Source organism: Caretta caretta, chromosome 11 (assembly GCF_965140235.1).
Source record: "Caretta caretta isolate rCarCar2 chromosome 11, rCarCar1.hap1, whole genome shotgun sequence".
Lineage (NCBI taxonomy): Eukaryota > Metazoa > Chordata > Testudines > Cheloniidae > Caretta > Caretta caretta.
In genome coordinates, this window is record NC_134216.1 from 3,756,870 (window position 1) to 3,828,958 (window position 72,089).

Here is a 72,089-nt window from a genome sequence, read left to right on the forward strand (position 1 = left end):
ACCCATCCTAGTTATTGCCGATGGTCCTATTAATAATAGGCTAATATACTATAAAAGGCTGCTGCTTCCCCTATGGAAGTCTGCGGCAAAATTCTCAATGACTCTGATGGGAGAAGGTTTGTGCCTTCAGTGTCTGGTATTATTTTTTTCTTAATATTTGTTCCTTCTATTTTACTTGGGCTCCTATAGAGGTTTTCTGGGATTGTGATGGCCATTATAACACTTCCAGTTTGGCAGGTGATAGATATAATCTCTTGAGGGACCTGTGGTCTTCCCCAATATTGCAGACACAAGAGGGCTGTTCCAGCATAGGAAGTCTTCTCTACTTACATTTTAAGTTCCCTGGCAATGCTGGGTTTAGGCATAGTTACCTGATTAGCTGATTATTCCCAGTTGCTAGGTAAAGTCCTTTAAGGTCTATATTTTTCCTTTACAAATTCTTTCTTTGTGACTCACGATTTGCTTTGCATGTAACCGCTTCCATTGAAGAGCTGGTTGTCTCCTCAAAAGCAAACACCTTCCTGACAGCTGGTTTGAATCATCTTCCTTTTCTTCTCTCCTAATCAAAAGCAGCGCTCCATCTTCTGCAAAATGTGCCTCTCCCCATCCACCACCACTCCAACCACCAATCCAACCTCTTCCCCCTCCAGACACACATTTGCTTTTATTACCAGACAGGCCCACAAAGGGGGACAGCAATTTACTCTCCTGGTCCCCATCTGAAATGTATTCCCAAGATGAAGGATGGCTCTTCCAGTTAAAAGTTCTTGTAAGGATGATGCTTTCCAGTCCTCCAACACATTTTAGTGTTTCCTTAGAACAGCTACATCTTTCAGTGAACAATGGACAGGTTTGGTTTCCATCATTTTTTGTTTGCAAGCCACATTACTAACATGGCGTGAGAAAGATGCTGCTTTTTGACTTTTCAACTGCTGAAGAAGAGCCAGATTTTCTAGGAGTACTAGACTTCCTGTGATGTTTCAGGCCTGGGATGGTGGAAATTTCATGAAAAAAATACATCTTGAGGTAGACATTGTGGCGTAGACAACTAGCTACGCTGGGTACATCCAAGAAATGGTCTTACTCTTTATATTAAAGTAGGATTGTGCACATACTTTAGTGTTTGAGTTTTTCACTGGCTTCTTCAGCACTTTGGGAAACCATCTCTGGGGAAGGTAGATTATAGGAGAATCATAGACTTTAAGGTCAGAAGGAACATTATGATCGTCTAGTCTGACCTCCTGCACAACGCAGGCCACAGAATCTCACCCACCCACTCCTGTAACCAACCCCTAACCTATGTCTGAGCTATTGAAGTCCTCAAATCGTGGTTTAAAGACGTCAAGGTGCAGAGAATCCACCAGCAAGTGACCAGTGCCCCATGCTGAAGAGGAAGGCGAAAAAACCCCAGGGCCTCTGCCAATCTGCCCTGGAGGAAAATTCCTTCCTGACTCCAAATATGGTAATCAGCTAAACTCTGAGCATGTGGGTAAGACTCGCCAGCCAGACACCCAGGAAAGAATTCTCTGTAGTAACTCAGATCCCACCCCATCTAACATCCCATCACAGGCCATTGGGCATATTTACCGCTAATAGTCAAAGATCAATTAATTGCCAAAATTAGGCTATCCCATCATACCATCCCTTCCATAAACATATCAAGTTTAGTCTTGAAGCCAGATATGTCTTTTGCCCCCATTGATCCCCTTGGAAGGCTGTTCCAGAACTTCACTCCTCTGATGGTTAGAAACCTTCATCTAATTTCAAGTCTAAACTTCCTGATGGCCAGCTTATATCCATTTGTTCTTTTGTCCACATTGGTACTGAGCTGAAATAATTCCTCTCCCTCCCTCGTATTTACCCCTCTGATATATTTATAGAGAGCAATCCTATCTCCCCTCAGCCTTCCATAAAATTCAGGCCCTGAATTGTGGAAATACCATGAGAAAACAACATCTTGAATATTTTGTTCCTATTAATGGCTCCCCCCTGAGGCAGTAAAAGCCCACAGAAAACATAACCAGAAATGCAGACTTGTGTCTAGATGCTATGAAGATAGGCTTATTGAAAGTAGGCAGGCAGGCTGGCATGCATTTAATTTAAATCAGGTTCCTGTGGAAGAAGTATGCACAGGTCTAATTTAATGTGTGGGTATAGTCAGGAAAGTAACTATTCTAAAATATCACCTTCTTCCTCACCATGTCTGCTTTTTTGTGTTTTGACATCAGATCTGCTGACTTTACCGACAGGTTTCAGAGTAGCAGCCGTGTTAGTCTGTATTCCTAAAAAGAAAAGGAAGACTTGTGGCACCTTAGAGACTAACCAATTTATTTGAGCATAAGCTTTCGTGAGCTAGAGCTCACTTCATTGGATGCGACTTTACTGATTGATCCTTATGTGGGTGAGAAATTATCTTCTAAAACCTGTGCCACTCTACAATATGCAATCTGTAGGTAATGGAGAAAAGGCATGGAGATTCTTCTCAGGTCAGAAGTTCAGATGCTTCTCCCAGTCAGATCCTAAACCTCTTCCAAAATCAAACTGTAAATCTCACAAGGACGGCCTCCCGTATGGTATTTTGGTGCTTAACACTTCGGGTCCTAGCGACAACCAGGAAATGCATTCACATATAAAGAAGAAGTTGTGCCAGGTGATCTGTGCTGGGCAAAGCAGGTTTCTTTCTGGGTGTTACATGGGGAGGAAGATTCTGTAGCCTGGCATTCACCCAGAGGTGAGGTTGTTAGCCTGACAGAGGGCAGTGGAATGGTCAGGAGTGAGGAAGAGCTGTTGTATGGGGCTGAGGCAAGGAGGGCTGTTCTTCATCATGGCCCTGGCACATTCAGGATGAGGCCTTGTCGAGGGCATCAAGTGGTGGAGGGAGTGAGGTCAGAAGCGGAGACAGAGATTTGGAAGCCACCATGATGGAGCTGATAAGCCAAAACAGTAGCGGTCAGCCATTTACAAGGTCCAAAGAGAAAAGCAGGCAGATGAATTCTAGTCAAACCTGCGTCTAACCACAGCTCCTGTTGTGGGATTGGAGGCTAACTCCAGAATTCATCCCACAGAGCTGTGGAGCTCATGCCCAGCTTGCCAAAGGGGTCTCTAGTCCTTTCCAGAGAGCAGGTATGAATGGTTACATGCATATGCACACACACGCACTCAGTGGCCCTGGCCTGTGATCCTAATGGGCTTGTTGCCACACGCTTTTAGAAGCTGCCTTCAATTATCTGACTGGGTTTTGGAGCAGTCCCCTGATGGCGGGACTCAGATTCCTGTTATTTATAGCTCCTGTTCCACCCCTCCTGGAAGGTTCCATTTCATTATGGGCTTCTGGGATTCAGAGTTCCTTTTTAAAATAAATTCCTTCCCCTTCCCCCTCCCCCCCAGCTCCCACCTCAATTCAGCAAATTACAGAGCCATAAATCATCCCCAAGGTGCTGCTTTCTTCTGCCATCTCTGCCTTGTGACAGCCTTGGGCTGGAAACATTGCTCCGTGATTTCTGTCCTTCATTTCTTCATCCAGTACAACTTTGTTTTTTCCTCTCTTTCATTTTATTTCTCTTTCGAAAATGGCCCTTTGGGGGGAAAGCGGCGTTGTTGGTGTTGCTTTAGAAAGGGAGGGAGCGTGTTTAGCTTTACCCACAGTAGCTAGAGCATAGGACGTTATTTCTATAAATGGGACATGATGGGGTTTTGTTATGAAACGCCTTTTGATATAGGATGGCCACAGTCCTATGGCTTCCAAATATATTTCAGCCCTCTATAAAAATGACAGATCTCTCGGTAACCCACAGGGGATATACATACGTTTCCAAGAACTCGGTTGTACCAACCGTAACCTAGACTGAGAAATGTTGATTTTATACAGAGTCACAGGCATTGGCTGCATGTCCCCCCACCTCCTGTCCCTGATCATTATGGATGGACAGACCAATTCTGGAAAAAAACAAGAGGCACGACATGGGGATTGAGCTGCATAATTCAGATACAGATTTCCAAGTCCTCCAAAGTTAATGGTATTTGGATTATAGCCCGTAACGTAGAAAGGGGCTGATATTTGTATTCTGTATCCCTTCCAAAGATTGGATGTGGGTTATTGGTGCAGAATTCTTCCGAAACTTGAACTGAATTTATTTTGAGGTTCCAAAATGTTCAAAGACTGATCCTTAACTGGTATAAATCAGTGTATTGATCATTAGGGGCTTTACATTTATGTTGTCTTTTCCATTTTCATCATATAATAATAACAAAATGCTCTGGGCACAGATGACTACTGGAGATTAACGATTGGCTGAGATCACTTCAGGTCATCAGCTCTCTCAGCTGGTCCATTAAACTGCCAGAAGTGTCCTGCTCCTCAAACATTATTGCTTATTCATTAAACACCAGCACCCTTTGTATAAATATTTGTCTTTCTGGTACTGGCACCTTGCAGGAGTTCAGGTCAGGACACCGTCTGCATATTGTACTGCATTACAATATGCAAGTAGTTTAGTAACAGATCAACTGTGGAAGGCAGCCAGAGGTTTTAGGGCTGGATGTACAGTTAATGGCTCACACTCAGAGCACCTACCATGTATGGTTGCTTTTTAAAATAATAATAATAAAAAGTTATAAAGGAAATCACAGTTCATGGTCTCATGGACATTTCTGGCCTTTAAAACTATGAATCTATGTTTGTTCACAAGCAGTTAAAGGGATCTGATCAGGTGAATTTAGGTCAGATAATGTCTGTTTTACAAAACCTATAATCAATAGAAATCTCTCGATCTATCTTTTAATTCCAGTGAATGATTGGGGGTTCTTTTGTCTCATTTGGATTTAAGTATGCCCCTGCAATATTTGCAATCCAAACATTGCGGTATCAATGATCATCATGCCGGACAACCAGAAAGTGAAACTGTCTAGAACCAAAAAGTGAAAACAACTAGTCTGGTTTCCTTGTCTGAGCGAAGAGACAAGCCCAAATGAACAGTGTTCAGTGTAAAGGCAAATGACAGTTTAGAAATTTGTCTAGTATTAATGAACTCAGGAATTACCACAGCTAAGGAAATTTGTTTTAAATATTATTATTTGAAAAGTGATATTTAACCTAATGGTATATCTTTAAACCCTCAGGAGTGAAAAAACATTATCTTAAGTGAAGAATTTATGGCCTAATTTCCAGAGGTGCTAAATACCCACACTTCCTGCTGCAGTCAAGTGGAGCTTCAGGTATGGAAAGCATGCCTTAACAATGAGATGCTACAGGACCTTAATCTATTTTATGGAAGAGAACATTAAAAGATGATTGGACCACAGTCTATAATCACTTGCAGAGAGAGCAGATATCTGCTGTTGGAGGGCTCATGGATCTGACAGGTGAAGGTGTTACAAACTCTAGTGCCAGGAAGTTGAAGTCAACAAAATTCAAATGTTATATACCGTGCACATTTTTGACAGTGAGGTTAATCAACCACTGGAAAAGATTCCCAAGGGACATGTTGGATTCTCCATCATTTGGAGACGGTACATCAAGACTGGTTGTCTTTCTGAAATATATGCTGTAGCTCAGTTACAAATTGTTGGGCTCAATGCATGAATCTTTGGGTGACATTCTACAGGCTATGCGATGCAGAGGGCCAGACTAGATGATCAAATGCTTTCTTGCAGCCTTAAAATCTATTAATTTATGCAGGTGTCAGCACCTCTGAAAATCAGGCCACTTTCTTACTGGTGCTGAGTCATGTTAATCTATTGAGATGGCCACATCCAGATACACCAATTCAGAAAATATGAGTCATGTCTCAACCAGAGGCTGGGGTAGACTTAACAGACGCAAGGAGTAAATTTCACCTGCTAACTGTGTGTGCAGAAAACATCACTCCTGAACTCAGGTGTCAGTTCTGTTCACTTGGGGCGTAGGACCTATGAAATCCTTGAGTTTTATGATGTTGTGGAGGGTTTTTGCTTTTCCAGGGAACTGCAATAGTTAGCAGGGCCATGTGGTATGGATTATTGGGCGTGTCCAGGAGAATGTGCTCTCAATAATCAGCTAGTAGTTAACTAAATAAACAAGGGCTGTTTTATTTATTCTAACAGGATTAGGCAAACACTTGAAGTGAGAATCCCAACCCACAAGAACAATCCTCCTTCCAGTTGTCTTGCCAGACCCAATAGGGATGAGTTTGCTGAGACTAAGGTGAAGGTTTCACATTTCGTGACACCAGCGGAGAAGAGTCTGTGTTCCAGGAGCATAGACCAGGGGTGCAGGTGGCAGGAGGGGCCCAAGAAGAGCTCTGTGCTCCAAGACAGCTCCATGAACTTCTCCCATGGGCCTCCTCTACTATTGTTGCACTGGAGTATAGCCTCTGCAAGGTTGGTATCCTCCATGGCATGTGACAGTTTCAATTTGCTGTACAAATGTTCTCCTATGAAATCCACTCTCTCTGAGCTCTGTGCTGGGACTCAGCACTTGTGATTCCTTCAAGTTCTAAGCCATGGCTTCCTCTCCTTCTCATTACTATGGCAGAACCTGGCTTTCGTGAGCTCCCTCTGTGCATGTCAGAGCTCAAATCCTGTCCTCCTAGGCCTGTTCTATAGCACGGCCAATGCCATGTTTCTAGCCAGCAATCTGAGGACCACCAAAGATCCACAAACCACAGCCCGAGAGTCTCTATTAGCTATCTATTAGAGCTGGTTAAAATATGTATTTTTCTGCCAAAAAATTACAAACACAAAGTCCATTTTGGGGCACAATTATTCATTGTTGTTTTTTTGTTTTGCCAAAAAATATGAAAATGAAAACATTTTTCAGCCTTTCCATTTTTTTGTGACACTCAAAAAATTTCAATGAAAACAAAAATGTTCAGAAAAAATTTCCAGATTGTTGAAAAAACATTTTCCCATCAAAACCTGGAGTTTTGACCAATAAAATCTCACCAGCTCTATCTATCTATCTATCTATCTATCTATCTATCTATCTATCTATCTATCATCTTGGAATCTAATCATGGATTCTTACACATCAATTTTCCATGAGACCACTTTGGGGGATCATTTTGGTGTTTTCCTTCCAATAATAAGTAATAACAATAATAACTGGTGGCCTATAGGACTTTAATTGAGAACAGCACCTTCCATTCTCTTATTTATTTCTTCTGTCCCAGATGTGGGATGGAAACCTCTGATCCAAGTGACAGATTAAATTAGTCTGATCCATCGAATAATAAAATAAAAGAATCAAGTATAATTGGAAATATCTGTTCTAATCAAGATCTTGGAGAACAAATTAGTCTTCTTTTGGTGCTTCTCAAGCTATGGGCTCAGCATTGAGGTGCAGTGGCTGAGAAAAGTGTAAGGAAAAAAAAAACAATTAATGTGGACTCCAAAGCTACATCTGCAAACATGTAAGATCTCTTGTACTGTTTGCAAAGGTAGCCCTGGTAATGGATGAAATCTCCTGGGCTGGATAATAATGTCTCTGAACTCAATCCTTTTTTGTAATTTACAGAATCATAGAAATCAGGGCTGCAAGGTGTCTCACAGGTCAAGCCCATCACCCTGGCAGCTGCTGCACAAATACAAAATGGGAGATAACTGGCTGGGCAGCAGCACTGCCGAGAAGGATTTGGGAGTTGTGTTAGATCACAACCTCAACATGAATCAGCAATGTGATACTGTTCCAAAAAAAGGCAAATGCAATTTTAGGTTGCATTAACAGATGCCGAGCATGCAAGTCACAGTAGGTGATAAAACTGCTCTACTCGGGGCTGGTTAGGCCTCAGCTGGAGTACTGTGTCCAGCTTTGGTCACCAACGTATAGAAAGGATGTAGAGAAACTGGAAAGGATCCAGCGGCGAGCGATAAAGATGATCAAAAGGAAGAAATGCACGCCATAGGAGCAAAAGCTGAAGGACCTGGGTATGTTTAGTTTGGAAAAGAGGAGATTAACGGGGGACATGACAGCGATCTTCAAATACTTGAAAGGGTGCCACAAAAGAGATGCAGAAAAGTTGTTGTTTCTTGACACAGAAGGCAGGACAAGAGGCAGTGGGTTCAAACACCAGCATAGCAGATTTAGATTAAATCTCAGGGAAAACTCCCTCACTGTAAGACCAGTAGGACAATGGAACAGATGCCTCAGGATGTAGTGGAAACTCCTTCACTGGAGGTTTTCAAAAGGAGGCTGGATCATCGCCATCTATCTGGGATGGTTTAGACACACTAACCTCTGCCAAGACGCAGGATTTAGACTAGATGGCCCTTGTGGTCCCTTCTAACACTACGGTTCTATGATTCTCCTCTGCTGCTCCGATGGGAACATCTCATCTTTTGAAGATTTCCATGGGTGCCTCTCACTGATGGTAATTGGAGTTAGTTGGGGCATTTAGTGGCTCCTGTATTGTCTTAATTGCCTAATCATCACCCATAATCAGCATTGTCATCATCCCTGTTGTTCTGTAGGACTCACTGAGATGTGCGGACAAGAGAGACTCAGTCTAGCTTGATAAATGGTGCGTTAGTGGATTCTAGTTACCTAAAGGAACAGGTGCTGTAATATTTCTTTGGTCACATGATTATTCCCCTGGCCACTTCTCCGCATCTGCAACATCCCCTTGTCATTTTTATTTATTGCCAGTGGTTGATTTGAATGCCTCACTTGTCATGGGGACAGAAGGGCAATGCATTGAGGCACGCTGTAAATGATGGTGAAAACATGGTTTACCCATTAGTGTCAGGAGCAACCCAAGAAGGAAAATTCCTGCTAGCTTAGGATGGGTTTACAAATGACTGTGTTAAAATGACAGGATGGCGGCAGGCTCCACGTTCATTCTTTACTCATGATGCCAGTGGAAATTTGCTCCATTTACAAGTCAGAAGATGATTTTTCTAACTGCTGCTGTTGTTTTTGCAGACTCTGCCTACGATGTGAATATTAAGCTAAGTTAAAGATGGGCCCAGCCCCAAAACCTGCATCCAAACACACCCCGAACTTTGGAGAAGGCTGGATCTGAATTTTGCACTTGTTACTGATCTCTGAGCCATGCCAGTGAAGAGGAGCTTTCCCAACTGCTCTAAAACAAACCCTGCATCCTATAGTCAAAACCTCCCCTTCTGCCTGGGTTGGGGTTTCTTAACAAAGACATTCAAAATAACAAAGTTCAGCTCAAAACCTCTTCCTCGGGCTTGGTTGCTCTTGAGGTTCCTTCCAAAGAACTGTTGAACCCACATGCTAGATCATCTCTCACACACACATGCTCACCACTCCCACCTCCTGTACATTCGGAAGAGGTAACAAATTAATTATCTCATTGGGTCACCAGGGTTCATTTAACCCCTTTCCAGCAGAATCAGCACCTGCTTACAAAGTGTTTCAGGCAACTAGTTACAACACTGCACTAGAAGCCAGCATCCAAACACCCCTAAACTTTAACGTTGGCTCTGAATTCCTCCACATGGTTGGGAAATTCTGCTCCTGGATGTGACTCTAGCCCAGGCCTAGTGATGAAGACTCTGCAACTGGAATTTAGCCGACGGCTTTGTGGATGGTACTGCTTGCTGGATTATAATCCAGTTCTCTCCCAGCTCCCTGGGTGCTGCTAGGCCAGCATGGGTGCAGCGTTGTGTCTAATATATGTAACCGTATGGACCTATTACAGACAACCTTGTCTTCCCACTCTCTGACTCCCTCTCCTCTGTGTTCTGCACCCAGCTGTCATGTCTTGTCCCTATATTGACTGTAAACTCTGAGGAAAGGATGGTGTTTTATGTTTGTACAGTGCCCAGAAAAACAGGGCCCCAATTTTGACTGAGGGGTGTGCTACTGTAAAGTGTGAGTGTCCCAGTTACTGATTTATGTGCACCTCTGACCCCTCCTGGTCTCTCTGAGTGCAGCTTCCTTTCAGCCCTCAGGCCGCTATCTCTCTCAGAGGGCAGTCACGTGATTTTCCCCATTCTCAGACCAGGCTTTGAGCTGCGGTCCTCAAGTATTAACCATGAGTGCCTCAGAAGGCCTGTGTTATGTTCAGGACTCCTCCTTGGGAGAGGTGACTGGTGGTATCCACTGACCAGACAGCCTTCTTATAGCAAAGCATTGTTTTATTGAGAACCAAAGTGTTCCAGAAAAAAAGACCTTAAAACAGTCAACAGCCTGTGTCCATGTCTACCTTCCCTAAGGCTTACCATCCCCTGGGAGCTTGGGAAAGTGTCAAGCTTCTTCAATCAGTAGGACCTGTCTCTCGGAACTTCTACACTGCAGCTGGGAGCATGCTTCCCTGTGTGTGTAGACAGACACGAGCTAGCTTGGCTCCAGCTAACGTGCCAAAAAAAGCATTGTTGCCAAGGTAGCCACTCAAGTACGTACCCAGGTGGGTTTATACTCAGGTGGCTAGCCTGATGCCCATGCTAGCCCAGCTGCATGGCTATTTTTAGTGTGTTAGCTTGAACAGAGCTAGCGCTTGTCTGTTTACCCCTGCCGGGAAGCACGGTCCCTGCTGCAGTGTAGCCGTCCCCTCTGAGTCTGGGGTGGGGCGTACTCCCCTTTTAAGGGACAGTCTGGAGCTTTCCGCCAACACAGCCTAGGTGCAGGGGTGCTGGAACAATTTGTATAGTGGGGGTGCTGAGAGCTATTGGATCAAACTGTAAACCCTGGATATGATGCAGCACCCCTAGTTCCAGCACCTATGCCGAGGTGCAATCAAGGAGCACCCTGCCCCACTCTGGGTCTGGATTAGATAAACAGGATAAGGAAGCTGAGCAAGGGAAGCCATGCTGGCTGCTGCAGGGGGCTGGCCCCTCAGGTTACATCTACATTGAAGAAAAACAAGCAAACCAACCAACCCGTTCAACTGACTCAGGCTTGCAGGACTTGTGCTGCAGGGCTGAAAGTAGCCATGCAGATGTTCCAGCTCGGGCTGGAGCCCAGATTCTGAAACCGGCAAGAGGAGAGGGTATCGGATCCCAGGCTCCAGCCCAGGGCAGAACTGCTACACTGATGTTGTTAGCCTCTCAGCACAAGACCAAGTCAGTTGACCTGGGCTCTGAGTCTCACTGCCCCGGGTCTTAGTTTGCAGTGTAGACACAGTCTCAGTCTCCAGGTCAGTCGTCTGGCCTTGGCCTAAGACACTTAGTTTGTCTGACTATAAGGCCTCCTTTACAGATACAAATTAGATTAACCTAACTATGTTGCTCAGGGGCTGGTGAAAAATTTCATACTCTGAGTGTGAGGTTGACATTAACCCCCACGGTAGACACAGCTAGGTCAACAGAAGAATTATTCTGTCAGCCAAGCTGCCGCCTCCCCAAGAGGTGGGTTAATAACATCAATGAAAACCCTTCTAGCAACGTGAGAAGTGTCTATGCTACACTGCTACAGTAGCATGGCTCCAGCACCATAGCTGTGCCGCTGTAGTGTAGACATACCCTGCGGCTGGTTGCTCTGACTCAAGGCTCTGAGGCAGGGGATTTATGAACCAGATTAAGTGACTCCTCCTCTAATCTGATGCCTAAGGCAAAGAGAGAGAACCCGTCTGTCTGCTAGAAACATAAGAGAATTTGGTACTTGGCTGGTCAGGGTTGGCTTGGAGGAATTCTTAAAGGAGACTTTATTTTTTTGTTAGTCTGATTTTGGCCTTCCCCTTCTTCAGAAGTGGTTGGTGCAAATATTTTTGGGAGGGACTGAGCCTGCCCCACACTTACCCCACAATGTCTGCTGCAGTCCCAAAGTAAAGCACATTTGAAAACATAATCCCAACTATACATATAAAATGATGGGGTCTAAATTAGCTGTTTCCACTCAAGAGAGAGATCTTGGGGACACTGTGGATAGTTCTCTGAAAACATCCACTCAATGTGCAGCGGCAGTCAAAAAAGCGAACAGAATGCTGGGAATCATTAGGAAAGGGACAGATAATAAGAAAGAAAATATCATCTTGCCTCTACATAAATCCATGGTACACCCGCATCTTGAACAGTGTGTGTAAATGTGGTCCCCCCATCTCAAAATATATATATATTGGAATTGGAAAAGGTTCAGAAAAGGGCAACAAAAATGATTAGGGGTATGGAACAGCTTCCGTATGAGGCACCTTTACCTCACTGACCAGGTCATATTCACCTCACTGACCGTATTCATAAAACCATTCCAGATCAGTATTCTTAGGTTGTGACACAGTAGCTGTGTGTTCTCCGCGTACAGTGTTTGGTTAGTCAAGTCAGCAGATGTGAGTTGCAATCACATGGGGAGCAGCACATGGCTTGGGTGAAAGATGCCATCTCACTTTTTTACAGAGTATTTTTTCTTTATTATATCCATCCCTGAGCCCCATGGGTACTGAATGCTTTCCTGACCACAGGCGTCCTTTGGAGGGAAAGATCAAGTGGAAAAAGGTGAAATGAGGGCTTGTCTACACTACTGCTTAATTCAATGTAACTTACTTCACTCAGGGATGTGAAAAAGCCACCCCCCTAAGCAACGTAAGTTACATCGACTTAACGCGCTGTCTCCACCACAGTATGTCAACAGGGGATGCTCTCCCGCTGATGTAGCTTCCTCCTCTCGTTCAGGTGCAGTAATTATGTCAATGGGATAGCACTCTCCCATCAACACAGCGCGTCTTCACCGGAAACAACTCTTCACCAGACGCACTACATCAGCGCAGGTGGATTGGTGTAGCGCAGTAGTGAAGACAAGCCCTGAGATTTAATGGCCGCATGCTGAAGTGAGATAGATTCATACTAGAAATAAGTTGCAGATTTTTCAGTATGGGTAATTAGCCACAAATTAGAATAAATTAGAACTAGGGGTGCGGTGGATTCTCCATCACGTGAAGTCTTTACATCAAGACTGGATGTTTTTTCTAAAAGACCCACCGTAGATCAAACAGAAGTTATGGTCTTGATGCTGAAAAATCTGGGTGAGGTTCTCTGGCCTATGCTACGCAGGAGCTCAGACTAGAATGTCAGAATGGTCCCTTCTGAGCATAAAATCGAGGACTCATCATCCATCATCCATCATAAATCAGTGCTGCTGCCATGGCTTCAGTTTACACTAACTGTGGCTTTGTCCTCTGTACCACGATTCCTATGCTGAATATGTGACTCACAGTTATCATTTAGTTATGAACTCCCTATTACCTTCTGGCCTTAATGCTTGTGGTTGAGTGTAATTCTAAAGCTGTCACCATTGCTGTCCTTTCCATAGTCTGCTTGTTATCTTTGAATGTTTTCTCAAGGTGATGCAATGTAAACACAGCAAGTTACAGCAAGCATCTAGTGCTTACCCATGTCTCCCGGTCAGGCTTCTCTGGTCAGTTGGCTAGTCATTGAGGCTCCACAGACCAGAATATGATGTCAGCATCAGGAGGGAAGGGTGAGATCCCTTCCGTGTATGTGGTTCAGGGAAAGGTCATGCAGGGATAGCCTCACTCTGTGATGGCTTTTGTGGACCTGACTTGCTCCAAATCTTCTGTTCTCCAGTGGGGATCTCCAGTGTCTTCCTCATGTCATGTTCTTGGACAGATTATTTCTATGCTGCTGAGTGAAGACACTAGACTGTCCAGAACGGAAACGACCTAGGGAAGATTTTACATTAAATCAAATGCATGATGGGATGGGGGTATTTTGAGAATGCTTAGTTGGCACTGTGTAAATCTAGGTGGAGGTGTTCAACAAAACTGCTGGTTCTTTATTTTTCAGAGCCGAGTCCTGGGGCCCAATTCTCCTTGCAGTTACAATTAGTTTACAGGTTCAGGGATGCTTGTCCTAATTTAGGGACTGCTCTAAAGACAATGGAAGCCTTTTTATTGACTTCAAAGGGCCTCAGTTCAAACCTTTATAGTGGTGTGGGAGGGTAATCAGGCCCTCGGCATATCAGTGAACAATTCCAAATGCTGTAGACCACACTATGGCTTTGGCCACAGACCTTCAGTGGAACCCTGCAGGGACCTCCTCTCAGGTTATATGAGGATATGATACTACCATGGCTCTCATTCCCGCTTGAATCATAGTCACCACTTACCCACATGTAGCATAATGAAGGTGCAAGCCACATCCCTGTTGCTGTATGTGAAAGGTGGGCAGTGGCAAGAGCCACTTAGGAAGCACACTGCTGTGAGAAAGGGCTCATCATCTGGGATCACCTTGCCATTAGTCACCCTGAAAGTCTCACACACTACAGTCCTGTATGAAAAGGTTGTCGTGGCCTCTAACTGTGAACACAAGTACAGCCGGGACATGGGCCGAGAACCTCCTGGATGCGTGTCTGGAAAGGCCACTGAACCAGCTGCTTTCCTTGATCTCTCACAGTCTTCTCCGGAAACACTCACATTCTTTTTTCCACTCACCACGTTCAGACAGAGGCTTGGCTTACCACAGAGAGCACTGCCAGGATTGCTACATCACAGGTCTCCGCATGTGTGCGCCTGCCTCTGGAGGCCGAACACCACCGAAGATATTCTGAGGCAGAGCCTGGAGCATCATAGCTGGGAGGGCATGTCCAATGGTTTCTTCTGCTTTGTCACGCTTGGGCACAAAGATATAGCCACCACACAGCTCCAAACAGCAGAGCAGGTGACCTCAGTGGGACAAAGATGGCAATTTCCTGCAATGTCTTATTGTACTAAGTTTATGTGTCATTGTGGGACAGGGATTACATGTAATTCCATGGGGGAGGGTGACTCCAGCCCTCCAGGAATTAAGACCAGTAGGGGGTTGTGATCAGTTCGGTCACAGAGACCCCCTTGGGACTGTCACCTGATGTGCTGAAATTACCTCTGAGCCCATTTTCTGTGCCAGCTTGGGACTCAGAACCCTGTCTTGTTGAGCCAGACATGCAAACCTGCCAGAACACAGACCCAGGGTCTGAACCATGTCCCCAAAGCTGCAGATTTAACTGAAAACAACCCCACAAGTACTCCTGTCTCCAGCACCCAGACACCCATCTCCCAATGGGATCCAAACCCCAAATAAATCAGTTTTAATCTGTATAAAGCTTATACAGTGTAAATTCATAAATTGTCCACCCTTTATAACACTGATAGAGAGATATGCACAGCTGTTTGCTCCCCCAGGTATTAATCACTTACTCTGGGTTAATTAATAACCAAAAGTGATTTTATTAAGTATAAAAAGTAGGATTTAAGTGGTTCCAAGTAATAACAGACAGAGCAAAGTAAGTTACCAAGCAAAATAAAACAAAGTTACCAAGTAAGTTACCAAGCAAATAAAACATGCAAGTCCAAAGCCTAATACATTAAGAACCTGTTTACAAGTAAAATCTCACCCTCAGAGATGTTCCAATAAGCTTCTTTCACAGACTAGACTCCTTCCTCGTCTGGGCCCAATTCTTTCCCCTGGTACAGCCCTTGTTAGTTCCAGCTCAGATGGCAACTTGGGGATTTCTCATGCTTGGCAGCCCCCTTTGTTCTGTTCCACCCCCTTTTATAGCTTTGGCACAAGGCAGGAATACCTTGTCTCTCTCTGGGTTCCCACCCCTCCTTCTAAATGGAAAAGCACCAGGTTAAAGATGGATTTCAGGTTCCTGTGACATGTTCACATGTCCTGTGAGCCCCGTCCATTCTTCCAGGACTGGCCCACATGTATGCAATGGAGGCTTGCAGGTAAAAGGAGCCATCTACAGTCAATTGTCCTAGTTAATGAGAGCCATCAAGTTTTTAAACCACCATTAATGCTCCACACTTTGCATAATTACAATAGGACCTCAGAGTTATGATACATATTCCTAGTTTCAGATACAAAAATGATACATTCATACAAATAGGATGAACACACTCAGATTATAAACTTTGCAATTATACCTTACAAGAGACCTTTTGCATAAAGCATATTCCAGTTACATCGTATTTATACCCATAAACATATTTCCATAAAACATTATGGAGTGCAACGTCACAGGGGTGATTAGGCAAATTTACTCAGGTTGTAACACCTCCAGAGCGGTTTCACCCTGAGGCTTCACAGACTGGATCAAACTAGATTCTCCAGAGACCAATAGACAAAGAAAGGACTTTTGGATAAACAGTCTGTGTTTAAACTGACGTGTGGCCTTCTTTCTGATCCAGGAAATGACCAGGATCTTCTGTCCAAGGTGGGGGAGGGCAACCTTGGGAAGGGTTGGCAGGTCTTGGCCTACAGAGGCCCCATAAGATGGATGGGAGTCCTCTGGTAAGCTTTTAGCATGCATATAGGAACCTCTATTGTTTTAATATGTTTGTTCTGTAATGTTTTCATCTTAAGAATAAATGGGCTTGCTTAGAAAAAGAAGTCTGGTAACTTGTAACTGCTGGCAATTACACTGTTCATATCTTCTGAAGAGGAAGCACAGCGCACACACTGGCCAGTTTAGGCAATCTGGCTTGCTAGGAATAACACAAAGTAGGCAGGTAACTGGTTAGCCTGGAAAACCCCTTCCTCCTCCGCTCCCCTCCTCTCACAGTCACATTCACCCATTCATCTGCCCCTCCCCCTTGTCTGTCCCACACCCTCACATCCCCCTTCCCCTCACCATATCTGCATACATGCTAATGTGCATTGTTAGCATTTCTCTTTTGAATGTCATACCTCTTTCCTTACACTCTTCTCTTCGTCCTTTATTTCCCCATTCTGTTGCTCTGAGCATACCTAGTTTCACAGCAGACTTTAAGTTCTCTCTCCTCTTTTCAGTGCAAAGCATTCCCCTTACTGGTAAGGCATGTTGTGATCCTTCACACACTGGACCAGTACATCCAAATAAAAAGCCCTGTATCTTCTGCTGGTGCAGGAATCAGTCTTCAGTTGTGTTTCCACTGGAGGATTATTTAAATTAATTAAGAATCCATCTATGTCTTTAAAGCCAAGACCGTGACTAGCTGTTAACACAGTGCAAGGATTTAAGGCCTTAAATGTCTCTCTGTAAGCGCTTTGCAGTTCTTCATTTCTTACCCCAGGGAATAACTTTTCAGTACCAAGTCTGAACAGTGCTACTCCTTGGAACAGCACTCGAGCGCATCGTTCCCATTTTAATAAAGTTTGGGTTCAGGGAGGAATGTGAGATGCTTCTTAAACAACGCATGAGCAGGCAAAATTCACCACTCGGGCCTTCAGGCTGATGTCACCTCATGGATACAGCTCCCCGTTCTCCAGGCAGGAGGGACTAGCCTGGGCCCTTTGGAGAGGAGAGTTTTGCAACAGATTAATTATCTGCTCAGACAAAGTCCACTTTGAAAACTTTTAAAGGGACTCATTTCCCCCAGTGACAACTCAGGTCTAGCTGGTTTTAAGATCTAAAGGAGGAGGATTTAGTGTTCTAGTCCTTTATTTTATGGATGTCTTTGCAAAGGAGGCTCCTTTACAGAGTGTAGTATACATTTTTTAATGGATTTGCTTTATTTTCCAATGGAAAAATCCCCAGAAAATCTGTTTTCTCCCGAAAGTTTTGTTGTTCAAGTCTCCTGCATGGCATTTAGTCAGTTCAGCAGCTGGAAAGCACCCATGTTTAGACAGCATCTGTGGGATAATGAGTTGGTGTGTGAGCCTCTGAGAGCCTAGGTTCGAATCCTGGATTAGGTTACCAGTGTCCAATGCTGGGTGCCAGGCTTTAGGAAAGAGATGGACAAACTGGAGACAGTCCAGACGAGAGCAACAAAAATGATAAAAAGTTTAGAAAACCTGACCTATGAGGAAAGGTTAAAAAAAACCTGGCATGAGAAAAGAAGAAGGGGTGGGGGGAGATCTCGTAACAGTTTTCAAATATGCTAAGGGCTGGGTCTGTGTTCACTGAGGGTAGGACAAGGAGTAATGGGCTTAATTTGCAGCAAGGGAGATTTAGGTTAGGTGTTAGGAAAAGCGTCCTAATTATAAGGTTAGTTAAGATCTGGAATAGGCTTCCCAGGGAGGTTGTGGAAACCCATCATTGGAGGTTTTTAAGAACAGGTTGGACACACACCTGTCAGGGATGGTCTAGGTTTACTTGGTCCTGCCTCAGTGCAGGGAATTGGACTTGATGGCCTCTCAAGGTCCCTTCCAGCCCTACAGTCCTATGATTCTCTGAAGCTGATTTGGGTGGGAACTTTGATCAGGACTGGAATAAAAGGAGACGATGAAGGTGTCAGTGAGATTCTGGATGGGAATAGCTGGGGGCTCTGGTGCTATGGGTCAGGACTGAGGTGCCTCTGGAGACTTGGTAAAAGCCTAAGACTGGATGAGTAGAGGCTAGTGCAGACTATGATTGAAAGGCCCTGGGACTTGAACTAGAAGAGGAGGTGGTGCGGTGGGCCAGGGCTGGGGAGGGGCAGCTGTGGAAGAGCAGGGACTGGTTGTAGGTCCACAGTAAAGTACACAATGCAGATGTTGGGGCGAGATTATACAGTACCTGTCAGCACCATATTTGGCTTCAGCCAGTGTGATCAGACCTTCAATTTCACAAGGAACAAATTCACATAAACACATTACAAATACAGTAACCAGGAACTGAGTATAAAACTAGACATGCAGGGTCTCTAAATCCATTCCTAGCCTGTTTCTTTCTTTATTATTCCTGGGTGATTAGAATGGCACAGAAGTTCTAATAATGCAATGGGTAATATTTTGCTCCTATAAATGTTGATAAAGTTATTTCATACAGGAGCAATTTGATCTGCCCTGGCCATTATCGCTGGGTTGTTGTTGTTTTTTCCAAACTGCACTTTTGCAGGATTATTTTGTTGACCTCACAAGATGCGGAGGTGCTTTATGGGAAGGCTTTTATTGATGTTTGCTTTGGCAAGGCCATTGTATAGTGTGTTGTCAGCTCCAATAATGTTAACGTTTAATACAGGAGATTTTTTTTCTCTGTATTGTAGTCTTAATAAAGTTATGGCAGGAGTCACTAGATGGCACTGTTACACACGTCCTTTTCCTTAGGGTGAGAGCAGTGCATAACAAATGCTGTGTTGTTAGTTTTGTGATGCAGTTTATATTTGGGGGAGCTGATGCAAACAGCAGAACAGTTTGCTCTCTGCCCAAATCTTTCTAACTTGATGTTTTCAAATGAAGACTGCCTGTCTTTCTGGAAGAAATGCTTTAGTCAAACATAAGTTATTGGGCTCAATACAGGGGTAACCAGGTGAAATGTAATGGCCTGTGTTATAGAGGAAGTCAGACTAAATTATCTGATGGCTCCTTCTGGACTTAAGATGAATGAATCTATGAAATTCTTTGTGCAATGTTCCCGAGGAACCTCTGTTTTTTCCTGTGAGAGGAGTTTGCGTGCATGCCATTTGTGACCACCTCTGTTCTAGTACTGATGATATGCGTAGTATAAATAAACAAGTTACATTTAGAAATATCCCGACTCCACATCACTGATTTTCTTCTCAAGCAGGAAACCGACCTGCAAGACCCCAGCATCTGTTACCATTCATACCACTTGATAAGTTGAAAATTGGACAGGGTTCAGAAAAGAGCCATGAGAATGATTAAAGGATTAGAAAACATGCCTTATAGTGATAAACACAAGAATTTGGGTCTTCCCTAGGTTCGGGTCCTAGATTTTCACTGGCAGGGAAGAGGAAATATAATATAGTATAACAAAGGGAAGGTTAAGGGGTGATTTGATTACAGTCTACAGTCTAAGTACCTACAAGGGGAACAAATATTTAATAATGGGGCTCTTCAGTCTAGCAGAGAAAGATCTAACACAATCCAATGACTGGAAATTGAAGATAGACAAATCCAGACTGGAAATAAGGTGTACGTTTGGAACAGTGAGAGTAATTAACGACTGGAACAATTTACCAAGAGTTGTGGTGAATTCTCCATCACTGACAGTCTTTAAATAAAGGTTGATTGTTTTTCTAAAGGATCTGCTCTAGGAATTATTTTGGAGGCCTGTGTTGTAGAGGAGATCAGACTAGATGATCACAATGGCCTTAGAATCTGTGAATGACAAGGGCGGTAACAATAATAATCTCCATTGATAATTCTAGTATCTTAAAGCATATTATGACCATTGCACTAGATTGGCTCTGTCCTCCAATTCACTGGCCAGCACCCCTGATCTAGTACAAGAGGGTGAGTGGTAGGTAAATTACTAACTTATTACCACCTGGGGAGGTGAGAGAGGGAAGTGTGGCTTTACACTGCCCATTACAACGGACTGTGTCCTGCTGACAAAATCTAGTCCAGAGAACAATACATTCTTAATATCTAATTAATGTAAGAATAATTAGTAGTAGGACTGCTATGTTAGAAAGGAGCTCTGAGTATGTCACTTGTCATGTGGGATGAATGCCAAGATAGAGATCAAGGATCTGAGCAGAATGATGAAATGTGGGCTTAAAGAGAGTACGAAACTAGAGGTGACAAGACAAGGGAGTCAGAGGCAGAAGCAGGAACTGCGACCTGAACAGAGCAGTCCACGGGAACACATTTCCTCTTTAGTTAAAGCCAACACACAGGATGCTTGGACCTGCTGTGATGCCCATCTCTAATGGTTACATGGGAAGTTATGTTGAGCTTCCAGCTAGATGGGAATGATACAAGCAAAAAGCTTTTCATTAGGGCACGGGAAATCAAAATGGACTTTCTCTCCCTTCAGTACTGTGGAAATTTGTCTTGAAAGCAAATTTTAAAAAAGCAATGAGATCCATCATGAAGAGAGCAGTGAGGAGATCAGAACTCCACAGAATTACCACAATGGCTGCTTAAAAATGTCTTGTTAGAACCCTATTGGTTATGCAGGCTCCGTAACTAACAATGGAGAAACGGGAGAAAGGAAATGTTAGGACAGGAAAATAGCATGGTGCCTTGGGAGAGTTTCTTCAAGCAAAAGCAAGTGTCCTCTGAAACAGGGAAATCAGACCCAGGGATGCTAATAGGTGGGAATATAAATGCTGGCAAAACCAAGACAAAATTTCTCTCCATTTCCATCATGATAGTTCCTTCCCATTCTCATCTGTGTTTTTTCTAGAGCAGCTAAGGTGCAATGAAGAAACAAATAGCCAGAGGTATCGGGATAAATCATGACAAATGATAACCACAAAGGTAGGAGCTCCCTTGGCAGAAACTCTGGGGACGTTTAGCTCACCACGTTGTAGATGGGGCAGATAAGGAGATGAGGGAGAAGTTAGAGAGTCCCGTTGCTGTGGCGATCAGCATCAAAGACAGGAAAATCATTGCCTCAGAGTTGTGGAGATGAGACACTCTCAGGCAGACAAAGAAAAGGGAAAAAAAGATTATGGAGCAACTCAAGAAATCGCATGGAAAGAAACTGCTTGACTGAGGGGCAGAATCATAGAATCATAGAATATCAGGGTTGGAAGGGACCCCAGAAGGTCATCTAGTCCAACCCCCTGCTCGAAGCAGGACCAATTCCCAGTTAAATCATCCCAGCCAGGGCTTTGTCAAGCCTGACCTTAAAAACCTCTAAGGAAGGAGATTCTACCACCTCCCTAGGTAATGCATTCCAGTGTTTCACCACCCTCTTAGTGCAAAAGTTTTTCCTAAGATCCAATCTAAACCTCCCCCACTGCAACTTGAGACCATTACTCCTCGTTCTGTCATCTGCTACCATTGAGAACAGTCTAGAGCCATCCTCTTTGGAACCCCCTTTCAGGTAGTTGAAAGTAGCTATCAAATCCCCCCTCATTCTTCTCTTCTGCAGGCTAAACAATCCCAGCTCCCTCAGCCTCTCCTCATAACTCATGTGTTCCAGACCCCTAATCATTTTTGTTGCCCTTCGCTGGACTCTCTCCAATTTATCCACATCCTTCTTGAAGTGTGGGGCCCAAAACTGGACACAGTACTCCAGATGAGGCCTCACCAATGTCGAATAGAGGGGAACGATCACGTCCCTCGATCTGCTCGCTATGCCCCTACTTATACATCCCAAAATGCCATTGGCCTTCTTGGCAACAAGGGCACACTGCTGGCTCATATCCAGCTTCTCGTCCACTGTCACCCCTAGGTCCTTTTCCGCAGAACTGCTGCCTAGCCATTCGGTCCCTAGTCTGTAGCTGTGCATTGGGTTCTTCCGTCCTAAGTGCAGGACCCTGCACTTATCCTTATTGAACCTCATCAGATTTCTTTTGGCCCAATCCTCCAATTTGTCTAGGTCCTTCTGTATCCTATCCCTCCCCTCCAGCATATCTACCACTCCTCCCAGTTTAGTATCATCCGCAAATTTGCTGAGAGTGCAATCCACACCATCCTCTAGATCATTTATGAAGATATTGAACAAAACCGGCCCCAGGACCGACCCTTGGGGCACTCCACTTGATACCGGCTGCCAACTAGACATGGAGCCATTGATCACTACCCGTTGAGCCCGACAATCTAGCCAGCTTTCTACCCACCTTATAGTGCATTCATCCAGCCCATACTTCCTTAACTTGCTGACAAGAATACTGTGGGAGACCGTGTCAAAAGCTTTGCTAAAGTCAAGAAACAATACATCCACTGCTTTCCCTTCATCCACAGAACCAGTAATCTCATCATAAAAGGCGATTAGATTAGCCAGGCATGACCTTCCCTTGGTGAATCCATGCTGGCTGTTCCTGATCACTTTCCTCTCATGCAAGTGCTTCAGGATTGATTCTTTGAGGACCTGCTCCATGATTTTTCCAGGGACTGAGGTGAGGCTGACTGGCCTGTAGTTCCCAGGATCCTCCTTCTTCCCTTTTTTAAAGATTGGCACTACATTAGCCTTTTTCCAGTCATCCGGGACTTCCCCCGTTCGCCATGAGTTTTCAAAGATAATGGCCAATGGCTCTGCAATCACAGCCGCCAATTCCTTCAGCACTCTCGGATGCAACTCGTCCAGCCCCATGGACTTGTGCACGTCCAGCTTTTCTAAATAGTCCCTAACCACCTCTATCTCCACAGAGGGCTGGCCATCTCTTCCCCATTTTGCGATGCCCAGCGCAGCAGTCTGGGAGCTGACCTTGTTAGTGAAAACAGAGGCAAAAAAAGCGTTGAGCACATTAGCTTTTTCCACATCCTCTGTCACTAGGTTGCCTCCCTCATTCAGTAAGGGGCCCACACTTTCCTTGGCTTTCTTCTTGTTGCCAACATACCTGAAGAAACCCTTCTTGTTACTCTTGACATCTCTGGCTAGCTGCAGCTCCAGGTGCGATTTGGCCCTCCTGATATCATTCCTACATGCCCGAGCAACATTTTTATACTCTTCCCTGGTCATATGTCCAACCTTCCACTTCTTGTAAGCTTCTTTTTTATGTTTAAGATCCGCTAGGATTTCACCATTAAGCCAAGCTGGTCGCCTGCCATATTTACTATTCTTTCGACTCATTGGGATGGTTTGTCCCTGTAACCTCAACAGGGATTCCTCTGAAATACAGAAGTGGGCTCTGGGTGTGGATGGTCTGAGGAACCTCAAGTACCATGAAGCCACATGAGAGAATTGGCTCTGCCACTTTGCCCTGAGCCCCCGCTGCACCAGATTTGTGAACAGAAGATTTCAGTCTCCTGCGTCAGCACCTTTCAACACCACTTGTGGGGCTGTCAGCGGGGAAAGTTGCCATTGCTGGGGGACCGTGTGATAGTGGGTGGGACTTGGCATCAAGAGATCTGGATTCTGTTCCTGGCTTGGCCATGGACTCAGTGTCAGACTTGAGACAAATCAGTTCAGCTCTCTGTGTCTCCCTCTGTCTATAAAGAGAGGATCATCATAATGGTGCTTCCTCACCTTGGTAAAGTGCTTTGAGAACTAGATAAATTCATGGAGGTTAAGTCCACTAATGGCTATTAGCAAGGATGGGTAAGAAATGGTGTCCCTAGCCTCTGTTTGTCAAAAGGTGGAGGTGGATGGCAGGAGAGAGATCACTTGATCATTACCTGTTAGGTTCACTCCCTCTGGGGCACCTGGCATTGGCCGCTGTCGGCAGACAGGATACTGGGCTGGATGGATCTTTGGTCTGACCCAGTCTGGCCGTTCTTATGAGATCCATGGGAGAGAAGCACTAGACGGTACTTGCGAAGTAGGAGCATTACTTATTATTTTGTGGTTTGTACAGTGCTGAGCGTATTAGTGTTAAAAATATATTATTCCTTACTGAGATTATGGTCGTGCTCATAAACCTTGGCCATGGACCGGGACTATATTGTGCCAAGCGCTGGTCAAACACCAAACAACACAACAGCCCCTGCTCAAAGATGTGGCACTAATTCACTCTACATTCACGTGAGTTATAAACAAAATGAGTTATTATTTCTTTCAGTTCCTACAAAGGGTACAGAGAGCCTCTGCTAGGTGATTTGATGGATAGTTAGTGTGCAGTCCTCAGTTAGTGTAAACTGGCCTAGCTACACTGATTTCAGTGTAGGAAATGAACATACCTACAGTTCATTTAATAGATTGCATAGAGTTTAAGGCCAGAAGGGACCATTAGACCATCTAGTCTGACCTCCTGTACATCACAGCCACTACAGGTATGTCTACACAGCAACTAGACACCCATGCTTGGCCTGTGCCAGCTGACTCTGGTCACGGGGTTCGGGCTGCGGGGCTGTTTCACTGCTATGTAGACATCTGAGCTCAGGCAGGAATCTGGGCTCTAGGACCCTGCAAAGTGGGAGGATCCCACAGCTCAGGCTCCAATCCAAGCCTGGAAGTCTAAACAGCAAGGTAACAGCCCATGAGCCCGAGTCAGCTGGCACGGGCCAGCCACAGGGGCTTCTTTGCTGTGTAGGCATACCCCAAATTTCCCCCAGTTACCCCTGCATTGAGCCCAATCACTTGGGTTAGTCTCCTGAGGACTTTAGGCGAACATTTGTTGTGCAACATGGGCCGAGACCCCCCTGCCATGGCAGGGAATTGATTAGGTGGGATATTCTAGGTGCAGGGTCAGCTTAATCTATTGGGAGAGGAATTTCAGTGTCCCCGAGTATTCTGTGAGTTTGCTGTCACTGAATAGGAAATGATCTCAAAGAGATCTAGATGGATCTACACCAACAGAGGCTCTGGTCCCTTAATGATAATCCCAGCATATTGAACCCAGGATTAAAGGCACAGAAGTGGGTTCAAGTCCTAGATTTTCATCAGCAGGGAGGAGGAAATATAAAGGGTCAAACAAAGTCTTACTATGCGTGGGGCCGTGTCCATTTGGCCCAATGTTCAGCTAATGTAAAGAGAAAGAAAAGAGAGGAATGGGCCCCGGACAGAGTAAGGTTCAGCAGAAAGCTGCTTGACTCCTAAAGCATGAGCCATCTGTGTAGCTTGTGACAGGGAGACGCTAATCCTGGTCCAGAGGAAATGTCTGGCATTGCCCATGTCCCTCCTCCAGCATAATCAGTCTGACTCCAGCAACAGCGTCACTGACGTCACCTCAGAACCTCTGCAGGCTCCTGGAGATGTCCGGGAATTCTGCTGCTGTTCCGGAGGTGATGCTGACTGGCCAGCCGATGAATCAGCTCTGCATGTTCTGATCCCCACGAGGAACAGGTCGTTCCCTGATAAAGAGGGGCATGGCTGAGCTGTATCTGCCAACGTCACGCTGAGGTGCTCTGTGTTCTGGGGGAGGGTGGACAGAACCCATGCAAAGAGAAGGCTGCTAAACGGTTGGAAGGATGGCAGATGGGGGGGCCTGGTTCCCTCTTCTGCCCAGAGCAGATTAACCCCTTCGTGATCTCGCTGCAGCAACCCACAGCTGTTGCCAGTTGAGCAACCAAACACAATGGAGGGGGGACGATTAGGAGTTACAAGTGGTATCCCAATCCTGAAGCCCCCATGCTTGACTTTGGTGGATGCTCTGCAGCACCTGATTATGGAGCGCCATGCGATATATTGTATTATTGTATAGCACCCCCAATTCCCAGTGTCAAAAATCCTTCACTGAGAGCATCAGAGAGGAGAGAAGAGAAAATGCCAAGGGAAAAAAGATCATTTAAGCTGGGTTTTAATGGTAGTTTATAGCTTATATTATCCCCAAAGCGATGGGACCAAACCCCGCAGAATAGACAGCAATCGCTTCCACACTGACTGCAAATCCAGGCCAAAACATAGGGTGTGTGGTGACACTGGGCAGCACCTCCTGGGAGCTGGAGAGCCAGAGAGAACAGCCAGGTCTGCCTGTGTCCAGCAGCTGTGATTAAAAGATCCCTCTTTGTAGTCACACAGCCGAGTCATAGAATCATAGAAGATTAGGGTTGGAAGAGACCTCAGGAGGTCATCTAGTCCAACCCCCTGCTCAAAGCAGGACCAACACCCACTAAATCATCCCAGCCAGGGCTTTGTCAAGCAAGGCCGTAAAAACCTCTAAGGATGGAGATCCCACCACCTCCCTAGGGAACCCATTCCAGTGCTTCACCACCCTCCTAGTGAAATAGTGTTTCCTAATATCCAACCTAGACCTCCCCCACTGCAACCTGAGACCATTACTCCTTGTTCTGTCACCTGCCACCACTGAGAACAACCAAGCGCCATCCTCCTTGGAACCCCCCTTCAGGTAGTTGAAGGCTGCTATCAAATTCCCCCTCACTCTTTTCTTCTGCAGACTAAACAAGCCCAGTTCCCTCAGCCTCTCCTTGTAAGTCATGTGCCCCAGCCCCCTGATCATTTTCATTGCCTTCCGCTGGACTCTCTCCAATTTGTCCGCATCCTTTCTGTAGTGGGGGACCCCAAAACTGGGCTCAATACTCCAGATATGGCCTCACCTGTGCCAAATAGAGGGGAATAATCACTTCCCTCTATCTGCTGGCAGTGCTCCTACTAATGCAGCCCAATATGCCGTTAGCCTTCTTGGCAACAAGGACACACTGCTGACTCATATCCAGATTCTCATCCATCATGTTTCTTCTCTCCCATGAGGGACATTGCAAATCCCCAGATCTCAGTGCCCACAGGGGTGTGGTGGTGGGGCCCAGCTCTGTGATCTACACCCGTTAATTATTGAAGCTACCTCAACGATACGTAAATACATTCCGCACCCCATTGACCTACAGCCACTTTGGGGTTAATAGCACAGTTTGTACAACACAGCAATAATGCAGGGAAAAGTCTCCAAGAGGATCTCGGCATGTATATTACACCTTCTCCTTCCCGATACACCTCTACCCCAGGGCGTCGCCATGGAAGGCAGTGATCCTGGCCCTTGGAAAGATGCTCCCATTGATGTCTCTGTTAGGAACAACCACACTCCTAAAGGTTTGTTGTTTGGAGAATCAACCCCAAATTCAGACACTTTTCCAGAGTTCACATACATTTTTCAACCCACTTGTGCCTGGTTTTCTCCTGAGATGGCCAGTATTTCCGGCTTTGGGCTGCGTTCTGAGTCCTGCCAGAGCAGATAGTCCAAATATTTTGGTCCTGGTTTAGAGGAAGATGTGGCTCTTCTCTTTTCCAATCTGGTTTGCCCATTCCACTCATTTGCACTAGGGCGGTGGGGTAACCTAGTGGACAGACTGGGATTCAGACTGGCTTCCATTCATTGGCTTGTTAGGTGACCTTGCGCAAGTCACTTCCCGACCCATGCCTCGGTTTCCCCACCTATAGAATGAGGATAATGATACTGACCTCATTCATCAAGTGCTTTGAGATCTCCTGTGAAAGAGCACTCTATGAGAGGTAGGTATTATTAATCCTAGCCTTACAGTGGTGCAAATCTGTTGGTTTGAGTGGAGCTATCTGTGATTTACCCCGGCACAAGAGGAGAATCCCAGTGCCTTGCTCTTCCGTCTTAGAGATCATTGTTAATGCTGGCTGTAAATCACAAGGGTTCAGCGGCATGTCAGAGCATGGGCTGTGAGAAATGGTTGTGTGTGTGGTCCCCTAATTCATACTCAAGAGTTTTTGAAAAAAAAAAAAAAAAACAACCCAAACCCTTGGATTGTAACTTTTGAATTCCAGGTCAGGGCTTGATGGATGCAGCTCGAGTGAAATCACAAGGACACCTGGAATGCAGCCCTTTTTTCATATCCATGGCATTCTGTGGATTCTGAATGCAGAATAAACCAGCCCGTCTGTGGTTTGTAAAAATGAATCTCCCACAAGTACTAGCAAGTGCTTTCCAACAATAGCCGAAACCATCAACACAGCTCGAGGCAGAGTGAGGGGAGGCCTGTTTGGGGTAGAAGAACATCTGCTGTCTGCTTTACATGCAATAATCCCCTACAAACAGAGGGGCCTGAGCCAAATTCTGATCCAGACATGGATCAGAATTTTGGGGATATTAATAGCGTTATTGATATCAGGATGGGCATCTACAGACACCCACCAGAATCTCAGCCCTGTGGTGTGAGGTGCACTGCAAGGAGAAGTGTGGGAGAATGGCAGCATTATTATTGCCATTTTACGAATTGGGAACTGGGAGAGATCAAGTGACTTGCCCAAGGTCATGGAAGGCGCTTGTAGCAGAGATGGAAATTGAACCAAGAGCTCATATGTTCTAGTCTAGTGCCTTACCCACAATACCATCCTTCCTCCAGTGGAGGAAGCTGTCCATCAGAGTCACTGGTGGATGGAGTAGATGCAGGCTGGAATAGGGTGACCAGATGTCCCGATTTTATTGGGACAGTCTTGATTTTTGGGTCTTTTTCTTACACAGGCTCCTATTACTCCCCACCTCCATCCCGATTTTTCACACTTGCTGTCTGGTCATCCTAGGCTGGAACAGGAGCTGACTGGGATGGAAGCTGGCACAGGCTAGAGTGGGAGCAACGGGAGAGTTCCCAGCTAGGTCGTGATGCTGGGCGAATAGGAGAGACTGCTTTCCTTAGGAGCTTATATATCTGCTTGGGATCACTTAGGTGGGACTAGCCTGTGGATTGGCTGAACCCCGCAGGTAACCGATGACTCATTGCACTCCAGTAGGCTGAGGCTTCAGAGGTAACTCTGGGATGAGTCATCACATGATCAGATTAAAACGGGAGGGTTGAATAGCACTTTTCTTGCACCTGTTATACTGGGAAAAACAAAATTGGTTCTGTTAAAATAAACTGGAACTTTCACCCAAACCTCAAGCACAAAATGTTGTCAGGTTCAAAGTATCTTGCTTAATATTTTCCCTTCATCTTATTTTTTAAATTTCCTCACACTCTGTTCTACCAACCGCCTGATGGGGTCCTGAAGAGCCAAACCACCACCTGAAAGGCTAGTCATTGCGTATTTGGGGTCTGTCCAGAATCAGCATTCGGAATGGCAAAATGGAGTCTGGAGCAGGACCATTTCTGGTGTGGGGTTTGGTTTCGCAAAAGCAACACCTGACTGATTAGGTTTGGAAAAACTCCTTGGCCTATCTCCACTTGGATTAATCATCTACATGAAAGAAGAAAGGGAAAGTATGATCAGCAGGCAAGTCCTGGTTGGAGGTCACAATGTGAAAACAAGATGTCAGAAGCAGTACAATCCTTTCTAGTGGTATCTCTCTGTTGCAGCATATCAGCGTGTTGTAATCAACACACCGCTTGTTTCCTCTAGCAAAGACAGAAATAAAAACCATGCAGCAAGCGCGAAAATTTATAATTTCTCCATGGTGTAATTTTTAAGATTATCTAGCTGGGGGGCTCTGTGAATGGTCCTGCACAGGGATGACCTTGGAGACTTACATCCGCTCTTCATCTACAGACCAGCCCCTCAAACTTCCCTCACCCATCTCCATCTGCATGTCGCAATCCAGTCCTGGACTGAGGGGAGAATTCAGTCTCCCTGGCCCATTTGGTCTCAGTCCTGATGCTGAGGCTGCAAACAGAAGTGCCGGTTGTGATGGTCTGTGTTGTGAATGTTGAAAATGCACGTCTTCTGGCTCACCTGACAGATCCACAGCTTGCAAGTCTGGTGAATCCCATGGGGAGGGTGAGATCCTCACTGCCTCTCCAGCTTCTTCATACCATGTAAAAAGGCCAGAGTGATACAGAGGCTCCCTAAAAGCCCTATATCTAGCCAGGGAAGGACTTCCCTGGCACAGGCATTGTGGGAGACCGCTGTAAGAGTGCCTTTCCAGGATCCCTTTGTAAGTAATGGTGGGGTTGCAATGATCTGGAGATTCCAGGGTGGGCTGCAGCCCAGGGAGGGGCCATAACTTGAACAGGACCTCAGGACTGGAGACATCTCCAGCTCCTGGAAGAGCTCATGATTGGGAAGGGTAGACGGTGGCCTGAACCTCATCTCTCCCTGGGCTGCGAGTTGTGTGTGAGACAGAATCTCATGCAGTCTTTTAAATCAGGTCTGGTTTGTCCATTGAAGAGACAAGCTCTACTGAACCACAAGTGAATGAGGTGGATGCAGGGATCCCAGGGTGAAACGCTCAGGCTTGAGTAACACGGGAGGTCAGACTGGAGGATCAGAACGATCCCTTCTGCCTTTAACATCTTTGAACCAGTCGAATCGACTCCAGCACTTAGGAATGCAGTTTGCAGGTGCAAAAGGGCTGCCCCCCAGTGCAGGTGCACCGTATCGCTCCTGAACACTGGGTCCTATTCCCAGCACTGCTATGGATTCTCCATGTGACCTTGGACAAATCCTGTCAGCAGCGTGCTTGTTTCTCACCTGCCAAGGGGATGGGTGTCATCATCATCATCATCAAGTGTTTTACAGTGAAACTCAAAACAGTGTGGCAAAGTATTTCCCCCTTGGATTTGAATTCTATAGCCTGTGACACCCAACCTGGAAAGAGGCCTCTCCGGATGTCATGCTTGCCTATATTTAGCACGTTCAAAGAAATCAACAATAAAACAGAGAGGAATGTTCTTGTAATTAAGTCACTCTAGCAGAACGTAGCTGATCTAGGTTCTGTTACTGGCTCTGCTACAGGTTGGGTGACCTTTGCCATGACACATACTCTTTCCGTGCCTCAGTTTCCCCTCTGAGAAATGGGGATAACAGCCTGAGCAAAATCCATTTAGAACCTCACAGGTCTGGAGTTCTTTTCTCCGTCTCTCCTACTTGGTTTGCCTTTGTTTAAAGCTTAACAAAGAGGATTGTCTGGGGCTTTCGAGCCAACGAGTCAGTGGGAGACAGAGAGATCCTTAAAAGGTAATAGCTAAATAAGTAACGCGCAGAAATCCTTCACACTCACCTCTCTGCTGGCAAAGGAAGATGCAGCTGACAACGATTAGCTGAGTGTGAGTTTGAAGACAGGCTTCCTGCAGATGCCCCTAGACCTTTTTAACCCTAAAGGGCCCAGAGATGAATTAACAAAAGACAAAAATCAATTAAGTCATGCTCTTTTATTTTTTCTTCTTCGTTATTTTTAATGCAATGCTGACACAGGTTTTTCTCTTGGGCAGGAGGGACGTTTTCAGATAAAATAATAATAATTAATAATAATGTTTAAGTCTTGGTGCCTGGCTGACTTTTCTAACAGTGTATCTGGGCTTTTCGTGCCAACATTATGTCACTCATGGCAATGCATGTTTGAAAAAGAGCCTGCCTTTATTTCCAGCATGAGTCCTGGCAATTGGCCAGGTGAAACTGACATCACCCAAAACTTCAGGGCAGAAGAAAGGGATAGAGTGGAAAATCAGGCCTTCCCAGAACAGGGGGAGAAAAGTTTTGTTTCTCTTTGGAAGATTTTTTCAGCTGTTTCCTCATCAGGGCTGAGTTGGTGCTTAAGAAGCGCTTAGTTCACCTCCCTAGATCAAGTTCCCAAGTGCATCTTTGGTCTTTTGAGTTCTGCACCCTTCCATCTCAGCCCAAATACCCAGCCTGTCAAGGTGAAAGAAGATAATTTAATCTATTTAAGCTGTGAGCTCCAGGATCTAGCAAATTCCTCTGCCCCCTCTCCAGCTCATGTTCAGTTTCCAGAACCAAAAGCTGCCTTGCCCCTTCCTGGGAGACTTCACTGCACCTGCTCTGTGGAGGGGATGTATTGCTGTAAAGTTCCTTTTGGCAGAGAGAGGGCTCCATTGTAATGCATATCTTTCTTGAGGCCCATGGACATAGACAGCCTCCTGTGGTTCTCGCTGATCATTTAGCACCCAGATGGAGATGACAGGAATTGGATTTTCTGGTTTGTGGGAAATCCCACGTTTCTGACTAATTTTGGAATGGAAAAAAAAATTTAAAATCTTCCTGCAAAATGAAATTCCAGGGGGAAAAAATAATGTTGGGTGGATCGAAACATTTTGTTTGGATAAAACAAACATTTCATTCTGATTTCGACCTTTGTAAGCCTTTAAAGCAAATTTATGTTAAAAAAAAAACCCCACAACCCACAACAATTTTTGTTTTGAACAGTTGTTTCGAAACAAACAAAAAATGGAAACGTTCTGTTCTGAAAATCTCAGGGCATTCCAACATTGTTGAAATGCTCCATTTTGGTTCTTTAAACAATATTTTGTCAAAATAGACACATTTTTCAAAATGTTTAGATTTCAATGAAAACGGCATTTTTCTCCATAAAATAAAACCATTTCAGCCAAAAAATTCTGACCGGCTTTACTTCCAGACTGTTGCCCAAAAGAGCCTTCCTCTGCCCTCATGTAGCACTAAGTAGCCATGAATGGGACTGCTAATCACACTATATTAATTATTATTATTATATATATCACCACAGTGATCAGGAACCCAGGACATAGGTGCCATTGTGCTAGCTGCTGTACAAACACAGGACAAAACACAAGAACCAGGGGTCACCAAATGAAATTAATAGGCGGCAGGTTTAAAACCAATAAAAGGAAGTATTTCTTCACACAACACACAGTCAACCTGTGGAACTCTTTGCCAGAGGATGTTGTGAAGGCGAAGACCATAACAGGGTTCAAAAAAGAACTAGATAAATTCATGGAGGATAGGTCCATCAGTGGCTATTAGCCAGGATGGGCAGGAATGGCGTCCCCAGTCTCTGTTTGCCAGAAGCTGGGAATGAGCGACAGGGGATGGATCGCTTGATGATTACCCGTTCTGTTTATTCCCTCTGGGGCACCTGGCATTGGCCACTGTCGGAAGACAGGAGACTGGGCTAGAGGGACCCTTGGTCTGACCCAGTAGGGCCATTCTTATGTTCTTAAAAAGACAGCCTCTGTCCCAAGGAGCTGGATGGAATCAATGATGGTTAAATGGGAATATTGGACCCTCTGGTCAACTCCTTTTCCCTGTTTCCTCATCTGAAAAATTAGGATTATAATACCTAGTTTATCCATCTGTAAAGGGGCTGCAATACAGCAGCACCAAGAGGTGAAATTAACATGTGTAAAGCACTTTGAGGCCTCCAGATGAAAACTGCAGAGTATTCATTTCAAGTCCAACCCCTGTGCTGAGGTAGGACCAAGTAAACCTTGGCCATCCATGACAGGTGTTTGTCCAACCTGTTCTTAAAAACCTCTAAAGATGAGGATTGCAAAACCTCCTTTAGAAGCCGATTCCAGAACTTAACTACCCTTATAATTACAAAGGTTTTCCTAATATCTAACCTAAATCTCTCTTCTTGCAGATTAAGCCCATTATTTCTTGTCCTACCTTCAGTGGACATGGAGAACAATTGATCACTGTCCTCTTTGTAACAGCCCTTAACATATTTGAAGATTGTTATCAGGTCACTTCTCAGTCACCTTCTCTCAAGATGAAACATGGCCAGTTCTTTTTTAATCTTTCCTTATAGGTCAGGTTTTCTAAACCTTTTATCATTTTAGTTGCTCTCCTCTGAACTCTCTCCAATTTCTCCACATCTTTCTCAAAGTGTAGAACCCAAAACTGGACACAATACTCCTGCTGATGCCTCATCAGTGCTGAGTAGGGCAGGACAGTTACCTTCCGTGTCTTACACACGATACTGCTGATAATACACCCGAGAATGATATTAGCCTTTTTCACAACTGCATCACACTATTGACTCATATTCAATATGTGATCCACTATAACCCTCCTCCCCCAAATCTTTTTCAGCAGTACTAGCCAGTCCATACCCATTTTGTAGCTGTGCCTTTGATTTTTCCTTCCTAAGTGAAGTACTTGGCACTTGTCTTTATTGAATTTCATCTTGTTGATTTAAGAGCAATTCTCTAATTTGTCAAGGTAATTTTGAATTCTAAACCTGTTCTCCAAAGTGCCTGCAACCCCTTTCAGCTTGGGGCACATTTTATCAGCACTCTGTCTCTCCGCTCCATTAGCTAAGGAATTAATGAAAATGTTGAATAACACTGAACACAAGACTGACCCCTGTGAAGCCCCCTAGATAGGTCCTCCCAGTTTGACAGCAAATGACTGATAACTACTCTTTGAATATGGCCTTTCAACGTTGTGCACTCACCTCATAGTAATTCACCTAGACCGCATTTCCCTACTTTGCTCATGGGTATGTCATGTGGGCCTGTGTTAAAAGCCTTACTAAAACCAAGTTACATCACGTCTACTGCTTCCCCCCATCCACTAGGCCGCTAACCCTGTCAGAGAAGGAAATTAGGTTGGTTTGGCATGATTTGTTCTTGTCAAACCTATTATCCTCTAGGTGCTTACAAATTAATTGTTTAATAATTTGTTCCAATATCTTTCCAGGTGTCGAAATTAGGCTGCCTGGTCTATAATTCCCTGGGTCCTCTTTGTTCCCCTTTTGAAAGATAGGCACTATGTGTCCCCTTCTCCAGTCCTCTGGGATCTCACCTGCCCTCCATGAGTTCTCAAGGAACTAGCTGAAGCAACCTTGGAACCATTAGCAATTATCTTGAAGTACCCTAGAATGAACTGAATCAGTCCCTGCTGACTTGAATACATCTAACTTATCTAAATACTCTTTCCCTATTTTGGCTTCCATTCTGTCTGCATTGTCATTAATATTAATTGTGTTGAGTATCTGTTAATGGTTCTAGAAATACTTCATCCACCTCCTCTTCCCGGTTTGGTGTCCTGTAGTGGACCCCGAATCTATTTTTCCCCTTTTATCTTTACCCAGAGATTTTCAACTGGTCTGCCTCTTACCTCCTTCTGGACTGAAGAACAAGTATCTGTATTCTTTGTGTATAATGCAACATCTTTCCCCCTTTTCCCTGCCTGTCCTTCCGGGACAAGCTATATCCAGTTCTTGAGATTATCCCACCAAGGCTCTGTGATGCCAGTTAAGTCATAATCGAGTTTGTGTACTGAGACGTCGAGTTCTCACTGTTCGTGCCTCGTATTCCTTGCATTTGTGTATAGACATCTAACATGTTGTGCACATTTCCCCCATTGATTGCCCTCTTCTTGCTCCTATGGCCCAACTGTAATTTTGCATGCCCCCCACAGTCATCTAGCTCTTTGTTAGGGTCCCCCTTTTTATGCTTACCTGTAGCCTTTTGTCACCTGTCCCTTTGAACCTAGTTTAAAGCCCTCCTCACTAGGTTGGTGAGTTGGTGCACAGAAACGCTCTTCCCCTTCAGATGCTTGACTGATGAGATCATGAGACTAATCAAGCCTTCTGCAACTCCACCTCTGGAAACAATACCCTGGTCAGTCAACTCACCATGCCATTGATTTAGAAGGTGATTGGAACATAAAATGAGGATTCAAGCATTTTCAAGGGGAACACCCAAAATATCAAGGCCCTGAATGTAAGGGGTGCTCCCACAGGTCCCATTAAAAACATCTAATGCTCCCAGATTGACCCACAGAGGAAAAAAATAAGATACACTAGAAAAATTACAAGAGCGTTCCATCCTCCTTCTTCTGGGCATTACCTGAATGCTAGATAGGGACAGGAAGAAATTTCTCCTTGTGGTATAGCATTGCATAATTAAGTTATATAATGAGAAGTTTGTTCCTTCCCCTGAAGCATCTGGTACAGGCAACTATCAAAGAGAGGTTACCAGAATAGATGGACCATCAACATTCTCCAATATGGCAATCTGTATGTCTTTGTCTCTGAATGGTGCAACCTGGGACATCAAAGTGTCCATCTTAATTAATGCCAGAAGAGTTCACATTTTGAAATGCAATGACACGATTGGTTGGTTTCCAGGAATTATCTCATGATAATTCTCCCACACACAGACAGGCTGGGCTCGGGTTTCATTACTGAGGGAAATAAATTAAAACCATCTTTTTTTCCAATAGCTACAAGGACCTAATCAGACCGGTGACTTCGACCGGTGAGTGCTCGTCATTATCTGACATTGGGGCCGGATGGCAGTTCAAAAGGATCGCCTGAGTCCTTGATTGCTGTTGCCATGTCTTTATAAGATGATCACTAATCACTGTCATTTATCATTACTATTATTGTTATTTAATTATATTCCCCTGTTCTAACCTAATGGAAGTTTGAATTCACTGCCAGTAATGAAGGATGGAAATTATGTCAAAATAAAGGGGACCTAATCACTGATTGGGGAGGGATTGCTCAGTGGTTTGAGCATTGGCCTGCTAAACCCAGGTTTGTGAGTTCAATCCCTGAGGGGGCCATTTAGGGATCTGGGGCAAAAAATTGGGGATTGGTCCTGCTTTGCACAGGGGGTTGGACTAGATGACCTCCTGAGGTCCCTTCCAACCCTGATATTCTGTGATCAGATGCTCTGTATTAATAAAGCAGTGTTAATATCTGATGTAACGTGGCTCCAGGGTGCGAGTGAGTCTCGGAATGGGAGGCTGAGTCTGTTACCACTATGTCACCAGTTTAAATGTAGACCCCGGTCAGCAGTGGCAGGGTCGTCTATTTGACTGTCTCCTGGAAAAGAGTCGGTACGAGGGCTTTAAGATCTAACACCCCAAAACTCATGATAGAATCGAGTCAGCGGTACTGACTACGCAGCTCTGCAGCTGGTATAATTGTGTTGTCTGCGTGCTGCATGCTTACATTTATTCCAGGGAAGTTCTCTGGCCTAGCCTATGCAGGAGGGCTGACGAGATGATCACAGTGGTCCCTTCTGCCTTTCGAATTTCCAGGACTCTGCTGTCTGCAGGAGGCAGATGGCTGATCTGTGCAACAGGGCTGATGCACCATGTTGCACAGGGGATGCACACACTGGGCTCTCTCCAATGGAGATGTGACTTGTCTGATCGTTCTTGTCGAGCATTTCCCCTGGACCTGCAAGGAAGCTCGTTCAGAAGGAAAATACACGCCTGCTCTTTGTGCATGGAAAAGCATCACATTTGCCTTGACGTTAAAAATGAATTATGAAAATGCTTCTACTCCTAACGGGGTGTGTAAACCCTTGTCCGTATTCCCCTGCAAAACCTAAATCTGCATCCTGTGCCATGTGGCAGTATCCTTTTGAAAGGACCCTTCACCTTAAGGTATGTTAACCTTGATAAAGTGTCAGCATGGATTTTCTCCACTGGAAATAAGTCATAGCTCTGCAGTGTGCTTCATAGGCAATTGTGAGAGCGGTGAAATTGTTGCGGGGGTAAACTGGCCCCTTAAGGCTGTGATTTGTAGCCTTCTGCTGCAGCTCTAATTCTTGCCCTGGTCCATGAATCTCTCTCTAAGCCCAGCTCCTGGCTCCCCTCCTCTTTCCTGCTTGGCTTCTGCTTTTCCCCTGCTCCATCCTGCAGCCCCAGCTCCCCCAGGTTCCTGCAGCCATTGGTGAGAAAGCATTCATTCCTTTGATAAATCAAATCCTTCTACTTTAGGTCTTGCCTCCATACCTTAATAGGAAAAACACCTCCTTACCAGGTGCTGGAGACTGTGATCGCAAAGCTAACACAGCCAGTGACTGTATTCTATCGTTAACTGGTTCATTTTCAGCCTGCTGTGTTTAAGTACCTTAAACGTCTGAAAGTCTTTTTTCTTCCATGAAAAAAAAAAGAAGATAGTGGGAAAGATGCAGAAGAATGGCCCACTCAATGCACTCCTAGCTTCTCTCAATCAGACCTGTTAACTGGATATTCCATACAGCCCGACGATGGGCTATTACTATCCATGGTGTACCTTGTGGCACCGGAATTGAGAAGAGAGGTAGCATATGAAGCAGAAATGGCCCATACCACAGATAGCTGGACAGTTTGCATAGATACCTGTGCTTTCCCAATGTTCCACAGAACTCCAGAGTGAGAGGAAGTTCAGATTCTGGCCCTCCGCATGGACCCACTTCTCATCTGACCAAACCTAGACCCTCCCAGCTGAATGAGCTGCAAGCTCACGAAGACATTTGTCTCAGGTAGGAAATTCTACAACGATTTTGCTGCGCTCGCCAGGAAGGGAAAAGCTCTTGGATTAGGGTGCGGGAGGAATCTCTACATCGAGTGGCCAGGGCGGAAAGAGAGTCAGACAGGGTGAGACCTTGGCATTCGGCCTGGAAAAAAGAAGGAGCTGGGTAAATCTGCGTAAAGGGGCTGCAGCAGGAGCGATCGGCGCACACATCAGAGAAAACATCATCCTGCCAGGCTTCCGAACAGGTGTGGGGAAGTCATAAAAACTTCATTTGGAAGGAGGTAACACAGCCCTAAAGCATGCAGCCATAAACCTCCCTGCTCCCAGAGGACAGCCAGGGGTGTTGACAGATGCATTAGTCCAAGAATCAGTGCCAAGGGGACTCCAAACAGGGTCTTGTCCTGCGAGGAGCTGAGCACGTCCTTTTGGGAGCTGAACATCCTCAACTATCTATCCTCAAGTTGCAGTGGGGGAGGTTTAGATTGGATATTAGGAAAACTTTTTTCACTAGGAGGGTGGTGAAACACTGGAATGCGTTACCTAGGGAGGTGGTAGAATCTCCTTCCTTAGAAGTTTTTAAGGTCAGGCTTGACAAAGCCCTGGCTAGGATGATTTAATTGGGGACTGGTCCTGCTTTGAGCAGGGGGTTGGACTAGATGATCTCCTGAGGTCCCTTCCAACCCTGATATTCTATGATTCTATGATTCTATGAACTCCTACCTTACCCAGGGAGATCTGAGAGTACTTGGTGCCTCATCAAATTGGGCCTGCAGACCTGGTCTATAGGGCCGCATGCCATAGGCCCTCAGTTTTAATTTTGCATGGGCACAATTTCTCAGGGTCTCTTAACAGGGCCATTTTGTTCTCCATTGGACCTTTCGATAACTACCAGTGGCCAGTGTCACCGTGCATACAAATTTCAAGGTGCCTCTGTACTTCCTCACATATGGTGGTCATTGTCACAGTGACGCGATCCCTGTGTGATGACAGAATCTTCTCCGGGCTTCATTCCTGCTGCCTCCTCCCACTCAGATTCTTCTCTGCTGAGGCTGAGGGCTCCGCTTCAAATGCAATTAGCAAGAAGGGATTTCTCCAGCTTTAGACCGCCACGGGGGAGTTCCACATCCCATTGGGAACATGGGTGAAACATGGGTGATGGGTGAAAACCAAAACACTCGTTCCAAAGGTCCCTGGACTTGGGATCCAGATGTGAACTTCACAGCTGGAAGCCACTTGTAAGGCAAAGAGACAGGGCACTTAGTGGAGATTTAGTCACAGAGCATCCTATTGTTTTTGCACATACAGCTCCCTCCCACTGAGGCTCTCAACGCTTTATACTTTGTAGCAATAAACAATTTATCATATTGCTTTTTATAGAGGCATGACCTCAGTGAATCTCTTGATGTTGCACAGAGAGTCAGTAGGCGAACCTGGCACAGAACCCAGGAGTCCTAACTCCCAGTCCCTAATGTTAGCCACTAGACATCATTCTCCCACCATTTCTCTCCCCACTCCAACCGCCAACTTCCCCTTCCCTCTGAAGAAGAGAGGATTACATTCAAAACAGCTTACACTTTTCTCCTTAAAGTACAGTCCCACCCATTACAGAGGAGGGATTGTTTGCTTAAGTTCCTCCTTTGCTGTACATTGTTTCCTTTTGGATGCCCTGGATGGACACAATCCATCTTGGATGAACAAACTCTTTCTTCTCCTTGCTCCTGAGACTACCAGGATTCCTGTCGAGGGCCCCAAAGAAGGCCTAGGAAAAGGATCTTAAGATGTGTCTGAGATATGCTATCTATTCTTCATACAGTCCAATGTGGCTCAGGCAGGTTTAAATCTTATGGTGAACACCAGATATTTTTTAGTAGAAACCAAGAAAAGGATTATGATCAATCCTGGAGTATTGTGTCCAGTTCTGGGCACCATATTTCAGAAAAAATGTGGGCAAATTGGAGAAAGTCCAGAGCAGAGCAATGATTAATTGATTAAGAAAAATGATTAAAGGTCTAGAAGACATGACATAGGAAGGAGGATTGAAAAACTTGGGTTTCTTTAATCTGCAGAAGAGAAGACTGAGAGGGGACATGAGAACAGTTTTCAAGCACATAAAAAGTTGTTACAAGGAGAAGGGAGGTAAATTGTTCTCCTTAACCTCTGAGGATAGGACAAGAAGCAATGGGCTTAAATTGCAGAAAGGGATGTTTAGATTGAACATTGGGAAAACATTCCTAACTGTCAGGGTGGTTAAGCACTGGAATAAATTGCCCAGAGAGGTTGTAGAATCTCCATCATTGAAGATTTTTAAGAGCAGGTTAGAGAAACACCTGCCAGGGATAGTTTAGATAATACTTAGTCCTGCTGTGAGTATATGGGACTGGACTAGATGACCACTCTATGATTTTTGAGGCAAAGGGTTCATTACTTCTGTGAAAGTGTGATATTGTTCATTAGATTTTGCAGCTGAAGATAATGTGTCCACAGGCATTTCTGATAGCTAGAAAAACAGACTTGTGTGGGACACCAGTTATCTACTCATTTGTAAGTGGCCAAACATCTGTACCATGTAATGGACTCTTTTATGGCCTTTAGCTTCAATCCAGTTAACAGAGGACAGATATCCACATCATAAAAATCATCCTCCTAATTAGCACTCATTTATCCTCTGTTTGACAGTCTCAACAGAGAGGCCAATGACTGGATTGTCTACGGAGAATGACCCATTCTCATAGACATATCTTTCAGGCCAGGTTAGAGGCATATTTCTTGGGCCAGTGTTGGGACAGCTTGCACAGCTCCTGCTGGAGTAGCAGAATTCCATCTTCAAAACAGTCTGGTATCTTGCAACCGTGTCAATTTCACCAGCGTGAAAATGTCACCAATGCTACAATCAAAGAACCAGAACTATGGGGAAGTCATTGTCAGTCTTCCCAGATGCATTTCCAGATGTCATACTGGATAACTTGATGGAACAAACATATACCACCACACGCCTATTCTACAGAAGCATCTCAGAGGGACTAAATACGCAGCCGTCAACAAGTCAGCACAAAAGGTCATTGTTTAGTCCAGATATGCAGTGATGGGGGGCACATGAGATTCCTCCACCACCTGTCTACAAACTCTCTGGTGTCCCTACTTGTACAGTGCCCTCACCAGCATGTGTTAGTCTATAGACAAACACACCAACAGTTTAGAAACAAGAGCTATGCAAAGGTGACCTTTGGAAACAAAAGATCACTAAGAAATTAAGACCTCCAATTTTCTTCTGACACAGTCTCCACTCTCTAATGTGTTTACAACATGTATTGTCATTTGCTAGTCATAGAAGTCGACAGCAAATGCAGACAATATTCTTGTGGGGCATGGACTTTGCAATAGCCTCATCCCTGAAACAAAGGCAGAGTATATCTTAAAAAGAAGTTAGGTTTCTGTATTTTCTTTGTAGCCCCCAGATACGAGTAGCTATCTCTTATACAGAACTTTTCATCCACTGATCTTGATGAACGAGGTCAATATCATTATCCCCATTTTACAGATGGGAGAAATGGAGGTGAAATGACTTGTCCAAAGTCTCCCAGCAGGCTAGTGATAGAACTAGGACTAGAACACAGGTCTCCTGAATCCCAGTCCAGTGCATTAGCCATTAGGCAACACTGCTTAGGTGTGAGGTGCAGTATGCTTGGGAGAGAACTCTGACTGACCAAGCATACTTTAGGTTTGCACCATTCAGTCTGAGTGGAAACCAGGGATATACAATTCATGGGCTTCACCCTATACCCATTCAAGTCAAGGGCAGTGCTTCCATATACTCCAGTGAGGGTCAGATAACGCTCCATGAGCCATGAGATGTGTGCGAGACACTGCATCAGCCCTCTGCTCTAAAGCCATTAGGAGGGGTTATTGAGCCAAACAGTTTGTCAGTGCAGGAGGCAGTCCATGCACTTCTCTCTGCTCGTCTTTATTATGAGAAGCTGCTCCTTACCCTCTTGTTTGCATGCCCAGCCACCCTTACAGAGCTTTATAAGTCACTGTGGGCCATCACGGCCCTTACCTCAAGCAGCTCCTGGAAGCAGCAGCATGTTTTCCCTCCAGCTCCTACGTGGAGGCACGGCCAGGAGGCTCTGCATGCTGCCCCGTCTGCAGGTGCCGCCCCCGGCAGCTCCCATTGACTGCGGTTCCTGGCCAATGGAAGCTGTAGAACTGGCGCTTGGGGTGTGAGCAGCATGCAGTGCCCCCTGGTTGCCCCTATGCATAGGAGCTGGAGGGGGGACATGCCACCGCTTCTGGGAGCCGCAGCAGGCAGGGAGCCTGCCTTAGCCCCACTGCACCGCTGCCTCAATCAGCGGTGCTCACTGCAGCTACCAGGATCCCTTTTCGACCAGGCGTTCCATTCGAAAACTGGACACCTGGCAACCCTATTGCTTTGATAGCTCATCTCCAAGAAGCAACATTGGAAAAAAGAGCAGCAGATACCCTAATCGGTCTACTTGCACATAACTTCACTCACCAAGAAATGGCTCTGCTGTGCCACACAGAAACCTTCAAAGAGCATTTATCTGGCAGAAAAACACACCTTATCACTCTTGGGATCAAGGTCTTCCCTGATCCACACCCTCCCCCCAAGTCAAAGGGATTGTACAGGGTGTAAATTGGTGCATAATTTCTCTTAATCCTTTCTTCCCAGTTATAGAATCATAGAAATGTAGGGCTGGACAGCACCACAAGAGGTCAGTCATCTAGTCAATTTCCAACCTTCCCCATACCCACGCTGAGGCAGGATTAGGTGTACCTAGACCAGGTTTGTCTAACATGTTCTGTAAAATCACCTAGGTAGCTAGACAAGTGTGAAGACTTGATGTAAACAGCAGTCATTTTCAGTGCACAGTAGTTGTATTAGTCCCACAAAACCCAGGGACTATGCTCCATATTCTCGAGCACCACCTACTGGCACTTGATCTATGGATTAACTCTTCACATCTGTGAAAATACAGAGCCCTCCTGTAACAAACGGGGCAGATTTTACTCGTGCAATATCCAGTGTGCTTGAATCACAAGCCCTGAGGAGTTAACACTTTCATTTCCTGCTTGTTCCAAAGTCAGCGGCTTTTCACCTCTCCGGCATTTTGAGCTACAGTTCAGCATGGACAAATGGCTCCACGTGAACTGCAAAGTTGAAGGCTTCCGTGGATATACACAAAAGGCCAAACTCTCAGGCTGCCTAAATTGACCCAGGTACTTTTTTGGTGTGCCAGAAACCGAGCTGCATGGCAACGGGAATGCACACATTTCAGCCCCACAGGTAAACATTTGTCCCAATGTTTACACATATCAGGAGCTTTTCAAATGCGCTTATTGTCCAGACAAAGCAGAGTCAGCCAGCAAGATCCTCCGAGGATGTAAACTGATGTAGTTCCATTGACCTAACCAGAGCTACACCAGTTTACACCAGCTGAGGCTTAGGCTCAATGGGTTAAAAAACTCGAGCCTATATAGAATCTTTCACGTCTGGATCTAAGCCAACCTAGACTGGCAGTGATTGAAAGCTCCCATCTTGATGGCTCCTTGTTGGTTCATGTGAATGAAATGAGATAGTGGATCCAGACCAGTTTCTCTCAGGCTCTGGCTTCTAGGCAGTCAGGGTGGTAGAGAACAGGCACCAAAGGTCAAAGTCGGACACAGACTCAGGACTGGGCAGAGGGCAGCACTGTAACTGGGGTCAGGCTGTGGGTCACAACCAGGATCAGAGTCCATAAACAAACTGAATCAAGATGGTAGTTGGAGTCCAGATACTGACCGAAGGTTGAAGCTGGGTTGAGCTCAGTCCAAGGCCCTGGAGGCAGGTTCAGGGCTGGAGTAAGGTCGGCATAGGGTAGGGACAAGGCTGCAGCCAGGTGGAACAAGGCTCGGGCAAGGCTGGGGCAGGAACAGGGAAAGGATTCAGGGCAGGCTGGACACCTAGGGAGTCTGTAACACCGCGAGGCAGCAGGAGAGGACCTCGCCGAGAGGTGCTGTTGCACAAACTAACATGTGGCTATGGTGGTGAGGGTGAAATACCGGTGCCAGGGGGTCGTCTGACCCAAGCCTGCCCACGGATAGGCTGCTGCAATATGCCTGAGGGACGACTCTCTGCTGGAGGGGTGATTCATTGTAGCTGAGTGAGCAGCCCTGGTCTGGCTGGGGGGTTGCCTCACAGTCCCTAGCCAAACTCGTCTGTCGACTCATTGGTGGTCTGAGCAGAGCCATCAAGCCTGGCCCAGGCCACGGGAACTGAGCTACCATCTCTGCCCAAAAGACTGCCCATCCCATTCATGACTCCTTGTGCTGTGCCCATTCTGCCGATGTCCGACTCCAGGGCTGCCAGTCCAGAACCTTTCACCGGCATTACATTCAGATGCGAAAACAAACAAGTTGGATAGCTGCTTCTTTGACTTTTGCCCAGGAGACTGTGGTGGGGGAAGTGAGAGCAAGAGAACACTGGAAATAAATAGCCTGCTGAAGAAATAACACCATCAACATGCAATTCCCTTGCTCACATTTTTCTTAGAAAGCAGTTTCGTTCCATCCAGCTTCGGGCCTGCAGCCAAATCATGCTTTAGAAGAATAGAGACTTTCAATATATATAAAAAATCCTAATGTACCAAAAGGCTCCTGCACCCATGCACAGAGCAGGCGACGGGTGTGGCTTTCAAAGCATGCATTGTTCTTACCAGGCTTTGCACCCCCATGTGGTCATTAATCTTGCCTCGGCTGACGGGCTTCCAACTTCGCAAGGTTACATATGTGTGCAAGCGGGACAGAGGGAAAGGCAGAGGATCGGTCAGATGACACGGAACAAGGAAGGTTTTGTACTCAACGGTAGGTCATCTGTACAGAAGTCGCGTGCTAATCTTGATGGCAACTATGTATTTATTTTCAAGAGGCCCCTAACAATGGTGTGCAATTTGATTGTAGCTGGGAAATCACAGAAAGCCCCTGAAAGGGAGATACGTGTCACTGGCAAAATCCCCTATAAACATTTTTTTTTAAGTAATCCTTTTATTTCCAGTAACAACTGCAATGTTCCAATGTGCAGGGGGATGGAGGGTCAAGTTGGACCCATTCAGTCCTCCTGCGGTCTAGCAATGAGATTTGGCCATAATAGCCAACACTGACTAGTGATTGGGGGGGAGGGAGGGCTTGTATTTGTGGGTGCCCAACTGGAGATCTCTTAAAGAGGGTAGGTGTAGCTAGTGTGCTCAGAACCTGCTCTCTGAAAGTCAGGCCCCATTAAATAAATCATCCCCCCAAATCACTAAAACACTGTTGGAAAATCTTGGCCAAGAAAATTTAAATCAACACTGGGCAAATTCTGCAGGTGTTTGGTGCTTCTCTTCAGATAAAGGTCCAATATTGTCCTGAAATAGGCAGGAAAATCTCTCAGCTCAGGCTTCCAGTTCTCTGTTTCAGTTGTGCTAGATGGAAACCTCACTGAGGAACTCAGGCAGAGAGAAACTGTAGGCTAGATCAGGAGGAAGGTTGGTCCCATGGTTAGAGCACTGCCTTAGGATGCAGGAGGCCCTGGGTCCACTTCCTATCTTTGCCACAGACCTGGGGCAAGCCACTTAATCTCTCTGTGTCACCATTTCTGTATGTAACAAATCTTGGCTTGCTAGTCCTCTTCCTCACAGTGCCATAAGGAGAAGATGGTTGATGTCTGTGAGGTGTTCCAACACCACAGTGGGGAGGGGAAGGGTATATTGAGAGTCCTTGAGCATATCTCCTGCTGCCTCTCTTCCATGAACCATAGAAACGTTTCAGGCTTCGGTTCTGTGAAGGGTGAAGGCACAAGACGGTTGCATCCAAACCAGTTCGCTCATCCGTAGTACGATATAGGGTTAGTGAGCAACCTGTTGTTGCCACCATTCAGGATGACCGCACTGGTGCAATATTTGTGGCCGGCTCCAAGGTAAAGCGTCCCCTGAATTTCTAGCCTATTGGCCCCAAAAGTCACCCTCCTAGGATGCTACACATGCAAGGATGGCGGAAATCAACACGAGAAGAAGAGCAAGAATGTAGCATATATATAGTATGCATCACCCCCTTCTGGCTGGTTCAAGAAAGGGCACTGGTGTGTGAGTTCAAGTCAGGAAGAATAAGAGAAGGAGAGAATTATAGATTCATGTCTAGCAAACACTGGGGATGCGGGCAGAGACTGAGAAAGAAGACTTGAGCTGCCCTGCCCATGACATTTGGCCCGACTGCTTAGACAACCCAAATTTGGCTTCTTGAAAGCATTGAGAAGGTGGCATTGTGCCAACCGTGATCCAAATTTACTCTATAATCTCAGGGAATTTGGAGGAGTGAATTGAGTGAGATCAGAGCACAAAGAACTCTGTCTTTGTTTTAAAAAAACAACAACTTCTTGTGTAACTCCTGAAATGAAACGGAATGTTTGGGAACTGGAGCAAATGAATCTTGCAGCAGCGTCTTTCCTTGCTCCGAATGAAAAACACCCCTATTTAACATCTACTTCTTAGCACTGGTAATGCGATAGGTCAGCATTAGCTAATTAAGGGATTTGTAAGTGAGTCCTGCACAAGTTGTATTTTTTGGGGACAGAGGAATGATAGGAGATTTAGCAAACCCTGGCTTTTACTGCCAAGAACCATAAAAGCTCTCCATCTCCCCTCCTAGATCTGTCATCGATAAAGATAGTTTAAGGAGCCATTCTAAGAACAGTCAGATAACTTCACAGTCAGCCCCTGATAAGAGGAAAGGGTGGAATAGGGAGCTGTCACCAGTTATCAGCACAGCAAGACTGAGAAAGGTACCAGAATCGCAATTGCCAAGTATCTACTGGAGCAGGCTAGTCTGGCCTTCCGTTCATGCCTGCAGCAAGGTCGGGCTCAGAGTCAACCCTTTACTGCACTTTCCATTGCTGAATGGTGTGGGATGCATGGACTTGGGGTAGTCTCCTAGAGATGTCAAACTGAGATCCTTCCTGCTCAGGGCCCAGCAGATTGGTAATATTAAGATTTCGGGGTGGAGAGGATCGATCCTGGTACTTAAATCCACAATCTCTGTGTTTTGGTGTAAGAGTCAGGGGAGTAATAAAGAAATAGCCACATAATCCTCTCTGTGGCAACTGGAATCAGGTTCTAGTCCCCGCTGTGTGATCTTGGGTTCTGTGCCTCTGTTTCCCTTCCCATCTTTTGTCTGCCTTGTCTCTCTAGGCTATAAGCTCTTTGGGATAGGGACTGTCTCACTAGCAAAATGGGGCATTGATTTTGGTTGGGGCCTTTGCATACCACCACAGTATAAATGTTAAATTATTATTATTAATAATGGGAGGGACCAGGGACCTCTGAGTTTCAGCTCCTCAAATTTCCTTCAAATCATTCCACTGGGAAGGAGACTGTGGTCTGACCCAGCTGCCCACAGAACAGGTCACATGGACTTTCCCAACTTGTGGATGGCCCAAGATCCAAATGGATGGTCCAGTGCCTCTGGAAAGCTATTCCGTTTCCCCACCGTTTCCTTAGCAGCTGCCCTCCCCAGTTATTATCCCAAGACGGGGTTACTGAACAGAACAGCAGTGAGCAGAGGACAGCACTGTGTGGTTTGGGACTCACTTCCAGAGAGCAGAGACTACCTATGCTTCTCTGGGCACCCAGCATCCGTCAAGGCCTATGTGATGACCATTTGTTGCGCTGGAGAGCCAATGGACAGCTGAGAACTATGCAGGAGAGCACAAGGGAGATAGGATAGGTGAGGGCATCTCTCTTGTGCGTGACAATGCACGCTAGACAATGCGCACTACTTGAAAAATGGTAAAGTATTTTCTGAGAAAAATGTTGAAAGGAACAAGATATATAATTACATTTTCATAGACATTTACATTTTTTCAGTGAAAAAAACAAAACAAAAAAATGTAGAGTTTTCAGTAAAATGGTTCAGTCTCTGGTTTACAACCCCCCAAAAAACGTTTACTGGAAACTAGAAAATAATTTGGCTTTTACTGTTTGGAAAAAAATAAAAATAAAAAATGATTGATCTGAAAACCAAAAAATAAATAAAAAAAGGGGTGAGGGGGTGGATTTTTGCCAGAAAAGTGGAAAAACTCCAACAAAGTGAAAATTTACTGTGAAAATGTTCTGGGTATGGGGGAAAAAGGGACATTTTTTTGGTCTAAAAGTAGTTCAGAGGAAACTTTTTGGCCAGTCCTATCGACAACCCATTGCCCATGCTACCTGCCCCTGTTCTTTGACTGGATGATAAAGCAGCACATATCAATTTGTGGCATTTCCTGGCTCTTCCATTGGTCTTCCCTCAGCAGGGAAAGTACAGCCCGTAATGTATATGGCTAGGAAAAATTCCCTGCTCCATCAGCTGACTGGTAGCAAAATTGCCTGTCTACGAGCCTTGAACTTTCTCTCCTTTATAACATGGCAGCAAGTCTAATCCTTTCTGATAGGGGAGTGTAACTGGGGCATTCAACTCACCACCGTGGCGCCTCCTTCTGGCCATCCTGGGAATTAGCTCGGGGTTGCCGGTGCGCCCTCCTCAGGTGGTATCTCAACCGTCATCACTCCTGTCTCCACGTCCAGGACCCACGTTGCTCCCCGGACCACGACGTCCTCTTCTGGATGCAGCCCTCCAGCTGTGCCCCACTCGGTTCTTTCCCCCCTTCCGGGGGATCAACAGGCCTCAATCCAGCCACTCGCCTCAGTGGCAAATTGCAATCCATGCACCGGCCACTCCCTTCAGTGGCCAGTGGGGGCAAAGAGCGGGGGTGGGCCTGCCCACTACTTCTCTAAGCAGCCAGTCCTCTTCTCTCACCCTCCAGGGAGTGACTGCCCCCTCCTCTGCTCAGCTGCCCCTTCTTATATGGGCCAGCCCGGCCCTGATTGACTCCTCCAATAAACCTTCCCCGAATTGGCTGGTACTACAGGCCTTTTCCTTATTGGCTGCCTCCCGCGCAGCCTCCCCAGGGTGGCTTTAACCCCTTACATACCAGAGAAGGGGCAGCCGCCCCATCACCGGGCACTAGAGCAGGCCTCAGGAGCATGCAGAAAAGTCTTCTGCCGTGAGCAAGAACAGAAAGAATTCTACATTTGCAGGGAACTAAAAGAAATCACCCATTTCTTCTTTATTTATTCTTTAATCCAGGAATAAAAAGGAGCAGGAGCTCAGCCAGGAGGTGAGACGCGTAGGATTATTATTGTCTCGTTGTTTCCTTATATTCCCCTGTCTGTCTGCATCCACCTGTTGTCTCTTGTCTTAGATTGAAAACCCTTGGGGGCAGAGACCATCTTTTTCTTCTGTGTTTGTACAGTGCTTAGCACAAGAGGGCCCTGACCAATGATTGGGGCCCCTAGGGGCTACAGCAATACAAAGAACACGTGAGAGTAATGACCGTGAACGACAGGCAGACAGAGCTGCAGGAGGCATCGGAGCTGATCACAAATCGAGTGCAGTGCATGCAGGCGGGCGCTGGGCTCCCTGCTGCCGTTCAAGAGGGAAGCATTTGCTGTGGAAGAGTGCAAGGTGACATTTCAGCAGGGGATGCAGAAGCAGCTGCATCAAAACCAAGACAGACCTTTCAGTCCCAAGGGCGACCGGTTCCCATTTCAAGGTGAAGCAATAATAATAAATATCGGGCATAGAAGTCCGCCTGGGCTCACAGCACTGTATTACACGCGTACACACACGCAGAGAGATAGTGGTTTATTTTTATTTAATTAAAAGCACAGACCTGTTTTGTCTCATTGTTACCCTCCTCCCCTAGTTATTACTTTAATCTCGGTTAATTTTAGAGTGCAGCAAACCACGGTGGCTCCTCTATTTAATACAAAAATAGATCAGAATGTGAAAGGCACTGGTCTTGAACTCTTGCTGTAACTCCGGGAGTGCTGTCCTCCAGCCAGCTCCCTGAATACACTTCACACAAGTGAGGAAGGAGGAAGATGTTGTATCTGGATACAGATAAGCTATAGGAAGGAAAGGGTTCTTATAGTTGCAAGCTCTGGGCACTTACTCAGGTGTCCAAGAGTGGGTAGCGAACCATGCTACACTCGGGACGAGTAGAACCCAGGACTTTCAGCTCAGCCCCTCCTCCTTGAACTAAAGGAGTGCCTGAGCTCTGTTTACAATCGGTAAGGAGCAGGCTGTTACAGTCATTAGAGTCAGCCTCACGGAGACACAGTCACGCATGGGAAAATGGCACCATCAACGCTCCTCGTCCCGTGCATGGGCACATGGCTTCAGCACTCCCAGCACACCCTGGGCAGCACTGAGGCAACCTAACCCTGCTTCCCCAAAGGCTGGCAGGCTCACGGCGCAAGCTGGAGATCATTATAAAGCAAAATGCTAGTGTTGCCCTTCAGGGCGATTGCACCCTGTATCCCCCCTCCGTGGCACCCACTCTACGCTTCTGTCTCCCCAGCCATCACCTCTCTTGGGTGGAGACCTGTGTCTTTCTCCCTTCTGACCAGGATATTTCCAGGTTGCACGGTTCTCTGACTATCCTTTGAATTCCCCAGCAATAGACAGCCTGCCTAAGCAGGCCAGCTTCGCTTCTCCCCTCAGAGATGGAACAGAGTGTGACCAGTTAAGCTTCCACCCAGCCCTTTCTCAGCAAGCTCATTTGTTCTTAAGGTGAAAGCATTACAAAGAAAACAGTCAAGCAAAAAAAGAACCTACACACATGCTAATAAGCTTACCAGAGATCACCCTCTCACTCCAGCAAGAGTGGATTAGTCCTTTGGACGCCAAACAGGGGTTTTTCCCTCTGGTTACAAGTTCTGCTCAGAACAAGGACCCTAGACTCATGGGGTCTCAGTGGGTGAAAGTTCTGCCAACCCTTCTCTAAGGACTGGGGCCAGAAGTCCTGTCTGCTTGCTAAATCAGAAAGAAGGCCCTGAATCAGTTTTAACCAAAATTCTTTCCTTTGTGTGTTGGTCCCTGGAGAATCCAATCTGAAGCAGTATATTGGAGCTTGTCTCCAGGTGGCAGTAGCTCTCCAGAGGTGTTACAACCTGAGAGAATTTGTCTAACCATCCCCTCCCACCCCTTTCTTAATTTCTGGAGGGCTGTGGTCCTCCTCCCCCATGGAATTACATACAGTCCCTCAACAGTACATCAACATTCACATGTTTAATACAAGGAACTCTTAAAATACTGAAACTTAATTCACTAAGGGTTAACTTAATTCAATCAGGTTTGTGCAGGATGTTGTCATCTCTGTCACAGCTGGTTTCCCCATACATGCCACTGAAGAAGAAGGGGAGAGGAACCCAGATGTGACATCCGATATCTCATGTGCGCAGCTTGCTTGTTGAAATTTTCCAGGAGGCTTCCCTGTTGCTCTAACTCTGAAATCAAGGGCCACTGTTGCAAAACATCTCAGTCTAATCAGATTTTGATTTTTCTTTTACCTGCCATGTGTCTGCAAAGCAGTTGAAATGCGGCCAGTCAATTACAGGATTGCGCCAGCATATTCTGCCTTTGAGTGCGTGAGATGAGGCTCCAAAAAGACAATTGAGGCTTAAGAAACTCTGCTATTCTCTCTCTCTCTCTCTTTTCTTTTTTAAGAGTTCTGGGAAGTGTGAATGAAAAGAAACAAGGATCTGGCTATTAGGGTAGGACTGCATCTGGAAATTATTTCATCTTGGGCTTTCTTCCCCTTCCAATGAATCTGCAAGGTGGAAACTGCTTAAAGAACATATCTCTGAGATTCCCCGTATACCCATCCCTCCACTTCTATCCCTATTCACCCTTCAGTGCCACTTATGGAAAGACATCACTCGGTCATGCTTCGACACCAGAAAAACAGGACTCTTTTGTTCTTCTTTTTTCTTCTGCAGAAGGATGCGCTGAAGACATGTCATTGCTTCCTTATTCATCGGTCCTTTACTGGAGCTGAAATTCCTCTTTGCAAAAGGGCTGCTAATTCCAGAGGGAAGGTTTACTATGGCCAAGACACAAGGCAGCAGCATCCTGTTGTTGACTTCACTTGCATTCGACCTCTGGGGTGAGCGAAGGGAAGCCACGTGGGAAAGTGTGAGGACAACCCCTACCCCTGTCCTGGACTGAATCCTGGAATTACTCAATGGCTCTAACCGACTTAGGAACTGATCCTGTCAGTTGCTGAGTATCTTTAACATCTGAGATGTGGCTGTACAGCAGGAGATGCTCAGCACCTCACAAGTTCTGACCCTGAATGAGCTACAGAAGAAACTTTCTTACAAGTCAGCAGCAGCCTCCAGCCACGAGCGGGTGCTCTAGTCGCAGGCTGTTACAAGGGCTGATGCGGCTTCTGCAAGCTTCCCTAAATCGTGTCTCGATTTCGTTACCGCTTGTTACATCTATGACATCAGTGTCTGATGCCTGAGCTGGTGATGGGGGAAAGAGCCCGCAGCTCGTATCGTCCAGTGCATTTAAAAAGAAAACGTTAAGAAGCCTTTAAGAATTACTTTTGTGTAATTTTTCACTGTACTGGCAAGTGAGGAGGGAAAGAGTTCTGGGAATCTGGCTGCCTTTGGGGGAATGGGAGAAACAGGAAAATAAAATAAAAACATTTGCAAAGTGCCAAAAATGATAGGAAATGGTTATCAGCCTAAACAGTTCCTCCAGGGGTTATTAATAGCTAACAATAAGCAAATTGTGACTCACTGGGCAAATAAGTGTATGTCCACCCTCAAACCTGACTTGCTTGATAGCTGCTTAACCCTGATTATTCCATCCTCACACACATTGCAAGCCCCCTGTGCAGCAAAGCATCACAATGCATGTCTGTCACTGTCCAGCCAAGCACTTAAGCATGTTCTTAAGTCCCGTTGACTTAAGCATGTAACAGTTTGCTAAATCAGGGCCTCAGATATTAGTGTAGGACCGCCACACATCTGAAAATTTGATTGCGGATTAGCCTTTGGGGAAAACTTTGTATTTCCGTGGCACCATCTGCCCAAACACTTCATTAACACGACTAAAGCCTGGTGCTACCACAGAAATGGATAATTCATAAGACCAATTAATGATCCTTTAGTCTCATGGCCTCACTTGTTGGCATCTTACAGAAGGCACCAAGTGGCCGCGGATCCCAGCCAATTGGAGCTATGGAGCCGGCACTTGGGGCAGGGGTGGTGCGCAGAGCCTTCCTGGCCACCTATGTGTTTTCGGGCCGCAAGGACCTGGCAGCCACTTCCGGGAGCCATGCAGAGCTAGGGCAGGCAGGGAGGGCTCGGAGAGTAACTTAGCCCCAGGCAGGGAGCGAGCCTGCCTTAGCCCCGGGCCCCTGCTGTGCCACCAACTGGACTTTTAACAGCCTGGTCGGCAGTGCCCACCGGAGCTGCCAGGGTCCCTTTCCGACCAGGTGTTCCGGTCAAAAACTGGACGCCTGGCAACCCTACCTGTATTAGAGCCAGGAACTGAAACCAGGGCTCTTCAGTGCTTCAGCCACAAAACCACCTTTCTATTGTGGTGGAGTTGCTCACTCCCAGCCCTTTTCTCAGGCCACTGCAAGTAGGTCTACATGGCAACATTAGCCCAGGCTTGAAACCAGGCTCAAGCTCACCCCCCCTTGCATCTACACAGCAATTGCATTAATACAGGACTCAGAACCAGGGTCCTAGGACCCTGCAGGGCTGGAGGCTCTGAGCTCAAGTTAAGCTGGGACCCAGGGTCCGAGTCCTGTTGCTTTGCAGTGTAAATGCAGCCCTGGGAGTCAGCTGGAAGTATCCCACAATTCCCTGGGAGAACTTCCTTAGTCCTCTCTATCCCAGCAATCTGCAATCCGCGCTATTGTAAACGGAAGCCACCTCCCTTCCCTTTGTGAACGGCAGCAGCTGGGGTCAGCGTTAACCCATTGTCTCCTGATCACCGATCTGCCAGCACGCTGCCAGCGAGCATCCTGGGTTTGCAATGGAGAGCGAACCCATCAAGCCTTTTGCAAAGTGAGCTGCGTCCGGGTCACATGCAGGGAGGGCAGCAAAGTTTTCCCACGGTGCACCATGGTCCTAGGGCTACAGCGACCACATTTGGGGGGCGGAGGAAGGGCGCTCGGGACTCGGGGCTATGGTTACTTTGACTCAATCTGCACACTGACGCCAGAGCCCGAGATTCAAGCACGGGCTAGGAAAGCCCTAACATAGGGTTAAAATACAATGTAGACGCTCAAGCCCAGGGTTCTTTAACACGGGTCAGCTGATTCAAGTCCCACTAACCCTGGGCTCACGCTGCAGTGTAGACATGCCCTGTGAGTCACACCTGGATCCAGGGGAGATGGTATTTACCGATAAAGTAGTACCTATTACTATAGACATTGCTTTTGGGCTGTCAAGCAATATGGGACCATAATGTCGTCATGTTGTGTAAGGAACAAAACCCATAAAAATGTAGGAGGAGATTTTAGTGTTCTGAACAGTATGGAATAATCCCACTCTGCGGGAAATAGAATAGATAGAAGCAAATAGATCTTTTCTATCTCTAGATCCTATGGTACTCTGTCACATAACATGGTGAGTCCTTCAAATATCACAATTTTTAAGATAAATGGTAACAGTTCATTTGGGCTTCTTGGTTTGTTTGTTTGTTTGCAAATTCTCAAAAGACAGATTGTGTCTGATGAATTGTTTGCTTGAATGGGTTGTATGAGTTTGATCATGTTTGCAATCTGGCTTCGGCAAGTATTCATGATTTTCTATTTGCATTGTGCTTTAGGCTACTTTAGTCACATGGGACTGTTTCTGCTCCCTGATTGGACAATTTAAAAACCTTAAAAGAACAGCTCAAATTCTCACGCAAATACATATTTGATAAGAGGCTTTTGTTTCCCACAAAGGAAAACTCATTTACCCAAACCTCTGTGACTAAGCAAATTAAGGCATCAGGAGTCAGCAAGTTTTTTTTCACTTTTATTTTATTTTTCATTTTTGTATCATAATCACTCAAATCAACTCAAGACAGAAATTTTCCCTGGGTGTTTTTGTGTGCCACATGCTTCATAAAATGTATTAAATTTAGAATATATCCGACAATATGGAACATATTATAACCCCGAGCAACTGTCATTATATTTCAAATATATTACATGGGATGACATAAAGTATCTTCAACATATTCTAATAATTTGAAAGTATACAGTGTGGTGTCCCATATTTTAAACAGCAGAACAATAGGCCAATTCTGTTTGTTTAAAAAATGCATTTTATATATTGTCTGCTATATTTTTACCATGTGTGCAAATAAATTATATGAAACACATAGTACACATATGGGAAAGGTATGATTTTTTTTTTTTTGGATTGCTTTGCAAGAAGTTTAAACCCTTTCCGCATTGTTTAAGAAACACTCAGAATCTCTGGCTTGGTTAATAGATGGTGGTGTGTGCAACAAGGTATTTGAGATTTCCGATGATTGTTTGGCAAGACTTTGTGGTCTTGGCAAAGATGGGAAGTGAATAGGTTGACTTAGCCTAGCGTAAGTGACAAACATTTGTAGCCTCCACCCAGTGGCTAATCTATGCCAGGGATTGCCAGGTCTGATCCCCGGCACCTCCGGGCTTGGCAATTCATAGCCCAGGCACCTCTGGGCTTGCTGCATCAGTTATGAATGTAAAAAAAAATTTCTTGAGCCCCGGCACCTCTTTCCTTACAAATTAAGCACTGCCTGGACCAAACGTGTGGAGTGGCCAGCAGTGTCACACTATATATGTCATGGACTCTCGGTCTGCATGTACCATAAAAGCGAAGAGAGAGTTTCAGTGATGAGAAAAAGAGAAACAAGCAAATGCTGTATCCCAGTGACTAGTCTGGATTTTATAAGCACAGCGCTGTGAAAGAGCCATTAAGTAACTGACTGATTAATCCACTAGAGTGACCTTTTTTTAAAATTTCACTAAACGCAAGTGGCTAAAGATTTTACTACCTGAGAGAAGCAGGGTCCAAAATTTAGCATTCCACAGTTAAGGTTGCCTGTGCAACCTTAATTCAGCCCCCATTGCATATGCGTTATGATACAGTGATTAATTACATGATCCCACATACTGGTTTTGCCACAGGACCTTTGTTCATTCAGGGCACTGAATGGATGGTTCTCACTTAGCTATTCAGTACTTTGGTTTAGCCTCAGTGTGTGTCCTGGCCTTATTTACTACCCACTAGTCAAATCCTGCTCTGAAGACAGAATTATGGATTTTCTCACGGGCTTTTCTGTGGCGCTCATCACTCTAGTGTCCGAGTGCTGAGTTGCAAGGAAAGGCCTAGTGAGTACCTGCAGCTCTGCATGTGCTCAGGTGCTCTGAAGGGATGGCCCATGTACAGCCCGATGAGTACTAGGAGCTGATAGAGAGTCTGGAACCTGTTTAGTGTGGATGGAACCTGCTGAGATTTTAGCTGTTAAAATCTAAGAAGTCTCTACTGAGCATGTGCAAATATTTCTAGGGCTTATAATGTGGCCAAATGTGGACAGATTTGCACAGCGACATCAACAGGCATGTTCCTGACACAAAGGCCAATCCCTTGCCAAATGTCAAGTTGCGGCTCCAAAATGGGGAGCGTGGGATTTGTGCTAGAGCTTCTCAAACAAAAGGGGGTTTAACGTTGCAAAACAAACGACTTTTCCCCAGGCTTCCTCTCAGAAATGGCTTCACTGCTTTGGCGTAAATTTCCCAGCCTGAGTCAGACGCCCGGCATAGAAAGTTTCAATCTCAATGGTTAAAACTTGGCAAAGTGATAAGCAACTGAAAACAGGGTCTTACAGTGGGAAGTGTTGGGGAATCTTGTTGACAGGCAGTGCTCCCAGCTGCTGCTCTAATGTACGCATTTGATAATAGATGAAGGTATCTATGTGTCTATTGCCACCATTCATGGCCCACTTGTTTCAATTGCCAGGAGTTATTCTAATATCAAACTAATGCTGAGTAGTTCCTGATTTCTACTGCCCATTTGATTTCAACTAGCATACAAAGCCATTCCTGGTGGTGCCACATGGGGGAAGCTTGGGGGCACATTTGCTAGCCACCCAGTCTGTTCTCAAAGGTTAGAGCAAAGCAAGTGACAGGCAGGTTCCGCTGGAGGAAGCCAGACAGAGGTGTAGAAACTCCCAGCATTTGCATATCAAATGATGAGATCATGAGAAAGTCCCCTTTAAAAAAACCCCCAGAAATAAAAGTACAATGTTCTCTACAGCTTTGCCACAGACAGCCAGCCAGATAGAAAAAAATGGCATAGCAATGCGGGGAGAAGGGGGCGCTCCATCCTTTCCCAATTTCTTGGCAGGATCAAGGAAAAATAAAATTTAAAAAATGATTGAATGAAAAGCTCCCTCCTTGTTTTCTGTGGCTTGTGAGCCATCAAGCCTGCAGGTTAATGAAGTCATCCGCAACCAGCCCCGTGATGTTGTGTATTTGGGTGGTCTGCTGGAAAGAGACAAGGGCTTGACGTAGCTTTTCTCCTCACCTAATGGATCTTCCTCTCTGTGTCTCAGGCTATAAGGGGTTAGAGGGGGACACAGTGTAGGGAAAAAGGCTCCTAACAAAGAGGGCAAGGAAAACAGCTGTGTGGGAGGCTGACCATGTGGGAGTTGTTCCTTGAACCAACTGAACGCTGGCCAGGCACCAGGTAAACTGAGGCATAATCTTCCTCCAGTGCTCCCCTGGCTATGTGCCTGATAGATCCCTCCCCGCATTCTGGCACACTTAATGTTGCCAATTGTCACAATATTGGGTGTTTTCATTAATGCCCATGCTCCAGGAGTCACGTGATCAAAAGATATGTGCTTTTTAATCCTCATGGTAGCAGAAAAAAGCTTGAAAACAGGCTCCAAGGAAACCCTCGGGGCTCAAAAGCCAGAAGACAAATAACAAGAACCAAAACCATATTATTACTCATGATTTTGGAGGGCCAGGGTCAGGATTTTTGAATGCTTGGGGTTGACAATATGGCCTGCTCTCAGACATGAGCATAGCACAGCAGCTGGGCTCTGCAGTGAAGGGGTTAATAATGTCATAGAATCAGAGAATATCAGGGTTGGAAGGGACCTCAGGAGGTCATCTAGTCCAACCCCCTGCTCAAAGCAGGACCAACCCCAACTAAATCATCCCAGCCAGGGCTTTGTCAAGCCTGACCTTAAAAACCTCAAAGGAAGGAGATTCCATCACCTCCCTAGGTAACCCCCCATTCCAGTGTTTCACCACCCTCCTAGTGAAAAAGTTTTTTCCTAATATCCAACCTAAACCTCCCCCATTGCAACTTGAGACCATTACTCCTTGTTCTGTCAATGTGCTTGGCTTTGTACAAAGACAGAGGAAGACACATGGCATGGGGGCTGGGTTACTTAAAAGTTACACCCCTGCAACACAACAGAGGTAAGTATCTATGTAGCTGGCTGGTCTTGCCTGGGGAAGAGTCAGTTGGTAGCAGCTTCTGTAATAGCTGCATTGAAAACTAGACTGGATAAAGATTTGGAGCATATACTCTAGGCACTGTCCTACACTGGCCAGGGTGAGGGAGGTGATGGTCTCATCTCTTATACAGATAGCTTCTAATTCAACCATTTTTAGTCTCAATTCAGGGATCTCTGCTGGGTTACCCTCCCCGCTAGGAGGGATGTCCTTCCCAGGGAGTGCAGAGTGGTCACAACCTTCTTTGCGACCCCTCAGCTGAGAGCCCTTGGCCTAGATGATCACAATGATCCTTTCTGGCCTTAAAGCCTGTGGAATATCTATGATAACCAAAATCACAGAAAACCTGACCAAGCCAGACCTCAGTTATGTATTTCTTTGCCTGTGAATGACAACAAATAAACACTAATACCTAGCTCCTATATAGAGCTTTCAATCAGTAGATCTCAGAGTGGTGTTACCAAGGCAGGCAGTTTCATCCTTGTTTCACAGATGCGGAAACTGAAGCAAATGGAGGCAAAGTGACTTGCCCAAGGTCACCCAGAAGGCCAGTGGCAGAGCAAGGAATAGCGTCAGGTGTCTTAAGTCCTGTGACTTCACCACTAGGCCGCAATAAGATCATACAGCTATCCAGCACAGGAACCTACAGTGCTCAGCCCGCCCCTTAATGAAAGAACAGGACATCACAAGGTTGTAGTTTGAGACGTGACAAAATGCATAACCTGAGATTTTTATTTTTGGAAGGCCTCCCTGTGTGGGATGCTTTAGTAGAGCATTTCCTTCTATCAGTTTTAAACGTGATGCTGCTCAGTTTGATTCCTTTGTTCTTGTGTTGCAAGAGAAGGCAATGGAAACCACCAGCTTCCCCCATGCTGCTCATTACTTTATACACTCCGGTTGTGTCCCCTATTCTTTGTCTTCAATCTAAATGAAACAGCTTCCATTAGAGGGTCTCGTAGCACTTCACAAAAACTGATAAAGTCTGATCACCCCCCCCCCTCATCGAGTGATAGAATCAGAGAAGTGTAGGACTGGAAGGGAGAACAAGAGCTTATCTAGTCCACTCCCTTGCACGTCTCCTTAATAACTAGACCGTGCTAAGTATTGATGTCTCTGTGTTACAGATGAAGAAACAGAGCAGTGGAGAAACTTGCCTAAACTCCTGCAGCACGTCAATATCAGAGGCTGGATTAGAACCCCAGTCTCATAGCACCCCTACTCTACCTTCAAGAGCACCCTGCCTCATGGTGCACACCTCCATTGCACCAAAGTGGGCTCAGCTGCATGGGGGGGGGACAAGGAATGACCTACAGTCCAGCTGTTATGCCTGGACGGAGGCATTGTTTTATTTCTGCTAATCTGACCAAGTATTCCACAGGAAGAAAATGTTTCCTGATTCCTGAAGTCCGTCTGTGGGCCATGCGAGAGATGGGGGAGAAGGCACGTAGGGAATGCAGCCTCCTCCGCTCCTGTCGCAGAAGAAACAAAATAAGAGTCTGGTGAATGGAGCTAATGTTCGAGTGTCTGTTCTCAGCAATAGATGTGGCTGACATTTCGTGCACTTAATGTCTGCAGGTGGATCATAAATCCCAATACACCACAATGCTCCCCTGCAGCACCCATGCTAAGCCAGCCCTGGCCTCCCCACACACAGCTTAGCCGATGCCCCTCAGTCCTAACCCACAGCCCCATCTGCTGCTCCAGCCCTGGCCTCCCCACATCCAGTTCTACTCATGCCCTTCAGTCTTGCATGTATGTATTTGATGGCCTAGAATTTTACCAGTTTACTGAGCCAGTTGCAGTAAAAACGTCATAGAAACGTAAGGAAGGCAGAGGTCAGTGCTGAGAAAGACAAGTGGCAGTGGGAGGAGACGTTGGCCTTGTTGGTGAGGCATCGGACTGGCAGCCAGGAGATCTGGGTTAAATTCACAGCTGTGCCCTGTGTGACCCTAGGCAAACCACGTAATCTGCCTGTGAGTCCACTCACTGCCCATCTGTAAAACAGGGACAATGTGTCTGTCTGGTCTGTTTAGAGTGTAAGCTCTTTGGGGCAGGGGCTGACTCTTACTGTGTGTGTGTGTGTATGTGTGTGTGTGTACAGCCCCTGGCACAACGGGGCCCTGATCTCAGCTGAGGCCTTTAGGTGCTGCTAGAATACCAGCGCTGTGAATGACAACAACACTGGAACACGAATGCAGAATCCATAGAGACTACAACGGGTCACACTGAAAGGTGAACTGTCAGGCTGGAGGGAGGTTACCGGTGGAGTTCCTCGGGGATCGGTTTTGGGACCAGTCTTATTTAATCTTTTTATTACTGACCTTGGCACAAAAAGTGGGGATGTGCTAATAAAGTTTGCGGATGACACGAAGCTGGGAGGTATTGCCAATTTAGAGAAGGACCGGGATATCATACAGGAAGATCTGGATGACCTTGTAAACTGGAGTAATAGTAATAGGATGAAATTTAATAGTGAAAAGTGCAAGGTCATGCATTTAGGGATTAATAACAAGAATTTTTGTTATAAACTGGGGACGCATCGCTTGGAAGTAACAGAGGAGGAGAAGGACCTCGGTGTATTGGCTGATCACAGGATGACTATGAGCTGCCAATGTGATATGGCCGTGAAAAAAGCTAATGCAGCCTTGGGATGCATGAGGCGAGGTATTTCCAGTAGAGATAAGAAGGTGTTAGTACCATTATACAAGGCACTGGTGAGACCTCACCTGGAATACTGTGTGCAGTTCTGGTCTCCCATGTTTAAGAAGGATGAATTCAGATTGGAACTGGTACAGAGAAGGGCTACTAGGATGATTCAAGGAATGGAAAACCTGTCTTATGAGAGGACACTCAAAGAGCTTGGCTTGTTTAACAAAAGAAGGCTGAGGGGAGATATGATTGCTCTCTATAAATATATCAGAGGGGTAAGTACCAGGGAGGGAGAGGAATTATTTCAGCTCAGTACCAATGTGGATACAAGAAAAAATGGATATAAACTGGCCATCAGGAAGTTTAGACTTGAAATTAGACAAAGGTTTCTAACCATCAGAGGAGTGAAGTTCTGGAACAGCCTTCCAAGGGGAGCAATAGCGGCAAAAGACATATCTGGCTTCAAGACTAAGCTTGATAAGTTTATGGAGGGGATGGTATGATGGGATAGCCTAATTTTGGCAATTAATTGATCTTTGACTATTAGCGGTAAATATGCCCAATGGCCTGTGATGGGATGTTAGATGGGGTGGGATCTGAGTTACTACAGAGAATTCTTTCCTGGGTGTCTGGCTGGTGAGTCTTACCCACATGCTCAGGGTTTAGCTGATCGCCATATCTGGGGTCAGGAAGGAATTTTCCTCCAGGGCAGACTGGCAGAGGCCCTGGGGTTTTTTTGCCTTCCTCTGCAGCGTGCAGCACGGGTCACTTGCTGGAGGATTCTCTGCACCTTGACGTCTTTAAACCACGATTTGAGGACTTCAATAGCTCAGACATAGGTTAGGGGTTTGTTACAGGAGTGGGTGGCCTGCGTTGTACAGGAGGTCAGACTAGATGATCATAATGGTCCCTTTTGACCTTAAAGTCTATGATACTATGAGTGTGATGCCAAGACACTTCCTATTCCGATGGGATGCAAAGTCATTATATGATGGTGCCATATGGTAAAGAGCAGGCACTCCTGGCATGGAAAGGAGTGTGTTGGGTCAAGTTTGAAGCGGGGGCACCTTCCGGAAGACTAACTTTGAAGAGGCCTTCGCAATCCTAAAGCTGGCCCTGTGAATATAATAGTAACATGCACCACCAGGGTATGAAATTCACCTCCTATGTGGGGTCAGCACAGGCCCATACACCACTTGGGTCCCATTTAAGGCCTTCTGCGTGTCACTTATGGGGCATTCCATCAAAGGATCTCAAAGCCCTTTTTAGGCATCAATGGATGTAGCTTTTTAAAGTGGTCAGTTTCATGTAACAGGTGAGGAAACTGACATACAGAGCAGGGGGTTACAGGCAGCCAGACGACAGCAAAGCCTGGATCAAAACATGGGTCTCCTGAATCCTAAGGCAGGGTATCAATCATTAAGCCATGCATCCTTTCCAGAATTCAGGAGACACCTGTGGTGTCCCTCTAGATGAATGAGGGCTTGAAGGGCTCTGGTGAAAAAGCAGCCGGGTGGCATTAAGATGATGGATCCAAATCCCAAACTTTGGTCATGGATTAGACTCACTCCGAGTTTCCAGCTTTCTTTCAGGCCCTTCTCTGAGCAGAGACACAAAATGGCAGACAGATTTGGCCCCTTTCATATTGCAGACCTTTGTTTTTGTTCCTCTGACATGGGCACTGATGTCATTCTCATTCAGTGATGCAGGTTGGTTTCATCAGCACAGGACCCCGCTCAGATAGTTGGTCAGTTGCATCAGTAAGAAACAAGGCTGGGACGTTCTATAGCTCCCTGCTGCTTTCCAAGGATTTTCACTGGGTTTGTTCTATTTTTAATAGACGTCCCATTCTGATATCTTGTTGGCCTTTGTGGTTTCTATCAAGTCCTGGGAATTGGGCTGGGAGACAAGGAGAATGGGGAAGAGGAATTGATACTCTTGGCGCTGTGAATTTGGTGATTAAAAAGTCCTGAGAACAGATTAGTCTGAAATTGCAGTTTAGGGAACATAACCTGATAAAACAGCCCAGCCATCACTCCCCCGGTGGGAATCATGACTGGGAGCTAGATCTTACACACAGTAAGCTGGGATTTTTATTTTTATTTTTTTTTTTACTGCTTTTTAAATTGCCTTTGTTGTACAGTAGCTTTCAGGTTCTTTTCACAGTTCAGCCTTTAAAGTTTTCCCTGCCACAAAACAGCCTTCATTGCAATTCGGGAAGTCTGATAAAATGAAATAAAAATGCATGAGATTCAAAACACACAGGAGCCGAGATGACCTTGGCTTCTTGACTCCCAAGATTTTCATTCATATGTTGGTGTCCACAGGCTAAGATTTAGGAAGCATTTTTTATGGCTGGAATGTGCAGTGTTAACACTTCAGGGTAGCACTCCAGCAAGATGTTGGAAAAACCTGGTGAGACAATGCTTCCAAATGTACAGTGATCTCCGAGCCTGCCCGTCCCCAAGAACAGAATCCCAACTGTACGGAGTGCCATGGGGAGCAGAGATAGTGCCCCAGTGGCAGAGTTGAATGGGGTAGATTGGTGGGAAGGTCTCAGTGGGGGTCAAGGTAATCACCACGCTGGGTAGGAGAATGGGGAAAGAACAGTCCTGGGCTCACTCACAGCATACTTGAAGCTGCAAGACACCCAGGGCTCAGGAGGGATTGCTCAGGCTGCATTGAAAAGTTATGTAGAAAACAATTTCATGGTCTCATTTTTCCTTGTTTGGCCGCATGCGTGGTCATTTACACCAGGGCAGAGTGGATATAAAATGCTGCCAAATGAGAATAAGCACACAGGAACAGCCATACTGGGTCAGACCAATGGTCCACCTAGCCCAGTAGCCTGTCTTCCAACAGTGGCCAGTGCCAGGTGCTTCAGAGGGAATGAACAGAACAGGGCAGTTATTGAGTGATCCATCCCCTGTCACCCATTCCCAGCATCTGGCAGTCAGCAGTTTAGACACACCTGGAGCATGGGGTGCTTCCCTGACCATCTTGACTAATAGCCATTGATGGACCTAACCTTCATGAACTTACCTAATTCTTTCTGAACCTTTTATAGTTTTGGCCTTCACAACATCCCTTGGCAAGGAGTTCCACAGGTTGACTGTGCCTTGTGTGAAGAAATACTTCCCTTTGTTTGTTTTAAACCTTCTGCCTGTTGATTTCATCAGGTGATTCCTGGTTTGTGTGTTATGTGAAGGGGTGAATAACACTTCCCTAGTCACTTTCTCCACACCAGTCATGATGTAATAGACCTCTATTATCTCCACCCCCCCTTAGTTGTCTGTTTTCTAAACTGAACACTCCCCGTCTTTTTACTCTCTATATATACAGAAGCTGTTCCATATCCCTAATCGTTTTTGTTGCCCTTCTCTGTACTTTTTCCAGTTCTAATTTTTCTTTTTTTAGATGAGGCGACCAGAATTGAAGCCAGTTTTCAAGGTGTAGACGTACCGTGGATTTATATAGCAGCATTATGATATTAACTATCTTATGCTCTATCCCTTTCCCAGTGGTTCCTGACATTCTGATCTCCTTTTTGACTGCTGCTGCATATGGAGTGGATGTTTTCAGAGAACTATCCACAATGACTCCAAGATCTCTTTTCTTGAGTGGTAACAGCTAATTTAGACCCCATCATTTTGTATGGATAGTTGGGATTATGTTTTCCAATGTGCATTACTTTGCATTTATCAACGTTGAATTTCATGTGCCATTTTCTTGCCGAGTCACGCAGTTTTGTGAGATCCCTTTGTAACTCTTCACAGTCAGCTTTGGACTTAACTGTTTTGAGTAATTTTGTATAATCTGCAAATTTTGCCATGCCACTGTTTACCCCTTTTTCTAGATCATATGTGAATATGTTGAACAGCTGGTCCCAGTACAGATCCTTGGGGAAGCCTGCTATTTACCTCTCTCCACTGTGAAAACTGACCATTTATTCCTACCCTTTGTTTCCTATCTTTTAACCAGTTACTGACCATGAGAGGACCTTCCTTCTTATCCCATGTCTGCTTACTTTTCTTAAAAGCCTTTGATGAAGGACCTTGTCAAAGGCTTTCTGAAAGTCCTTTCAGTACACTATATCCCCTGGATCCCCCTTGTCCAGATGTTTGTTGGCACCCTCACAGAATTGATATATTGGTGAGGAGGCATGATTTCCCTTCACAAAAGCCATGTTGACTCTTCCCTAACAAATTGTGTTCATCTATATGTCTGATAATTCTGTTCTTTACTGGAGTTTGAACCAATTTGCCTGGTACTGAAGTTGGGCTTACCGGCCTGTCATTGCCAGGATTGTCTCTGGAGTTTGTTTTCTTTTTAAAAAAACAGCATTACATTAGCTATCTGCCAGTCATCTGATACAGAAGCTGATTTAAGTGATAACCACCGTTAGTAGTTCTGCAATTTTATATTTGAGTTCCTTCAGAACTCTTGGGTGAATACCATCTGGGCCTGGTAACTTATTACTGTTTAATTTATCAATTTGTTCCAAAACCTCCTTGACTGACACCTCAGGCTGGGACAGTTCCTCAGAATGACTCAGGTGTGGGAATCTTCCTCACATCCTCTGCAGTGAAGCTTGATGCAAAGAATTCATTTAGCTTCTCTGTAATAGTCTTGTTTTCCTTGAGTGCTCTTTTATTACTTTGATCATCCAGCATGGTGGAATAGTTCAGTGGGGAGACTCCAGGAACAATCAGACAGGCCCTGTGTTTGAAGTCTCAGTCTTAGATAGTGAACCTAGCATGGAGCTTCCTAACCTGCCTCGTTTGGCTTTAAAACGCCTTTCATATGAGCACTGAGAACAGGATTTGAGCCTCTCTCTGCACAGCTGGGAGTGTCTTTTTGTATCCCACGCCTCCGATGACCCCAAGATATCAGCAAACTTCTCACCAGTGACCAAAACATTGGCAGGATGAGAAGTACTATGGGACCTGGAAATGCCTGAAGGCATAGCATGTCTTTCTGAGGGGAAAGCAAAGCATCTGGTTTGCTGCAAGGCTAGTATAGCCTGGTGTGAAAACAAATGCTTGCCTGGCACTTGGTCATCTCTTGGCAGCCAGGAGGACATTCTATCTGTTGCCAGAGAAGACAGGACTTCCAGCAACAGAGCGCTCTCATTGCCAGAACCAAAAATAATCCAAAACTCACCAGTCCCTTGGCAACCCACTGATACCTACTTGGATGTGACTAGTGGTAAATTGTTAATTTAGCACCCAAGGATCCCAGGGAGTGGGGCCAGAAGCACACCAAGAGGAACTGTTGCTGTGATCCTCTCAAGTGAAGAAGAATTATACATGGCATATGAAAGAAATAAACAAAATGCCATACGTATTCCCCCGGGTTGATTGCTCCTTGTTCTTTGTAGGCACTGAGAACAGCAGTGTGTATGGAGAAATAAAAATGTTTCAGTGGGAAGTATAACAGATTTGGGCGTGTTTACAATCGGCCTGTAAAATTTGCATTTGGATTTGGTTTTAGTCCCTGTCCTTGCAATAAGTCAAGCGCAGAGTCTGGATCTGAAAATCACCAAGCTATCTGGGTATTTAAAATGCAAAGCCAAATGCTGCTATTTTGGCTATGTTTACCTGTAATGTGCTATTCAGGATGTCTCCATGTGCAGCATAAAGTTCCGAAGAGGATGGCAGCCCTGGTAGACAAGGAGACAAAGCTGGAGCTCAAACTCTGTGGGAGCTAGTTTGCTTGTAGCTGTCTTCTTCCTGATTAAGATGGACTCTGACTCCATATATCAGACCATGGCTTGAGACCACCTCTAATCCAGGCTGACATGCTGAAGAACTGTGAGGTTTATCAATTCTTAATCCTCTTTTAAGACAAACACAAAGCAATCCCTCTCCTCTGTGAGGCTTTGTGATCCATTACACCCTGGACTGGGCGTAAGAAGGGTCTGACAGCTGGCATGGTGGCCAGTGGCGCCGAATTGGTTTGGGGCACATTTTCAGTACGGAGCTGCTTATAGTCAGCAGCAAAGGTCCTGCTCTCCGTCTTCCAAGCAACGGATGAGCAGAGCTGAGTAACACATGTTTGAGTCATCTGAAACTCAGCCGCGTTAGGGTCAGGTAACTAACACCAGCACCGGCTGCTGGCTATTTCAGGGCCTAATTTGATGTGGCCAAGATTCTGGGCAGGCCTGTTGCTTTGAAGCAAAACTGGGACTAAGGCCAAGTCTATGTTCAAAAAGTAGGTCAGCCCCTAAATCCACACCCCTGAGCGACATAGTTAAGCTGACCCAACCCACAGTGTAGACAGGGCTAGGCTGATGGAAGAATTCTTCCGTCAACCTACATAGCATGTCTCGGGGAGATGGATTAACCACATCGACGGGAGAATCGCTCCCATCGCTGGAGTGAGTGTCTACACTGAAGCGCTACAGTGTCACAGCGTTTCAGGTGTAGACGAGCCCTGAGTTGCTGAGCAAGTGTAACCCACACACTGTCTAGGTGTGGTGTTCTGTCCCATCTAGCGCCACCCAGAGCGGTGATTACCTTGACCCCCACTGAGACCACTTAGAGAGAGATTAATGAGTCTGCTCTATAGCCTTAGTTAAAAGCCAGTTGGCTTTTAGCTCATGCAGTAGAGGCTCATGCATTTAGCTCCCGAGGTCCCAGGTTCGATCCCACCTGCCGACAGCCACGGGTCTGTCAGTGTTACACAAGCTTGGGGCCTGCGTTCCAGAGTGAGTTTCACAGGGACCTCAGGCTGCATCTTGGTCTCCATAAATTGTTCAGAGTCACACACAACCACAAACTAAGCCAGCTGTTTCTAGTATAGACTGAGAAGGAAGAAAGAGAGATTGTCAGTGTGATTTCTATCTTCAAACAGTTTGGAGGTGCTAGGGGCCTGGACTGATACAGTGATAAGGGCTGTATAATCATTAGAGAGAGAAGAAACAGGACTACTGAAATAAATATAGAGGATTCTTTGCCGAGGCTGCTGGACACAGAGTGACCTTGGGTCTCTCCCTGATTTTCCCCCTCCCAGATCTGTGTTACTTGGTGTAATCACGCAGGAGCACCCCACACCCTGGGCTGTACTAAGAAGTCATGGGGGATAGTTGAGTACATTTCAAAATGAACTTTTCTTCAAAAGTTAACCAAACTTTTCTGAACCCCCGATTGAACGGGGCTGCATACTGAGCCTGAGATTTGGGTCAGTTCTTATTTTATCCATGTGGATTTTACCTAATCCACATTGAGGATTGCCAGTGCTTCTCTAACCTCATTTTTCTACCCTGATCCCTCTGACTCCGCCATCCATCAGCAAAGGTTGTTTAGATGGCTAAATCTCTCCCTGAAAAATGTCTGTGTGAGAGGAAAGGTGCCAAACAGAAACCCCCATCCGAAAAAAAAAAAAAGCAGTCTTAAAAGAAGCAACTCCTTCCTTTGATGGGTGTATTTTCCAAGGAAAACAGAACAAAATAAAACAGACACCAAGAATAACATCCGATTTTATGCTGCCAGCCCACTTTATGTGTTAAAAACCAGTATGCTTTATCCAACATAGTTTCTGGTAAAGAAAAAAAAATAAAATAAAACGGCTCCACCTACTTATAGTCATTTGCAAGTAGGCACTGTACAAACTCCCTTGCAGGCCAGCAGCAGTGATGACTGGCTCGTTACCATTATATAAATAGTATTTAAAGTGCAGCTGGGCCCTCACATGAGCTAGAGATCTAATTGATGCCGAAATATGTTCATTTCAAGTTCTGTGACTTCACGTGGAAAATATTACACTGGTTAATTAATGGCAAGGAGGCGAGATGATGCAATGCCTTATAAAACAAGCAACTGAAACATTGGAGTCTCCTTCCGAAAGGGAAAGAAAAAAAATGTTTAAAGCAAAACCAACAAAATAAAAACACATACACCCACCCACCCACCCACCGCCCCCCCCCCCACACACACACACACCAGGAATGGAAACATTTCAGGAGGAAATTACATTCTATTTATCTAACAGCCCCAGGGCCAAATCTGGGTTTATCTTGCGACCGTGGGTATGATAGAAAGACGTCACAAAACCCCCCTACATTTGTACAGACGAGCCCAGGAAAATATTAGCGCCTGATTCTGACAGCGCTGAAAATGATCGATCAGCCGATCGATCTCTTGTGCACCCATCACTGCTGCATCTGGCTGCTGACGTGTATTTAATTCATAAAGATTTGCTCTAGCTCAACCACGAGTTCTGGGCTTGATTCAGGAATGAACAGAGGACTGGATGATCAGAATGGTCCCTTCCGGCCGTCACATCTCTGAGTCTGAGACTCTAAAACTGTTTTATGTTTTTAAGCTCTTATATAACATGTGGACAGCCCACGCTGCAAGACATGGCTAAGGTGCACTGGGGATCTGGAGGCATGGTTAGAGATTTAGAAGGACTGTTTATGAACATTAAGCTGTCCCAGCCAAGCTATGGCTCCTTTTCACAGCCCTCGTACCATTCATGGCTGCTTCAAAATAGAAAAACCAAAATAGGGAGAATGGACGTTCAAGTGCTGATGCATGTTGATGCTGCTTTTGCCGTGTGAATACAGAATTACTGAAGTTAGAGAGGAAGAAGAATTATCCTGTTTTCGGTTCACCTCCCTGCCAGTGCAGGACGGTTCTATGTTGTACATATTCAAGTGCTCGGTCTGGCATCAGTTGTCAAAGTCCCAGACCCCTCTTGGGAGATTTGTCCAGAGCATCACAGATCTCACTGTCAGGAAATTCTCAGTCTTAAATTTTTTCTTTCTACATTTCAACCTATTATTCCTAGTCATGCCTCCCTTCTAACATCCTAAATAATGTATCACCCTTCTTGGATACCTGTGGTCCATTTCTCTCTCTGTCCCTTAGCTGTTACTTAACCCATTGTCAATACATATTTAGCTCCGTCTTCATATCAGTCCCTCCAGCGCCTTAATCATTTTGATAGCTCATCTCAGAACTCCATCCATTTCATTGGTATCCTACTGAGAGGTTTAGAAACGAACTCAATATTCTGGGGTAGTCTCGCTCAAGCCAAGGGTATTTTGTCTTCCTACTCCGTGACTTGATGTCTCAGTAAACAGCAGCTTAGAGGTGAGGTCAATGTGATTCGGGGCTGCTTGTAACATTCCTTTTTGGTCCCTTTCCCTTTCACTGCTTCTCAAGTTTTGTTCTCCCTTTGACTCTCTGCGTTTCTACTTACTTCTTCCTTTTATGTATCGCATTCACTTGGCTTTTTTCCACAATTCATCTTGATGTTGTCTGTCTTTTGCTCTCACCTCACTACATTTCCTTTTGTGATTTCTCTGCCCTCAGTGCTAGTAGAGTCTGTGAATTTCATTCAGAGGTTGCTTGCTCCCCCGGCCACCGCATTCATGAAGATGTCCAATGAGGCTCCTGCGGCATCTGTCTGCCTGAGATAATGTTTACAGCTCCGTCAACTGCAGTGATTTTTTAAGCAGGATCCCAGGAAATATTTTCCCGAAAGCCAAACATGTGTCATCTGCTGCGAGCCCTTCACACACTGATATTGCGATTCAAACAAGAAATGCTATCAAGGAGTATAAGAGTCTGTAGAGAATCAGAGTTATTTGTCTCCATTCTCCTGTAACCCAGGTTTGTGAATGCAAGCGGCCATTGGTTTGTGTGTGGGTCTAGTGTCAGCATGTGACAAGTTGCAAAGCCATTTGGTGTCCATGTGAGTAGCTGCAGAGATGTGATCAATTGCATTTGTCATAGAATCATAGAATATCAGGGTTGGAAGAGACCTCAGGAGGTCATCTAGTCCAATCGCCTGCTCAAAGCAGGACCAATCCCAACTAAATCATCCCTACCAGGGCTTTGTCAAGCCTGACCTTAAAAACCTCTAAGGATGGAGATTCCACCACCTCCCTAGGGAACCCATTCCAGTGCTTCACCACCCTCCTAGTGAAATAGTTTTTCCTAATATCCAACCTAGACCTCCCCCACTGCCACTGAGACCATTGCTCCTTGTTCTGTCACCGGCCACCACTGAGAAGAACCGAGCTCCATCCTCTTTGGAACCCTCCTTCAGGTAGTTGAAGGCTGCTATCAAATCCCCCCTCACTCTTTTCTTCTGCAGACTAAATAAGCCCAGTTCCCTCAGCCTCTCCTCGTAAGCCATGTGCCCCAGCCCCCTAATCATTTTCGTTGCCCTCTGTTGGACTCTCTCCAATTTGTCCACATCCTTTCTGTAGTGGGGGGCTCAAAACTGGATGCAATACTCCAGATGTGGCCTCATCAGTGCCAAATAGAGGGGAATAATCACTTCCCTCGATCTGCTGGCAGTGCTCCTACTAATGCAGCCCAATAGGCATTTCAGTGCACCGTAGACTGCCTTGCTTGCCTTCCGCCCACCAGTCCATCTCAGCCAATGCTACTTGTAACCATCCAGTTCCTTGACCTTGCAATAGCTCTTCCAGAGACTCATTTCTTTCTTTCCTTCCCCTGCAATTGTTTCATGTCAGTAATTAGGTGCATTTGCCTAACACCGTATTAATAGAAAACTGGAGGTTTTTTTCCCTGCAATTAAACGGTCTCCAAAATAGACATTCTGATGATTGGGTGGTGGTGTGGAGGGATCAAATTTTAATTGGCTCGTCTTTCAGGTGATTGGCATAACTCACTTGTGATTTTTGCCATGCTGCACAAATCCAGATGTCATGCCAAGAAACCTTCCATGCTACCCCTGCATGCATTACATACGTTTATTCATTGAGCACCAGCTGTCTAGCCTTCGGCAAGTAAAACAACTCAAAGCTTCTCTGTGTCGTATTCTCATCAGTATTGAGGGGAGACTAATACCTACCTCGTGGCATGGTCTGAGCCTCAATTAGCTAATGTTTGAAGAGTGCTTTGAAGGTGTGACCTGCACGTAACAAGCATTATTAGCATGTCTGAGGAGCGTAGCCTCCCTCGGTCTCTGTGCAGTTGTGCAGTGGTGGCATGACCACTGCCTTTTATTTTCAGCTCTTGATTTTTCGACCCTGCACAGTGGAACTGCTTTAAAGAAAGGAACTATAGTATATTTTATCATTCTTTATTATTTCTGTTATCAGAGCACCTGGCAGT